General features: G+C 38.5%; 3 protein-coding genes across 3 annotated transcripts; all 3 read right to left on the minus strand.

The window, feature by feature from the left end:
• Nucleotides 1-26,875: 26,875 nt before the first annotated feature.
• Nucleotides 26,876-29,938, minus strand: LOC122141915. Its single transcript, XM_042750627.1, has 9 exons — nucleotides 29,838-29,938; nucleotides 29,608-29,736; nucleotides 29,229-29,495; nucleotides 29,044-29,139; nucleotides 28,679-28,808; nucleotides 27,979-28,106; nucleotides 27,438-27,704; nucleotides 27,263-27,358; nucleotides 26,876-27,112 (listed from the first exon to the last, which is right to left on the minus strand). Exons 1-9 carry the CDS (start codon nucleotides 29,874-29,876, stop codon nucleotides 26,951-26,953), a joined length of 1,314 nt encoding a protein of 437 aa, XP_042606561.1. The 5' UTR covers nucleotides 29,877-29,938; the 3' UTR covers nucleotides 26,876-26,950.
• A 48-nt stretch (nucleotides 29,939-29,986) lies between these two features.
• On the minus strand, nucleotides 29,987-33,661 carry LOC122142019. Its single transcript, XM_042751337.1, has 11 exons — nucleotides 33,611-33,661; nucleotides 33,156-33,422; nucleotides 32,981-33,076; nucleotides 32,692-32,821; nucleotides 32,463-32,590; nucleotides 32,083-32,349; nucleotides 31,900-31,995; nucleotides 31,545-31,674; nucleotides 30,845-30,972; nucleotides 30,303-30,569; nucleotides 29,987-30,223 (listed from the first exon to the last, which is right to left on the minus strand). The coding sequence occupies exons 1-11, from the start codon at nucleotides 33,659-33,661 to the stop codon at nucleotides 30,104-30,106; spliced, it is 1,680 nt and encodes a 559-aa protein (XP_042607271.1). The 3' UTR covers nucleotides 29,987-30,103.
• A 92-nt stretch (nucleotides 33,662-33,753) lies between these two features.
• si:dkey-9l20.3 lies at nucleotides 33,754-48,823 on the minus strand. The gene is made up of 29 exons (XM_042751338.1): nucleotides 48,804-48,823; nucleotides 44,666-44,793; nucleotides 43,663-43,929; nucleotides 43,488-43,583; nucleotides 43,225-43,354; nucleotides 42,996-43,123; nucleotides 42,617-42,883; nucleotides 42,434-42,529; nucleotides 42,091-42,220; nucleotides 41,440-41,567; nucleotides 40,435-40,701; nucleotides 40,261-40,356; nucleotides 39,998-40,127; nucleotides 39,769-39,896; nucleotides 39,420-39,656; nucleotides 38,705-38,800; nucleotides 38,165-38,293; nucleotides 37,785-38,051; nucleotides 37,602-37,697; nucleotides 37,246-37,375; nucleotides 36,544-36,671; nucleotides 36,004-36,270; nucleotides 35,829-35,924; nucleotides 35,540-35,669; nucleotides 35,311-35,438; nucleotides 34,931-35,197; nucleotides 34,745-34,840; nucleotides 34,395-34,524; nucleotides 33,754-33,821 (listed from the first exon to the last, which is right to left on the minus strand). The coding sequence occupies exons 4-29, from the start codon at nucleotides 43,494-43,496 to the stop codon at nucleotides 33,754-33,756; spliced, it is 3,774 nt and encodes a 1,257-aa protein (XP_042607272.1). The 5' UTR covers nucleotides 43,497-43,583; nucleotides 43,663-43,929; nucleotides 44,666-44,793; nucleotides 48,804-48,823.
• Nucleotides 48,824-72,089: the final 23,266 nt, after the last annotated feature.

The raw sequence follows: 72,089 nt of genomic DNA on the forward strand, positions 1-72,089 counted from the left end.
CAGATGGTGGTGAAGGAACCACAGAAATGCAGATGTTACCTGGGAAACCCCATAAACAAAGCAGCTGTGGTACTTTTTAATAACATATTTAAATTATTTAAACAGCCATTCAGATTTCTGTATTCACTATGGTCGGGTTTTCAACTAGACAAACTTTTCCCTGCTAGATCTATTGCTTGTGGTCTGGTATTCTTTAATGTTGAGTGTTCTCAGAGATGAGTGAGGTAAGGATACATGTGCAGGTGAACTTTATTTAAATAATAACAACAAAAACAAATTAAAATAAGCAAACCAGGGAGCAGAACTAAAACCATATAAGAGAATATCGGAGAAAAAAAAAGAAAAAAAAAACAACATTCAACAAAGGACAATACCAGACGATGAACACAGGAAACACAAAGGCTTATACAGACGGGATAATTAACAAACAAGACACAGCTTGGAAGAATCAGACCAATGACAAGGGGAAACAGGAACCAAGCAAAACTACAAACTAGAAACTAAAACTCCACATACAAAATCAGGCCACAAGGACAGGAAGAATCTGACAATTGTTTTAGATAAGAAAACACAAAGTACATAATAATCAAAATTCATCATAATCAGCAGAAAACAGTGTTATTTTAATGTTTTTAGTTTTAGTTTTAGTTAAGATTTAGTTGACTTAAAACATATATATATAGATTTAACATCACCTGCTAACACAAACGTATTCATTAGGGATGCACCGATACCACTTTTTCCAGTACTCGCCCGATACCAATACTTTTATTTTTGGTACTTGCGATACTGAGTACTGATACTGATATTTTTATTGCTTTTGTAATTTTTTTAAATATTGGGTACAGAAATCAAAAGAGTATGTATAATGTTAGCTGGTTGATTTAATTTATTAAATAGATGCAGTCAAACCAAAATTTATTCAGACACCTTCAACATTTCACATTATAACAGTTTATTCTCTATAGTTTAGAAGATGGTAATAAAATATGACAAGAACTCAGTTAAACTGTCAGAACAAATTCTTTGTGATAATGTTAGATAACTTTGATAGAAAGGTATGTAATGGATTACAATCAACCAAAAATTATTCAGACAGCTCTTAGTATGACAGTATTTACACAACTATCAATACTTAGTCGTGCCACCCTTAGCCTTAATGACTGCCTGTAGTCTCTTGGGCATGCTGTCATCCAGCTTCATGCAAACCTGAACTTCCAATTTTTCCCCAGACTTTGTTTGAAGAATTTTTGAATATAATTTGTCACAGTTTACTTTATTTTGCTATCCTCATTTACATAAATGAACTATAGTGTCCTGCACCTACTAGTAAAAAATAAAAATAAAAATGTATATCTGGTCTCTGAATAATTTTTGGTTTAACTGTATATCATTCGGTTATTTTCACACTTGATTAAGCCCATTAAAATATATTTTACAAGTTTTTGTTACTTTCTTTGTTCATGTTTCTCTATGGTTCATCATCTGTAATTTAATAGCATTAGTGCTGCTCCATTGCAGCGACTTAGTACTGTAATGACGCGCTTTGCTGTAATAATGCAGGGAACCACTCGTTATAAATCTCCTGTGTTATCACAAACAGAACTGTTTTTATTTATTTATTTATTTTAATTTATGTATTTTTTTTAATCTGAAACGTGCTGCGATTTATATTCAAAAGCCACTCATATAATGCAGAAACACTCAAGCAAGCAAAACGCGCAACGCGTGCATGTATTTGTACTGTTGCAGAACGAGAGGGACAGTAGTGTACTGCCTAGCGCATTACACACAGGCTGCTAGATTCACTTTCGCCAGAAAGTCATGTATGCCTAAGGTTGAAAATTAATTTAATGTTTAAAGTGAATGCCCTTATAAATTGTCTTATTTTATGATTTAGTTTTAATCCAAATGCGTGTGCTAAGTGAGTGAACATCAAATATCACACAACAGAAGTATGCGAGCGTGCTCTCTCTCGCGCTCTCTCTGTCTCTCCCCCGTTAAGTAACTTGTGCGTTGTTTTACTTACTAGTTTTTGACATATCCGACCGAACTACAAACTCTCCAGTGATGAACTGTATATTCACTCTACACTCTACATCTCCGCCGCTGCGCGCTCAATCCACTCAGCGTGCTTTATCAGCTCGCACACGTCAGCTATACAGGCGTTAATACTGAATGTTTAATATTATATTCATTGTATAAATATCCTACGTAGACAACTCTGAATATGGCACTTATGACGTGCTGTGTGGTATCGGCGTTTGGTATCGGGGCATTTTAACAAGTAGAGTACGAGTACAAGAGCTCAGTATCGGTGCATCTCTAGTATTTATATATATATATATATATATATACCTGTTCTGCATTCTGATTAAATGTTACAGTTTAGTAGCATTATTAAAGGTGCCATAGAATGCATTGATACAATATTTTAAATTGTTCCCCTATGTCCCCAGAGTGTGTGTGTGTGTGTGTGAAGTTTAACCTCAAAATACCACACAGATAATTTTTTATAGCTTGTTGAAATCGCCACTTTTAGGGTATGAGCCAAAACGCACGTTTTTGTGTGTGTGTGTGTGTGTGTGTGTTTGTCCCCTTTAAATGAAAATGAGCTGGTGCTCCCGCCTCCCTTTTCAGATTAGTGCGGAGCTTTAAGAGCTCATGCTTGTGGGCATACCAGTGTTATGGTTTAACTGGTGGTGACCGTGTTACTGACCTCACATTGCTTCCAAAAGCAGTTTTTAACTACCACATTCCTATTCACAATCATTCTGGTAGCACGTGAAGGCAGCATTAGTGAAAACAGGCAGAGACAATGGTAGCCTTAGAAACATCAAACAAACACATAGCAAACAAAAACATTAGGAAAAAAAAATACTATGTCTGAAGCCTACATTTTCTGTACACGAAGCATTTGCGCACAAAGCCTTGGTAACATTTGCACAGCTGCAGTGCTGAACTGACTCTCGTTTGTGAGGCAGACTGGCGTAAAATGTTAACACAAAAGTATATGACTTTTTTTTTTTCTGGGGACATTTCTTTCAAAAATTACATTTAACCACCGTGTCCTCAGTGGTCTATGGAGACTCCTATGTTCATTAGTGCATCCCAACACATGACACTTTTAATGGCTCTTTTGTGCTGACATTGTATCTCCAGCAGCTACAGCAAGAAAACAATAATGGCGGACCGCTGTTTCTCACTCAGGGCTGTGTATATGCTAATAGGGCAGAGAGCGTCACAAATAGGCGGGACTTTCTCCGACTATGACGTCATACTGTAGTAGTGAGAAATCTGGAACTGCTAATGTGGAGAGACTGATTTATGAGTTATTAGGATTATAAAACAATGAGTGGATTTTTACCATTATAGGTTGGTTGTTCTCACATACTGCGGCCACACAACTGTGTTCAAATACCTTATAAAAGTGATTTTGAATTCTATGGCACCTTTAATCAAAATCAACTATAGATCACAGTTGGAAGTAATTACAAGCACTCGATGATGGTTTAAAGTTACATTAATAATTACATACATTTTCAAGTGTAGCCTGATGCTAATTGTACTTCTGATTATATTTTAGGATGTAGCCTATTCTTGTAAGCATTATAGATTTTGTTTGTTTCTAGTGTAGAATCTTTAATGTTGTATATTGAACAGCAGGTGATGTTAAATCCATTTACGAGATACGTATCTGAGGAAAAATGCATTGTTGGTCAGTGCCACCTAGCATGCAGGCGTGAATAAACAGAAGGCAAACAATCGTTTTGCGATCGGTGTGAATGCTCCGTTTCTTTGCGATTCACCTCATTTTTTTGCATCGTGCTCAGTGTGGAAAGGCCTTAAGAACATGTCTCTGAAATGGTTTTCAAAACTGTCCTGGAGCAGCCCTGCACTGTCTCACTCATCTAACACACCTTTAAGACCTGAAGTGGGTCAGAAAAGGTAAAAAGAGTTGAGAAAAAATATGATGCATGTCAGAGCCGCGTCACGTTCAGCAGCAGCAGCAGCAGTACTTAAAGTGGTCATATGATTTCAAATTTTCCTTTCTCTTTGGAGTGTTACAAGCTCTTGGTGAATAAAGAAGATCTGTGAAGTTGCAAAGACTAAAGTCTCAAATCCACCCTCACATACTCTGATGCAAGAGTGGCTTATAGACAACTCTGTGAATGGCTCGTTCTAACATGCCCCCACATATCTCCATCAGTATGTGGGAAGATTTGCATAACGCCGCCCAGATGTTCACGCAAAGAAAGAAGGCGTACCTTTTATTCTCATTGTTGTTGCCTCTGCCGTCATGTCGTATAGACGCTGTGTGTTTCGTTGTGAAAGCGAAACTACTTTGTTTGGCCTTCCAAAAGAGGACGATATCCGCTTTGTCATGCCTGGAGCTGATCCGTGCTTAGTCAAAAGTGGTAGTTCATTATTAACTAATCAGCAACTACTATTTTTTCATACCTCCCTGAAAACTACTGATATCTACTGTACATATTCATAATTAACATGAATAATGCATCATTTATTATTAATTGTAAAGTGAAGGTCACGGTAACCCACTAGTAATGACTCAAGTATTACCTATACATCCTTCAGAAGGAATTACTAATTATGTGGATTAGTATTCTAAAGTGAAAAGCATGATAACGCCCTAATATTGTCTGATGTCATTGTAAGCTTATAAGGTGTTTGTAAGGTTCTGGATAGTAATTCCTTCCTGAATACTGATCCAAATAATTAGTAATCCCTTCTGAAGGATTTGGTAATACTTGAGTTATTACTAGTGCATTGTATAAGAATCCACCCGCCAACCCAAAAGGCAGAATCCATCGGCCAGGTCGAAGGTTTAATGCATATTCGGTCTTTTACTTGTGCTTCTGAATTTATCAGGACATAGTGTCAATTTTAGTCAAGTGATCAGTTTTTAATTAGAAATATTGCCTTAATTTAATGATCATAAATATTGATTGTATATTAATTTAGATAATTGATTATTCCGGGCTCACTTTACTTTCAATTATCCGTTCACTGGGGACCTAATGTCTCTTTTAAGTCTCTGAGACTGAGGAAGGAGAAGGAGGCCAAGCAAGCAAGCTCAGTTCATAAAGAACCCATACAGGTTCACTGAAACACTGTTGGGTGAAGCAAGATCTGGGAGACTGACCAGCCCTAAGGAGGATGTGGAGGAGTTGCTCAAAGAGAGCCACAGTGATACTCTTAGGGGCCAGGCTCTAAACACACATCCAAAGGTCAGCAGAACTGAAACTCCTGTGAAAGGACTTGAAACCAGTAAACCGACATGGAGGGAAGTCTAAGACATTGTACAATAAGCCCGATCAGCATCTGCCCCAGGACCAAGTGGTATACCTTATAAAGTATAGAAGAGATGCCCAATGCTACTCTGCAGGCTATGGAAACTGTTGCAGAGAGTTTGGACAAAAGACATTGTCCCATTGTCCTGGAAAAGAGCAGAGGGCTGTTTCGTACAAAAAGTAAAAGACTCCTCTGAGATTAGTCAGTTCTGAACTATATCTCTCCTGAGTGTTGAAGGCAAGATCTTTTTTTCAGTTCTGGCCAATAGGATTACTACCTGTTTGGTTAAGAACAATTATGTTGACACATCAATCCAGAAAGGTGGCATTGCAGGCATCTCTGGGTGTTTGGAACACATATGTGTCCTCAACCAGCTGATCTGGGAGGCCAAGGAGAGCAAAGGCAATCTAACAGTTAAATGGCTTGACTTGCCCAACACATATGGATAAATCCCCCACAACCTCATCATCGCAGCTATGGAACACTACCATATCCCCTACCACATCAGGGGAATGATCACAAGCTACTTTGAAGAATTCTAGCTATGGTTCAAGACCTCCCATTTTACAACTCAGTGGCAGGATCTGGAAAATCTCACCCATCTTGTTTATCATGGGAATGAATTTGCTCATAACAGCAGCAGGGAAGGAATCCAGGGTGCTGATAATAGGCTTTATGGAAGACTTAACCATAACAACTTCATCCCATGTACAACCAAGATGATGACACTTGATGATGTGGCAACATGGGCAAGAATGAAGTTCAAGTCATAGAAGTCAAGAAGCATGGTGATCATGAGGTCACTTCCTGTTTGTTGCTGCAGCGTGTTTTAAGTTTGAGCTCTGTCAAGTTAATAATTTATTAATTTTATCTATATTTTTTATTTAATTTTCTTTATTTATTATTTTTATATCTTAAAATCAATTTTATACACCATCATTTCCCGGGGTGATGCTTACAAGTCCATGCTTACAAGTCCAGGGTAAGTATACAGCATGCTGCTAACACCCCACCACCTCTACTCAGTGTTTCTCTGTACAGGCCCCGCGAACCCAGGACGTGATCTTCCCAGATGTCCTTCACTCCGAGGCCGGGACACCATGGACCCTGGGTGCACCTGCAGTGGAAGACGTGAGCCAGGCCTTGGGCGAGGACCTCTCCACCTCCATTGCCTCCAGTCTTCGAGATCAACGAGGACACGAAAGTTTCAGTAGACTTTTAGCTTTAAACGAATGGTTATTGTCACGGTGTAAAGAACAGAAACTGCACTTTGTTAATAATTGGAGTCTTTTCTGGGAGTGACCTAAGCTTTTTCGTGCTGATGGCCTGCACCCCAGCAGAGTCGGAGCTGAACTCCTGTCAAACATCATCTCCAGGATGCTATGCTCCATATGACTAGTAAGCCAATTTTCAAATAACTGCTATGATGGCTTTTGTTCTACCCACTTAAATGATAAAAGTACTTGTGCTGTCCAATCTTTAAAGACTGTTTCTGTTCCCCGAATAGTAAGGTCAAAATATAAATTTAATGCAGGCTCTAGAAAAAAATCTGATCATTATTTAACCAGAAACAATTTTTAAAGTCTGAGCTCCTAAACATTAGATCACTGCCACCCAAAGCAGTTATTGTAAATGAAATGATCACAGATAATAGTTTTAATATACTCTGCTTGACTGAAACCTGGCTCAAATGAAATGATTACTGTATATTAGTCTAAATGAGTCTACTCCACCAAGCTACTGTTATAAGCATGAGCCCTGTCTGACTGGTCATGGCGGCGATGTTGCAACAATATATAGTGCTATTCTCAATGTTACTCAGAAAACAGGATACAGGTTTAACTCATTCGAAGTACTTATACATAACATAAAAAATCCATACATGCAAAAGAGATCTTTCCTATCTCTTGCTCTGGCTACTGTGTATAGACCGCCAGGGCCATATACAGATTTCCTAAAATTATTTGAAGATTTCCTCTCAGACCTATTGGTAAATGTTGATAATGCACTAATTGTCAGAGATTTTAATATAAACATTGATAATACAAATGATGCATTAGGACTTGCATTTACTGACCTAATAAACTCTTTTGGGGTCAAGCAAAATATCACCCTGCCCACTTTTAATCATGTGCTAGATTTAATTACATAGCATGGAATTGATCTTACTGATATAGATGTCATACCTCAAAGTGATGAAGTTACTGACCATTTCCGTGTATCGTGCGTATTACTGATATTAACTATATGGCTTTGTGTTACCGTCCAGGCAGAACTATTGTTCCAGCCACCAAAGACACACATAACCTGCCTGATTTATCTCAACTGCTCTGTGTACCCATAAACAAAAAATAACAACAAGAAAAAACTACCAACAACATCACCACCATCTCCAACAAAACATAAGAAGCTGCACCAACCAAAAAAAAAAAAAAATTATATAAAAAAAAACGTACTGCACAATGGTACAACAGTAATACCCATTCTCTCAAGAAAGAAACTCATAATCTTGAGTGCAAATGGAGAAAAACTAACCTGGAAGTTTCTGGAATTGCGTGGACAAAACAGTATGTCCAGCTATAGATGGCTCTAACAGCTGCCAGGACTGAGCATATCCACAAACTCATAGAAAATAACCAAAATAATCCAAGGTTTTTATTTAGCACAGTGGCTAGATTAACAAATAACCAGACGCCACCTGATCTAAATATTCCTTCACAGTTTAATAGTAATGACTTTATGAATTTCTTCACTGATAAAATAGATAGCATCAGAAATACAATATATATAGGACAGGAAGAGCTGAAAAAACTTATCACTGCATCTAAACCAACAACATGCCTATTGAATCATGTACCCACTAAATTACTGCAAGAGTTGTTACCTGTAGCAGAAGAAACGCTTCTCAATATTATTAACTCATCGTTATCTTTAGGTCATGCCCCAAAACCATTCAAGCTGGCGGTTATTAAGCCTCTTTTAAGAAACCACAGACCACAAACCATTAGATCCTAATGAACTGGCAAATTACTGATCCATTTCAAATCTCCCATTTATATAAAAAATTTTAGAAAAAGTTGTGTCTGCTCAATTGTGCTCCTTCTTGAAAAAAATAAAAATAAAATAAAAATAAATAAATCTCTATGGATAATTTCAGTCAGGTTTCAGGCCCCACCATAGCACAGAAACTGCACTTGTTAAAATTACAAATCACTTGCTTCTTGCGTCAGACGAAGGCTGCATCTCATTGCTAGTTTTACTTGATCTTAGTGTTGCGTTTCAACACTATAGATCATGACATACTCATAGCTTTTATATGGTTTAGATCCTATCTGTCCCATCGCTACCAATTCTTTTATTTAAACGGGGAGTCAGCTCAACTATCACCAGTAAAGTATGGCATGCCACAAGGATCTGTCCTAGGTCCTCATTTTCAATATACATTTAGCCCCTTGGCAAAAAATACAGAATTAGTTTCCATTATGCTAAAGATACTCAACTACATATCTCAATAAGATGAATACCAGATGAAACTTCTAAATTATCTAAGCTAACAGACTGTTAAAAATGTAAAAGATTGGATGACCAATCATTTTCTCCTATTGAATTCGGATAAGACAGAGATATTACTTATTGGACAAAAAAACAGTACATAGAATCTCTTGAATTACAATTAGCAACTAGACGGATGTATACAGGTGCTGGTCATATAATTAGAATATCATCAAAAAGTTGATTTATTTTATTAATTCCATTCAAAAAGTGAAACTTGTATATTATATTCATTCCTTACACACAGACTGATATATTTCAAATGTTTATTTCTTTTAATTTTGATGATTATAACTGACAACTAAGTTGAAAATCCCAAATTCAGTATCTCAGAAAATTAGAATATAATTTAAGACCAATACAAAGAAAGGATTTTTAGAAATCTTGGCCAACTAAAAAGTATAAAAATGAAAAGTATGACCATGTACAGCACTCAATACTTAGTTGGGGCTCCTTTTGCCTGAATTACTGCAGCAATACAGCAGTCTGAGGCACTGCTCAGGTGTTATGAAAGCCCAGGTTGATCTGATAGTGATCTTCAGCTCTTCTGCATTCTTGGGTCTGGCATATCGCATCTTCCTCTTCCCAATACCCCATAGATTTTCTATGGGGTTAAGGTCAGGCGGGTTTGCTGGCCAATTAAGAATAGGGATACCATGGTCCTTAAACCAGGTACTGGAAGCTTTGGCACTGTGTGCTGGGGCCAAGTCCTGTTGGAAAAATGAAATCTGCATCTCCATAAAGTTGGTCAGCAGCAGGGAGCATGAAGTGCTCTAAAACTGACTGGTATACGGCTGTGTTGACCTTGGACCTCAGAAAACACAGTGGACCAACACCAGCAGATGACATGGCACCGCAAACCATCACTGACTGTGGAAACTTTACACTGGACCTCAAGCAACGTGGATTGTGTACCTCTCCTCTCTTCCTGCAGACTCTGGGACCCTGATATCCAAAGGAAATGCAAAATTTACTTTCATCAGAGAACATAACTTTGGACCACTCAGAAGCAGTCCAGTCCTTTTTGAAGCGAGACGCTTCTGACGCTGTCTGTTGTTCAAGAGTGGCTTGACACAAGGTGAAACCCATGTCTTGCATGCTTTGTGTAGTGGTTCAGCACTTACCTCCAGCTGCAGTCCTCTCTTTGTGAATCTCCCCCCATTTTTGAAATGGGTTTTGTTTCACAATCCTCTCCAGGGTGCGGTTATCCCTATGCATTCTACCACATCTTTTTCCTTCCCTTCACCTCTCTATTATGTGTAGTGGTTCTCCTGAAATGCACTTACGTCCAGGGAGTCGTGCCTAGGTCCTCTCCCATTTGTGAATTCGAGTCCCCCAGGATTTTGGGTGAATGGGTTTTGTCCACCTTCAATACCACACTTAGGTGCCCTCTCCAGGGCGCCGCGGTTATCCCCACTGCTCCGGGTGTGTGTTCACTTTTTTGTGTGTACCACTGCTCTTTTCACTTCCCTTCACCTACTCTGAATTAATGCAAGCTTGGACAAAGAGCTCTGTGAACAGCTAGCCTCTTTTGCAATGACCTTTTGTGTCTTGCCCTCCTTGTGCAAGGTGTCAATTGTCATCTTTTGGACAACTGTCAATTCAGCAGTCTTCCCCATGATTGTGTAGCCTACAGAACTAGACAGAGACAATTTAAAGGCTTTGCAGGTGTTTTGAGTTAATTAGCTGATTAGAGTGTGGCACCAGGTGTCTACAATATTGAACCTTTTCACAATATTCTAATTTTCTAAGACACTGAATTTGGGATTTTCCTTAGTTGTCAGTTATAAACATCAAAATTAAAAGAAATAAACATTTGAAATATATCAGTCTGTCTGTAATGAATAAATATAATATACAAGTTTCACTTTTAGAATGGAATTAGTGAAATAAATCAACTTTTTGATGATATTCTAATTATATGACCAGCACCTGTACTGTTACGTTCTTTACAGTCAAAAAGAGTGTTATATTAGACAGAAACTTGTCTTTTGAAAATCATATTTCCTATGTTACATAAATAGCATTCATCCATCTTAGAAACATTGCCAAGCCACGAAACATGTTCTCTGTTTCTGATGCAGAAAAGCTAATTCATGCATTCATGACCTCTAGACCAGTGGTTCTCAACTCCAGTCCTCGGGACCCACTGCTCTGCACATTTTGTTTGTCTCCCTTATTTATCGCACCTGATTCAGATCATCAGCTCATTAGGAGAGAGATCCATGAACTGAACTGAGTGTGTCAGATTCAGAAACATTGAAAATGTGCAGAGCAGCGGGTCCCGAGGCCTGGAGTTGAGAACCACTGCTCTAGACTGGACTATTGTAATGCACTGCTAGGTGGTTGTCTTGCATCTTCAATAAACAAGCTACATGTAGTCCAAAATGCAGTGGCTAGAGTCCTTATCAGGTCAAGAAAATATGATAATTTTACCCCAATTTTATAGTCTGCACTGGCTACCTATTTAGTTCCGTATCAGTTACAAAATATTATTGCTTAACTACAAGGCCCTTAATGGTTTAGCTCCTGCGTACCTAAGTAGTCTTCTACCACGCTACAATCCATCACGCTCCTTAAAGTTGCACATCTCTGGACTTTTGGTAGTACTTAGGATAGCAGACTCCAATAAAGAAGGTAGAGCTTTTTCACATTTGGCTCCCAAACTCTGGAATAGCCTTCCTGATAACATTCGGGGTTTAGACACACTCTCTCTGTTTAAATCTAGATTAAAGACAAATTTCTTTGGCCAAGCATTCAGATAATGCATCTCATAATCTTGTAGTGCAGTTATATCTGATCAAATGCACATGATTATTGCTTAACTTGGGATGAACAAATAATTTTTGCTTGGTTGGAACACAAGCTACGCTAATTATGTTTCTATTTGTTTCTCTGTTTCTGCCACAGGATTGACATCCTGTGGTAACTAGGAATTACACGAACTTCAGTCTGGATCCAGCCCTTACAAAGACCTGTGGTGACCGAACACTGGAGAGGAGATGATGCCAAAGCCTCAGAACACCTCTGATGATGCCAACCCTGAAACAACATAAACTTCCAAATTTTGCTACAGGTTTGATTGCAACATATAATCGTTGCTGCTAATAGTGTTCATTGTCTGTTTGATTACATCATTAACTGAATTTTACCTTACATTTATGCCATATGTAGATCAATTTGACATAGTCACCACTGATAAGCTACTACTAAATATATTGTAGAAACTTAATTTTCTGTAAAGCTGCAACAATTTGTATCATGAAAAGCGCTATACAAATATACTTGAATTGATCAGAAATGGGAAAGTGACCAGGAAGTTCCAACTCCAAGTTCAGGGGGAGGTTATACCCTAAATTAAGGAAAACCCAATAAAATGCATAGGGAAGTGTTATGAAGCCTCTCTTACTGACATATGAAGCCTCTCTCACTGGCTTGGAATTCCACCAAGATTCATGTCAGTTGGACTATACATTAGGTCTGGTCAGTTACAGCTACCCCTATCATTAGTGGTCGAGGGGTTTAAGGTGGCAAAGTGCACAAAGTAAAAACAAAAAAGTGGGACCGGCCAAAGAGAAAAATCATGTGGCCTGAACTTTGGAGGCTAGAGCCCTTTTGCATCTCTTTCCTGCTCCGATCAGTGTAAGACACTCTTCCAACACCAACAAAAATGCTCAAGTGGGAAAGAGATAGGACTCACTGTGCAGTTTATGTGGAGGGAGAGGCACATTGGCGCACATACTGGCTGGGTGGAAGACTGCACTTAGTCAGGGAAGATATAGATGGCGTCACAACAAGTTCCTCAGTGCACTGGCCGACATCTTGGAGCAGGAAAGACGGAAAAAGCACCAGACCCATGTGAGACCAACCTCATATATCCACTTCATCAGGGAGGGGGAGAAGTCACTCTCCTCCAAGAAGATCAAGAAGAGCCTCCTGCAGGCAGCACAATCATGGGAAATGAGGGTGGACCTGAGTAGGAAACTACACTTTCCCCAGGTTGTCCAGACATCACTGAGGCCTGATGTGGTCATATGGTCTGAGGAAGTGAAGAGGATTATCCTGATCGAATTGACGGTACCGTGGGAAGATGGTTGTGAAGAGGCCTTGGAGAGGAAGGCTACAAAGTACCACCTGGTCCAACAATACAGGTACAAAGGGTGGCAGACCTGGCTATTTCTATTTGAGGTTGGCTCCAGGGGCTCGCTGGCGCAGTCTGTGTGGAATTTGTTCACAGCTCTGGGAATAGCAGGAAGGGAGAGGAAGTTAGCTGCTCACAGGTTGGGGAGGCAGCGGAAAGAGCCTCTTGTTGGCTCTGGAGTAAGTGGGAGGAGTTGAGCTTTCAGCCAGGAGAAGATTGCTAGTGACTGGCCATCACTGCTGACCCACCAGCTGGAGGACATTGTGGTTCAGGGTCGAGACATCCAAGGAAAGTTGGGCGCCACCTGATGACATCTTCTCCTGGCTGAAAGCTACAGTCACAAGATAGTGACTGATAGTGTTAGCATATACTGTAGATGTATCTAAGTTTCACCTATCCAATTAAATATTTTCCTTCACTAAACACATTTTATGTCTTTTAGGTATCCAGCAAGACTTATGATGAGGCTTTGAGGAAGAAGTTTTCATAGTTTCACTCTGGAAAGGCCCAGCTGAAACACTCAAACACGGTTGTGGCAAAAAAATAAAAAATAAAAATAAACAGAGATACAACAGAAAGTTAAAGAAATTAACTAGTTTAGAAATTGACGTGATAACTTCTTAAAAAGGCTATTAGTCTGTAGTGATTATTGTCAACATTACTGTTTTTTTGCATTTGCTGGCAAGGTCAACCGAGACAAACACAGAAAGAGCACAGAGGAGGACAGAAATGGTGGAGCTCAATGTAAGATGAGGAAGATGTTGTTGATGTGGATGCTCACAGGATCTACAACAGGTGTTGGCAACCTACGGCAGAGGGATAATCGCTGGCACGCGAGCAATAGGGAAAACTGCATACTGACGTACATTTTGAGGTAATAACTTCTCATAGTCACACAGCCTGTTAGGAGCTATAAATACTATCAAACTGTGAGAATTAACTTGCACTAGTCTAAGGACGTGCGTAACCGCTGCACATACTAGGCACTTTAGATCAAAGCCTCTGCGGTCTAACAGCGCTCGTCAATGTTAAAATGACTGAGATGGCCAGTCAAATCAAAGTAGGCGGGGTTTACTGTTGACAGAAGCAGAGCACGAAGCCTCAGTTCAACGTTAAAAGAGAGCAAAGTAAGATAAAGCTGCAAATCATTGGTCAACTTTTAACGAAACGTTTACGATAGAAATGTTAATTGACCGACAGCTATATCCAGTGATGCAAACGATTCAATTTTATTGGCACAGTGGTTAACCATAAAAAATTAAAAATGGCACGTCATGTCGAAAAGGTGGATCGCCGGATCGGCTTCACCGAAGCCCGGGGTCGTCACGTGTCCTTCGTCGAAATCAGCCGGCCACGCTGTTCTCTAACCCGCCAGCCATTCCTCATTCAAGCCCGCAGTGTGTGACAGTGTATGACGCATTTAATGGAGGACTGTTTCCTAAACCTGCAGACTAGCCTACAGTGGGTCTATGCTCAAAGGCTATTCTATAAAGTGAGGCAGTTCCAACTTTGCAAGGACAGTCTTGTGCAGTCTAGTGTTTATATAGAGACACAGACGCAGGTAATTCACACATACAACTTTAAATGCTTCTGTATCTCTCTCTCAAAATGTCCATAATGTGAGAAAGATGTTGTGTAGTCTGTGTCACTGAATATAGCTGTCGGTCATTTAACATTTCTTTCACAAACAGTTGACTAATATTAAATGATTTGTAACTTCCATGTAAATGTATATTTAGCAGCTATTTCAGCCTGTCACATAGGTTTTGGTGAAAAAATCAGTAGGCCAGCACCCTTTAATAAGCCATTTTACATCGGCACCTATAGCCTCGTGGGCAGCACGTGACATATAGCACCATTGCGCTTTGGGCGTCCTGAGTTTGAATCCCCACCTCTCTCTTCCACTTAGCTTCCTATCTACCAACTGTCAAATCACAACAAAAAATGGCAAAAAAAAGTGGTTTTATGAAATGGGCATGCCATAAAGAGATATGTCCAGGCAGATGGTTCATTTGTGGGAATTATCCATCATCTTAGAAGCCCTTTCTCAACACTCTTTTGAGCCATTAGCAGGAATTGGGCTTAAGTGTCTTTCTTAAGATGGTGCTTGTAAAGATTGTAGCTTTAGTAACAGCTGTGAAGGAAATTTTTAACTGAATAATTTTCAAGACAAACATGAAGTCACACTAACACTTCCTTTTCTGAAGTCGTAACTTTTAAGTGCATTTTAGGAAACAGAAATTTTCTAACCTTAACAGTGAATAGTGAACACACATCAACAAAGACGAGACAGCTAGACATCTGTCTGAAAATTTTAATAACATTATTAGGATTTCCACGAGACTTGTGTGTCGCATTCTTTAATGATCTGCCTGGAAACAAAGATGCCGTGTCACCAAACACCCTCATGAAAGAAGAAAGCCATCGTGTTTACAACTGTGATGCAGGCGCTTATCAGGATCAACTAAACGCTGGATTTTATGTGAAATATTAAAAAAAAATCAAAGTATGTGAAATATTTTAAGTTTGTGGCTTAGAATCTTTAAAATATGTCAGAGAGTTTTACACACCGGTCTGTTATTGTGGCGACATTTCCACGCCTCGAAAGGTGACGATGAAGAAAACGAACTGTGATTGGTTGTTTGACATGTCGGTCAAATGGCCTCATGGGCGGGCCTTGGCCACTGAAAGCTGCCATGAATTCCAGACCTTCAGACCTCTACGCGAGACTACTCAGAGTGAGACTCTCTTAGGCATCAGGTAGCTGTAATTCTTTAATGAATTGTCTTAGGCCTGTTTCTCCAGTGCAGTAGGAGCTATTGCATTCTGATCATTTTTATTAACTTTCCTACCTGCCTGTCATCATATGTATTTGCATACCTCTGGGCACACTGTTTGCACAGACAGGATACATCATCAGTGTGTTCACATACGCTATGCAGACAGAGCGAAAATGGCAGGCAAACATCAACAACTTGATCTTCCAGGAAGGTACTGTAGTATTTTCTCACCAGAGAATGACACATGATGCATTGTAATAATGTTGTTTCTGGTTGTCTGAGCTGTTCGTGTTCATGTGTTCAGGAGGGGTGGATTTGGACGGTGATTTGTAGGGAGGGTGGGACGTTCGCTTTCAGTGCTATCAGGCTAAAGTTAGCATTTTCCAAGATCTCCTACTGCACCTTTAAGTCAGGTGCATAGGGGAATTTCTATGACACAACCAAGCGTGTTAGTGGCTTGCATGATTTGTCTTTTAGCCCCTATTGTTTTTGCTCCAGGGCTCACTAAGGTTTCCTTTTGCCTTAATCCTGGTTTTGTGCCTAAGGTAGTGGCCCATCTACTGAACTGGCAGCTTTTCACCTAGGATATGGTTACATTGTGGGCCTTACTCATGGGGAGTTTCTGTTCAACATATTTGTTCAGCTGCAAGTTGGGCTATGCCACATACTTTTTTTTTTTTTTTTTTTTTTTTTTTTGGTTTTATTGACTGGATGTGTCTGTGCCACCCTGCTGGTTGGTCTGAACCCAGTTAATTGCTATGAGTTATAGCAGCGATATGGAAGTGATCTGTATTTCCCATAGTGAAACACAGAGCAAAGTTAGAAAAATAATGATGGATTACTCAACATAAAACTGGGTTCTTTGTTAACAGAGTGAGATGTTTCACCAAAACTTCCCTCCTTGCACAGATATGGGAAGAAATCTCTCGATAATGACTGGCAGGGGTCAATCTGACTGACATAGGTGAGGCGGAGCCTGGTCACAGGTCAACCTGTCTGTCAAAGACAGATGTGGTGTCATAAGAGCTTCTATAGCTGGTCACGACCAAAGTGGTTCTCATAGTGAAAGACCTCACTTTGTTACCAAAGAACACAAGTCTACATTAAGTAATCCACCCAACTCATGCTGTTTTTCCAAAATATTTACACAATTACAAAACTTCAATAAGCAAGTAGTTAACATTGTGTTAAACTTTAGACACCATATTGTCGATAATGTCTATTTTGCTCAATTTCGCAAAAAAAAAAAAAAAAAAATAAATATCAACAGAAGAATGTTCACAAGTCTTTTAGCAACACACAGCGGAGTTATGTTACAGAATGAATCCACGTTTTTGCAATTCATAAAGACAGTTCACTTGCTTCGTTACTGAATGAATCGGTAGAATGAATGACTGAATGACAGTGACTTGCCATCACCTACTGGAGTTTCATTTTTAAATTATCATTTAATTTATTTAATCGTTTCTTTTTTCAAAATTATTTTTTAAAAACCCATTCATGCCCATTTTTTTTTATCATTATTTATGCAATTTTTAATCAAAACATTTCTTTCTTAAGCTTATTTTTGTAGTGTCCATTCTGTGCTTTACTGATCTAACACAATGGTTTCAGCTGATCTTTTGGGGGGTAAAATTCTCAGCAAAAATTAGTGTGCAATTAATTTGCAATTAATTAGATCTAGAATTGGGTTAATTAGCATCTAATGGCTATATCATGGTGTTAAAGATGTTTCTGAATATGAATGAGCCTCCTCAAATGAATAATTTTACATACATTTATGTATTTTCTAATATATATGTATATATAGCCCTGCCCCCAGACCTGTACATCATCTTACATTTCATTCAATGGACTGTTGACAAAAATGATGCAGGGCAGCAACTCCATAAATGCAGTTATGCCCTAAAAATTCAAGATATTGGGGCAAAAAATGCCCCGTATGAATTTTTGTCTCATATTTATATAATACAATAATCGATATCACACCAGCGGCAAAAGCAATATAACACGAGTCTAGCATTTATCACGTAGAACATGAGTGCAAATGTGATTTTATACAACAGTTCAGTAAATAAGAAGTTAATATTTATAATATAATATATAATACTTTTTGGGTATGATGCGACAAGCTTTGCACATCAGCACTTGGCAATTATCTTCCATTCCTCTTCTCATCTCTTCACCTAATATTAACTTTAACTCTATTAATTGTTGTTTAGTTGTAGTACAAGCAGGATGTGGCAATTGCTCGGTATTGGTCCCACCCCTCCTCCACTGTGATAGGTTAGCTGACAAAAAATTGACAGTGATGGGCGCTGCGTTTTACCCAAAGTTGGACATTCTTCAGCTCTCGGCACAGAGGAAAAGACACTCAGTGCTCTGCATGCTCCAGGCATTTTAAAAAAGCGACACTCCCATTTTGCTCTGATTTGCATTTTCAGCTGTTAGACCTTTTATTAAGACTTGTGTCTTTCCAAATCACATCCATTCAATTGAATTTGCCACAGAAGTTCACTCATGTGTAGTAACATCTACAATAAATATGAATGCTCCTGAGGTCAATTTCAACTGTCCCAGATAAGTGTATGAATACTTATGCAATGGAATAATTTAAGTTTTTTATGTTGAAAACCTTTTTTTTTTTTTTTTTTTTTTTTTTTTTTTTGCTCTGACATAGAGTGTAGATTGATGTGGAAAAAAGTAATTTAAAGCAGACTTACATAAGGCAGCAACATAACATGAAAAAATGAAGTATAAATACTTTCGGCACTGTATATTTTGTCTTTATAATACAAGCTTGTGAACATAATTTTTAAGTATGAGAATTTATTTGCAACAATTCATAAAATGACTCGAGACTTGACTTGGACTTGTGAGGAAAAAACTTAAGACTTGACTCAGACCCTAGGTTAACAACTTCAGATTTGACTCTGAGTTTAGATGAAAGAATTGAAAGACTATGCACATGTTATACAGTATTTAAATGTTTTCAAAAAGCCATTTTTATATTCACTATAGTGTTCATCAAAATACATCAAATATAAGAGTAAAAGAGAGCTTGTTCCATATTTTTCCTGTTATTCACTGTCTGACAATAAACATACTTAACATGTATGCACTAGTTTTGAGAACAGGACTAATGGATTTAAAATGTTCACTTTGATCCACCAAAGTCATCCTTTAACAAGGAAAGAATTATAGTATCTTATTGTTTGTTGGAAACCTTTTTTTTTTCTTTTTCATCTGAAATAAAGCTTTTCTCTAAGTGAACAAATAGTTACACCAAATATATATATATATATATTATATATATTAATATATATATTATTAATAATAATAATAATAATAATAATAATAAAAACACATTTATAATATATGGCACATTACAAAAAACTCCCAGCATTTACAAAACGTTAGATTTAGTTCCTACCTCCGTTCAGCTTGGATGTCCTTGGGCATAGACAGGTTCTGGATCAGAGGGTATGCACAAGAAAATGCAATGTTCATCCATTTCTCTCTTGTAATAACACCCGCTGGCAAGTTAGAATGAATGGCGTTTTGGTAGATGAAGTGAGTACCATTGCTCTGTGAAGACATCAACAAATATCAACCTCAAGCCAGATAATTTTGGATTAAAATACATAATCAGTAGTGACATTGGTGAGGAAAGCTTAATGAACTATGCATTACCATTAAAGTAGTACCACAGACGTGTCCTTCATTGTCAAAATGAAATAGAACTCTGCCATTTTCAGAAATTCCTTTGCAACTGGGGTCATTTAGATGTAGGATCTCAGGAGGAAAACCAGATTCAAAGAGTTGGCAGCGGGAAAGAGATAAGGAGCCAGTGCTGCTGTCACAAAACTGCTTGGCATCTGAGCATAACAAAGAATCAGTGAATTATCAGTTGCATTACCATTTGGAATTACTGTTGATTTAAGTTATTTGCAGTGCAGTACATCTGCAACAGAAAACATTGTAACACCTACCAAACGTTTCAGGATTAGGTTTTTGTCCTTCCAAGCAACCACAGCCATAGGTCTCTCTAAAACGACAAACTTCTTTTCCAGTGCAGCCTAAAGTATCACAAACTACATGAAAAGAAAGGGAAAGTCAAAATATTATATTAGATAAGGTAAAACAAGACATGATGTGTTCTGGTACACTATCAATTCCTAGTAAAAATGCATGGATCAACCCCCACCCCATTCCCATAAACCAATTTTTAACCTTTTATTATACAGGACTATACCCAGGAAACATTTCACAATATTGCAATTTGGTTGCAGTTGGCATATGTTGCACCACATCATTTTAAACATCCATTTAATACACATTAATGAAATAAATATGACAAAGACATGATGAACAACATATTTTGCTTAGTAAAAAAATCCAGAACAAACTGCAGCTGCCCCATTTTTTTATACAACCACAATGTGTTGATGCTATCACTTTAAACACGCCAAACATTCATCATTATAACATTTTTGCAATGTAAATAAAACATACATAAAATAATGTATTAATACCCTTTGACGTGTTCTCTCCACCAGAATGCATGCATATGGAGCCACTTAATGTATTTCATAACATAAATGGAATACATACCTATAATACCACTCATGTAATGCTGATTCCCTGTAAGACACTGTTTGCTAGCACATGTATGCCATAAGCCATGGCTATAAAACCATGTTCACTACACAGTACTTTTTTTTTTTTTTTTAACCAAACCCTGTCCCTGGATGACCTTCCTGCAGAATTTCTCTCCAATTCTAATTAAGCATGTCAAATTAATTAAGGTTTTCCTGATCACTTACAATTACTGGGATGTTTGGGAGCAGGGTTGAAACTAAACTCTGTCTCCAACATGCAGCGTTTAGCACACCTAATGTCAATGATCATGACTTTAATAATCTGGAGAGATTTTTGTGGGAATGTTCAATAACAGAAGCTATGACCCCTTTCTGGAATCCTGCAACAGAAGATATGACCTACAAAAATAGATTTGATCTCACCATCAAAAGCATTTGAGAAAGACCAAATCCATGTGAGAAATGTCTATAAACGCCTGTGTTTCCAAAGTAATTTTAATCTGAAGTATATTTCTGTTCTATAGTTTTTATTTTCACATTTGGTCATTTTCACCTCTGGTTTAGTTCGTGTTTTAATGGGTTTCCTTGGTTTTGAATTGTTCTTGTCGCCTCACCATGTCTCCTTTTCTCCACGACGTAAACATTAAAGAATATACGTCCTAATGAATTAATCTAGTGGCTGTACAAATCCTCCTCCTCACTCAAGCCAAACAAACCATTCTCATGAGATGTTGGATCTTGCTTAAAAAGTACACTACCTTGACTGTTCAGTCATTTCATCTTATCAAGCTGGATCTTTTGGGACATTTTGTTAGTTTGCAGATCTGGCAATTAACTGTGGGTTAGAGGAGAAAGGGGAGATCTCCCTCATGCCCCGGAGCATCTAAAAATTTTAGACACTGACCCCGAGTCGGTGCCCATGTCTGCCATGGATCCCCAGCCAGAGGATCGGTCTATTCCAGACCCAATGCCCTCCACCCAGCACACACGGACCTATCCATCTAGGAGCTTACCCCCACTAATAAAGTACTTCCATCTCTGCCGGTTACATGCAGATGTGTGTTTCCCAAAAGCAGCTATGATCACAAGTTCTGTCTTTACCAACAGAGTACAGTGGAACATGCAACCATAGATGGCTAATGACGCTTTTGGCAAACACATTCTGGCTTAATTGAATCTCTAGCCTTTCCTCCTCCTAGGTGGTCACAATTGAATAATTAATATTGTGTTGATTAAACTGGTCTATACCTTTCATCTTTATTTCTCTCCTGAAATCTGTTTCACCACAGGTGCTTTAACAGTTTTCCTCATGTTTACTTCATGTTTATTATCTATATGCAAAATTTACTGTGGGAAGGAAACATTATAGAACATATACATTATATTCTATCTGTGTTTGATGGAATATCATGCATTTTGAATTGTCTGTGAATGTATTTTTTGTTTGCTTTATTTTTTGTCTTAATTCAGCGTGTAACTGTAAAATTTTGATTAATTAAAACTGGAATTAACCTTTTTTTTTTTGGTTTAAGGTATGTTGTATTTACTACTTCTGTTTTAATGTTTCATTATTTCTAAAAGTATACATACAAAATATAAATCAGGTCTGGTTTAATACATTAAATTTGCAATATTAAGATATTTAATTATTTAATACACACTGGAAAAGGAGATCAGAGTTGCAAAGAGGAATTACACTGGAAAGCTAAAGAACCAATTATTTTCCAGTGATCCTGCTTCAGTATGGAAAGGTCTGAAAGAGATCTCCAACCACAAGACACCATCCCCAAGCACTGTGGAGAATCAACAACTGGTAGACGATCTGAACACGTTTTATTCCAGGTTTGAAAGAACACAATTCACACCTCCTGCAACCCCCCCCTCCCCACCCTCTAGCACTCCAAATCAGTGAAGATAACGTGTGTCAGGTCTTCAGAAAGAACAAGAGAAGCAAGGCACCAGGTCCATACGGTGTTACTCCAGCTTCTCTGAAATCCTGTGCTGACCAGCTGGCCCCCATCGTCACACAGATCTTCAACAGATCACTGGAGCTGTGCGAAGTTCATTCCTGCTTCAAACGCTCCTCCATCATCCCCGTCCCAAAGAAACCCAAAATTACAGGACTAAATGACTACAGACCTGTGGCTCTAACGTCTGTGACCATGAAATCATTTAAAAGACTTATCTGAAGGACATCACTGGACCCTTACTGGTCCCCCTGAAGTTTGCTTACAGAGCAAACAGGTCTGTGGATGATGCCATCAATATGGGACTGCATCACATCTTGCAACATCTAGACAGACCCTGGATCCTGTTTGTGGACTTCAGCTTGGCTTTTAACACTATCATCCCAAACCTCCTCCTGCCCAAATTAACTTAGCTCTCTGTGCCCACCTCCGTCTGTCAGTGGATCACCAGCTTACTGACAGACAGGCAGCAGCTAGTGAGGCTGGAAAAATTCTCATCCAGCACTCGTATGATCAGCACTGGAGCTCTTCAGAGATGTGTTCTCTCCCCACTGCTCTTCTCCCTGTAAACCAACGACTGCACCTCTAAAGACCCCTCTGTCAAGCTCCTGAAGTTTGCAGATGACACTACACTCATCAACCTCATTCAGGACGGTGATGAGTCTGCTTACAGACAGGAGGTTAAAGAGCTGGCTGTCTGGTTCAGTCTTAACAACCTGTTAAGCTACACGCTCAAAACAGTGGAGATGATTGTGGACTTCAGGAGGAACCCCCCTGCTCTCCCCCCACTCACCATCATGAACAGCACTGTGACTGCATTCAGGTTCCTGGGAACCACCATCTCCAGCTGGGAAAGTTCAACCTGCCACAGGAGCTGCTGTAACAGTTCTACTCCACCATCACTAAATCCGTCCTCTGCACTTCAATAACTGTCTGGTTCAGCTCAGCTACCAAATCTGACCTCAGAAGACAACAGAGGATAGTCCAGACTGCTCAGCGAATCATGGGTACAACCCTTCTTTCTCTCCAAGAACTGTACTTATCCAGAGTGAGCAAAATGGTGAGTAGAATCACTCTGGACCCCTCACATCCAGCACACTTCCTCTTTGAACTGTTGTCATCTAGTCGACGATACAGAGCTTTGATCGCCAGAACGACCAGACACAGGTTTATTTTCTCAGGCAATGTATCTCATGAACACTTAACAATAACCTTGGAACACATAACACTATATACATAACCTATTTAACACCATACTTGTTTACATTTCAGATTTGCACACATCATACCTGTACATCATAATTGTCCATAATTATATTTTAGTGTTTTAGCTTTTTTTGTACATTGTCTATTTTATCTATTTTTATATTATTCTTTTTATTATGTGTCCTGTCTTGTCACTGTCATTCTGTTGCACTGTGGAGCTTCTGTCACTAAAACAAATTCATTGTATGTGTAAACATACCTGGCAATAAAGCTCATTCTGATTCTGATTTGAACATCCTATTTAGTGGTAGAAATGAATACATTGCAAATTAGTATCTGGTAAATATTGACCTATCATTGTTTTTAGTTGTTGTAATAACTTTACTCTGTTAATGTTATGATATAAACCTCCTGTTGATATTTACAAGTATGGCTCCACAAGTATAATTAAGGTATGTTCTTTTAAATCTGTTTGGCAGACCACAAGTTTAAAAACATCATCTCAGACTGGGACCCAATTTCCCTCTCATATTTATCTAATCAGAAAACAATACAACCACTTGTTCTCCATGTCCTCAATTGTATTAGTATTGTATTAGTCCACAGGTGTCAACATTATATGAACAATGGGGAAAGAAAGAAGTACTTTGCAATGGCCATACAGGGAATGCTGAAAAAAAAATGATGAAAAGAAATGACATTACCATCATAAACATGAAAACCCCAGCGACCTTTAACATTGACATTGCTGTTGGAGTTTGCAAAGTCCACTGTGTCATAGAAAGCCTGCACATAAAAGACATGTAAACTTGAAGTTTATAACTTTAATCTCTTTTTAACGGCAACAACACTTTGAGACTTACGAGCCATCGTTGTCTGGTTTCTGCAATGTTTCCGTAGTTAAACAGGATGAAGGAGTGATCAACATTGGAGATTAAGACCACTTGAAATGTAACTACTTCAAAACACAGATAAACAGCATTCAGAACCTTAAAAACAACAAAAACAACAACGGATAATCAATACTGATAGAGACCTAACAATCAAAGATTAGGACTTACCCCTTCACCAGAGGAGTATGGCACATTATCCCAGGTAGCTACAAACACTGATGTAGCGATGAATGGAAGGGGAAGGTTAGGAAAGTATTGGTTAACAGCTGCAGTGACTAGTACCAGTACAGAACTGCTTGTATCCTCTCTATAGGAGATAGTTCCCCCATGTAGATTGTCAAGTTGAGTCCAGAAAGGAGCAACAATGTCTCTTCCAGAATTTAGAACGGGAATGTAGTCAGGCAGCGGCTCAGTAAAAGTTAGATGACCATTGTTGTTGACCTAAAATTTAAGACAAAGCATTTGCGCGTGTTGTGAGGGGAAATGTATGCTGATAGAATGAAGAGGTAGAATTAGGCAGAATTCCAACTCGTTAATTCTACAAATCAGCAGTCCTCTGAATTTCACATTTACAAAAACTTGTCCACAAAGATGTCAATGTCTGAACAAATTCAAGCTACCAGTTGTACACTTTTGAATAGACTTGTCATTTCCAAAGCAAATATATAAAGCAAATTCATCTAAAAAAGTTAAACAACGACTAAAAATGCTTACAAAGGTCTGGTTGTGTGTGCGTCCAAAGAACTTGAAAGGCTGGTGTAATGTAATAGCTCCAGAGCTTCCATTCTCCAAACGGGGGGTTACTATTTCTCCGTTTCCAAATGGTATGAAATTAGATGGCACTAGGACAAATGCAAAGTCACAAGGAATCCATTAGTTTATCCCAGAAACATGAGCTCACAAAACACTACCCTGGTTAGCAGTTTAAAATGGGAATTCACTAAGACTGAATAGTGCTCTCTAATAGTGTTGTTTATTTTGCCGTGAGCCAATGTTTTTCTCTGACCCAAATCACTGCATAAACAATGCAAACAAGATAAGGGAGCTTGAGTATCATTGCCCCAAAATTACAGCTGATCAGAATATGCTAGTTGTCCAGCTCAAAGGCCGCTTCTGAGTGCAAGGTTCTGGAGAATATGGCAGACCACTACAATCTGGCAGACTTTTGTGGGATTGCATATAATGACTCGCCCACTGCATCCAGTACCTAAATTAGCTTATTAAAAGGCCAAAAGTGCACGCAAAGGAGATGTGCCAGGTAAAGCTTAAATTGAAATAAGACTGAGGTTTTTGTGTTCAAGCACGACATGCTACAGTGGCAGAAAAGTTTAGTGAATTCACCCCTGAGAATCTTGTTCTAAAGAAAAATACAACACGTGGCCTTACGGTTTGGTGACCCATCAACATGGAAAGACCAGCAAGCATTCACATTGATATTACTGCTCGATAAGAGTTCAGGGACACGTGCTGCCCGAATTGTGAAAGAGCTGGCAGAGTCCACGGTGTTATAACCAGCCTGTAGGAGAAAAGAAAAAAAAGAAGTCATAAATAAGAAAGGAAAGAAAGAAAGAAATTAAATAATTAATTAATTAAATTAAACTAAAAAAATAAATAAGAGAGAGAGAGAGAGAGAGATAATCTCTTCTTTTGCATTGATGAGCAGTTTCTTATAAAATGCATGTTTGCATTAATTGTTTGGCATTTGCGCAATGAACGAGAAGCAGAACTTTACTGACCTGCCAAGGTTGTCCTGTCTCTGCAACATCTCCATAATAGATGAGGATGAAAGAACGATGAACATTGTACGCTAAAACCACTTGGAAAGTGACCACCCAAAACACCAATAGACAGCATTCAACACCTTCCAAACCAACAAGACAGACCAATCATTGATAATCAAAAATTACGGTAAGTCTTACCCCTCCGCCATTATGGTACGCCACACTGTCCCAGGTAGCCACAAAAGCTGATGTAGCAGCAAAAGGTATGTTAGGGAAGTATTGGTTAACGGCTGCAGTGACTTGTGCCAGTACAGCATTGCTTGTATCCTCTCTGTAGGAGACAGTTCCACCCCGTCGATTGTCAAGGCGAGTCCAAAGAGGAGCAACGATGTCTCTTGCGGAATCCAGTGTGGGGTTGTAGGCAGACAGCGGCTCGGTAAATGTCAAGTAGCCGTTGTTGTTCACCTAAAATTTAGGACCACAGTTATTCCAAAGTATTTTAAAGAGAATTTCCCAAAAATGAGGGGTCCGCAAATAACTTGCAGCTTCAGTGGTGTGGGAAATATGAAATGCTTACGAAGATCTGATTGTATGTGCGTCCAAAGTATCTGAAAGGCTGCTGCAAGAAAATGACATCGGAGCTTCCATCCTCAGCAGGGGGGTTCACTCTGTCTCCAGCCCCAGAAGCGAGGAAAAATTTGTTGGCACTAAGAAAAGGATAAGTGAGAATGAACTCTCTGGTTCTGCTAAAGAAACAAGCTCACAAATGGTTCAGGTTAAGCTCGAGCTTCTGATTCCATTGGCTTACAGTTCGGTGAGCCATCCACATGGAAAGAGCGGCGACCATTCACATTGATATTGCTGCTGGAAGAGAGTTCTGGGGCGCTGGTCACTGGAATTGTGAAAGAATGGACAGAGTCCAACGTGCTGTAACCAGCCTGCGGAATTAAAAATGAATCGATGTTAGGTCCTCAACCTGTTCCAGAATTTACTGCCTTTCAGAAGAATGTAAGGTGTGACGTGAGGCAAGGGAAATGCCTTGTCATTTGTCTCATTTGTAAAGTTTAGAAGGACCTGTCACCACTCACCTGCCACATTTGTTCTGTCTCTGCAATGTCTCCATAGTTGATGAGGATGAAAGAGCGATGAGTGTTGGAGACTAAAACCACTTGGAATGTGACCTCCTTCAAAATACCAACAGAAAGTATGAAAAACCTTTACAGGACAACACTTATTTACTGATAAACACCAATTCGAGCTTACCCCTTCACCATTTTGGTATGGCACACTATCCCAGGTAGCCACAAAAGCTGATGTAGCAACAAAAGTTATGTTAGGGAAGTATCGGTCAATAGCTGCAGTGACTAGTGCCAGAACAGCACTGCTCCTATCCTCTCTACAGGAGATAGTTCCACCACGGCGATTGTCAAGTTGAGTCCAGAGAGGAGCAATGATGTCTCTTCCAGAATTCAGAAGGGGAATGTAGTCAGGCAGCGGCTCAGTAAACGTTAGATGACCATTGTTGTTGACCTAAAATTTAGGACAAAACATTTGCGCATGTTGTGAATGGAAATGTATGGAGAGAGAATGAAGAGGTAGAAATGAGCACAATTCCTACACGTTACCTTCTACAAATCAGCAGTCCTCTGAATTTCACATTTACAAAAACTCGTCCACAAATATGTCGACGTGTGTACAAAGTCAAGATACTACTTGTACTTTTTCAAAGAGACTTGTCGTTTCCAATGCAAGTAGATAAAGCAACTTCATCGAAATAAGGTAAACAACATCTAAAAATTCTTACAAAGGTCTGGTTGTGTGTGCGTCCAAAAAACTTGAAAGGCTGCTGCAATTTAATGACTTCAGAGCCTCCATTCTCCAAACGGGGGGTTACTATTTCTCCGTTTCCAAATGGTAGGAAATTAGATGGCACTAGGACAAATGCAAGTCAGAAGAAATCCTTTAGTTTTTTCCCAGAAACATGAGCTCAAAAACACTACCCTGTTTATCAGTTTGAAAAGGGAATTCACTAAGACTGAATTGTGCTCTCTAATAGTGTTGTTTATTTTGTCGTTAGCCTCTGTTTATTTATTTATATTATATATATTTTTTTTCGGACCCGATTCACTGCATAAACTATGTAAAACAGGAAAGGTAGATAGAGTATCATGGCCACAAAATCACATCTGATCAGAATTTGCCCAAGGCAGTCGCCCGTCTCTCAGGTTGCTTCTGAGTGCAAGGTTCTGGAGAATTAGGCAGACCACTACAATCTGTCAGATTTTTGTGGGATTACATATAATGACTCGCCCACTGCATCCAGTAACTGAATTGGCTTAATAAAAGGCCAGAAGTGCACTGAAAGGCTATGTGCCAGGTAAAGCGAAAATGGAAATAAGACTGAGGTTTTTGTGTTCAAGCACGACATGCTACAGTGGCACAAAATTTAGTGAATTCACCCCTGAGAATCTTGTTCTAAAGAAAAATACAACACGTGGCCTTACGGTTTGGTGACCCATCAACATGGAAAGACCAGCAAGCATCCACATTGATATTACTGCTCGATAAGAGTTCAGGGACACGTGCTGCCCGAATTGTGAAAGAGCTGGCAGAGTCCACGGTGTTATAACCAGCCTGTAGGAGAAAAGAAAAAAAAAGAAGTCATAAATAAGAAAGGAAAGAAAGAAAGAAAGAAATTAATGAATTAATTAATTAAATAAATTAAAATAAAAAAAAAAAAATAAGAGAGAGAGAGAGAGAGAGAGAGATAATCTCTTCTTTTGCATTGATGAGCAGTTTCTTATAAAATGCATGTTTGCATTAATTGTTTGGCATTTGCGCAATGAACGAGAAGCAGAACTTTACTGACCTGCCAAGGTTGTCCTGTCTCTGCAACATCTCCATAATAGATGAGGATGAAAGAGCGATGAACATTGTACGCTAAAACCACTTGGAAAGTGACCACCTTCAAAACACCAATAGACAGCATTCAACACCTTCCAAACCAACAAGACAGACCAATCATTGATAATCAAAAATTACGGTAAGTCTTACCCCTCCGCCATTATGGTACGCCACACTGTCCCAGGTAGCCACAAAAGCTGATGTAGCAGCAAAAGGTATGTTAGGGAAGTATTGGTTAACGGCTGCAGTGACTTGTGCCAGTACAGCATTGCTTGTATCCTCTCTGTAGGAGACAGTTCCACCTCGTCGATTGTCAAGGCGAGTCCAAAGAGGAGCAACGATGTCTCTTGCGGAATCCAGTGTGGGGTTGTAGGCAGACAGCGGCTCGGTAAATGTCAAGTAGCCGTTGTTGTTCACCTAAAATTTAGGACCACAGTTATTCCAAAGTATTTTAAAGAGAATTTCCCAAAAATGAGGGGTCCGCAAATAACTTGCAGCTTCAGTGGTGTGGGAAATATGAAATGCTTACGAAGATCTGATTGTATGTGCGTCCAAAGTATCTGAAAGGCTGCTGCAAGAAAATGACATCGGAGCTTCCACTCCTAAGCAGGGGGGTTAACTCTGTCTCCAGCCCCAGAAGCGAGGAAATTTGTTGGCACTAAGAAAAGGATAAGTGAGAATGAACTCTCTGGTTCTGCTAAAGAAACAAGCTCACAAATGGTTCAGGTTAAGCTCGAGCTTCTGATTCCATTGGCTTACAGTTCGGTGAGCCATCCACATGGAAAGAGCGGCGACCATTCACATTGATATTGCTGCTGGAAGAGAGTTCTGGGGCGCTGGTTACTGGAATCGTGAAAGAATGGACAGAGTCCAAACGTGCTGTAACCAGCCTGCGGAATTAAAAATGAATCGATGTTAGGTCCTCAACCTGTTCCAGAATTTACTGCCTTTCAGAAGAATGTAAGGTGTGACGTGAGGCAAGGGAAATGCCTTGTCATTTGTCTCATTTGTCTCATTTGTAAAGTTTAGAAGGACCTGTCACCACTCACCTGCCACATTTGTTCTGTCTCTGCAATGTCTCCATAGTTGATGAGGATGAAAGAGCGATGGGTGTTGGAGACTAAAACCACTTGGAATGTGACCTCCTTCAAAATACCAACAGAAAGCATGAAAAACCTTTACAGGACAACACTTATTTACTGATAAACACCAATTCGAGCTTACCCCTTCACCATTTTGGTATGGCACACTATCCCAGGAAGCCACAAAAGCTGATGTAGCAACAAAAGTTATGTTAGGGAAGTATCGGTCAATAGCTGCAGTGACTAGTGCCAGAACAGCACTTCTCCTATCCTCTCTACAGGAGATAGTTCCACCACGGCGATTGTCAAGTTGAGTCCAGAGAGGAGCAATGATGTCTCTTCCAGAATTCAGAAGGGGAATGTAGTCAGGCAGCGGCTCAGTAAACGTTAGATGACCATTGTTGTTGACCTAAAATTTAGGACAAAACATTTGCGCATGTTGTGAATGGAAATGTATGGAGAGAGAATGAAGAGGTAGAAATGAGCACAATTCCTACACGTTTAATTCTACAAATCAGCAGTCCTCTGAATTTCACATTTACAAAAACTCGTCCACAAATATGTCGACGTGTGTACAAAGTCAAGATACTACTTGTACTTTTTTCAAAGAGACTTGTCGTTTCCAATGCAAGTAGATAAAGCAACTTCATCGAAATAAGGTAAACAACATCTAAAAATGCTTACAAAGGTCTGGTTGTGTGTGCGTCCAAAAAACTTGAAAGGCTGCTGCAATTTAATGACTTCAGAGCTTCCATTCTCCAAACGGGGGGTTACTATTTCTCCGTTTCCAAATGGTAGGAAATTAGATGGCACTAGAACAAATGCAAGTCAGAAGAAATCCTTTAGTTTTTCCCAGAAACATGAGCTCAAAAACACTACCCTGTTTATCAGTTTGAAAAGGGAATTCACTAAGACTGAATTGTGCTCTCTAATAGTGTTGTTTATTTTGTCGTGAGCCTCTGTTTATTTATTTATATTATATATATTTTTTTTTCGGACCCGATTCACTGCATAAACTATGTAAAACAGGAAAGGGAGCTAGAGTATCATGGCCACAAAATCACATCTGATCAGAATTTGCCCAAGGCAGTCGCCCGTCTCTCAGGTTGCTTCTGAGTGCAAGGTTCTGGAGAATTAGGCAGACCACTACAATCTGTCAGATTTTTGTGGGATTACATATAATGACTCGCCCACTGCATCCAGTAACTGAATTGGCTTAATAAAAGGCCAGAAGTGCACTGAAAGGCTATGTGCCAGGTAAAGCGAAAATGGAAATAAGACTGAGGTTTTTGTGTTCAAGCACGACATGCTACAGTGGCACAAAATTTAGTGAATTCACCCCTGAGAATCTTGTTCTAAAGAAAAATACAACACGTGGCCTTACGGTTTGGTGACCCATCAACATGGAAAGACCAGCAAGCATTCACATTGATATTACTGCTCGATAAGAGTTCAGGGACACGTGCTGCCCGAATTGTGAAAGAGCTGGCAGAGTCCACGGTGTTATAACCAGCCTGTAGGAGAAAAGAAAAAAAAGAAGTCATTAATAAGAAAGGAAAGAAAGAAAGAAAGAAATTAATGAATTAATTAATTAAATTAAAATAAAAAAAATAAATAAGAGAGAGAGAGAGAGAGAGATAATCTCTTCTTTTGCATTGATGAGCAGTTTCTTATAAAATGCATGTTTGCATTAATTGTTTGGCATTTGCGCAATGAACGAGAAGCAGAACTTTACTGACCTGCCAAGGTTGTCCTGTCTCTGCAACATCTCCATAATAGATGAGGATGAAAGAGCGATGAACATTGTACGCTAAAACCACTTGGAAAGTGACCACCCAAAACACCAATAGACAGCATTCAACACCTTCCAAACCAACAAGACAGACCAATCATTGATAATCAAAAATTACGGTAAGTCTTACCCCTCCGCCATTATGGTACGCCACACTGTCCCAGGTAGCCACAAAAGCTGATGTAGCAGCAAAAGGTATGTTAGGGAAGTATTGGTTAACGGCTGCAGTGACTTGTGCCAGTACAGCATTGCTTGTATCCTCTCTGTAGGAGACAGTTCCACCTCGTCGATTGTCAAGGCGAGTCCAAAGAGGAGCAACGATGTCTCTTGCGGAATCCAGTGTGGGGTTGTAGGCAGACAGCGGCTCGGTAAATGTCAAGTAGCCGTTGTTGTTCACCTAAAATTTAGGACCACAGTTATTCCAAAGGTATTTTAAAGAGAATTTCCCAAAAATGAGGGGTCCGCAAATAACTTGCAGCTTCAGTGGTGTGGGAAATATGAAATGCTTACGAAGATCTGATTGTATGTGCGTCCAAAGTATCTGAAAGGCTGCTGCAAGAAAATGACATCGGAGCTTCCATCCTCAGCAGGGGGGTTCACTCTGTCTCCAGCCCCAGAAGCGAGGAAATTTGTTGGCACTAAGAAAAGGATAAGTGAGAATGAACTCTCTGGTTCTGCTAAAGAAACAAGCTCACAAATGGTTCAGGTTAAGCTCGAGCTTCTGATTCCATTGGCTTACAGTTCGGTGAGCCATCCACATGGAAAGAGCGGCGACCATTCACATTGATATTGCTGCTGGAAGAGAGTTCTGGGGCGCTGGTTACTGGAATTGTGAAAGAATGGACAGAGTCCAACGTGCTGTAACCAGCCTGCGGAATTAAAAATGAATCGATGTTAGGTCCTCAACCTGTTCCAGAATTTACTGCCTTTCAGAAGAATGTAAGGTGTGACGTGAGGCAAGGGAAATGCCTTGTCATTTGTCTCATTTGTCTCATTTGTAAAGTTTAGAAGGACCTGTCACCACTCACCTGCCACATTTGTTCTGTCTCTGCAATGTCTCCATAGTTGATGAGGATGAAAGAGCGATGGGTGTTGGAGACTAAAACCACTTGGAATGTGACCTCCTTCAAAATACCAACAGAAAGCATGAAAAACCTTTACAGGACAACACTTATTTACTGATAAACACCAATTCGAGCTTACCCCTTCACCATTTTGGTATGGCACACTATCCCAGGTAGCCACAAAAGCTGATGTAGCAACAAAAGTTATGTTAGGGAAGTATCGGTCAATAGCTGCAGTGACTAGTGCCAGAACAGCACTGCTCCTATCCTCTCTACAGGAGATAGTTCCACCACGGCGATTGTCAAGTTGAGTCCAGAGAGGAGCAATGATGTCTCTTCCAGAATTCAGAAGAGGAATGTAGTCAGGCAGCGGCTCAGTAAACGTTAGATGACCATTGTTGTTGACCTAAAATTTAGGACAAAACATTTGCGCATGTTGTGAATGGAAATGTATGGAGAGAGAATGAAGAGGTAGAAATGAGCACAATTCCTACACGTTAATCCTACAAATCAGCAGTCCTCTGAATTTCACATTTACAAAACCTCGTCCACAAATATGTCGACGTGTGTACAAAGTCAAGATACTAGTTGTACTTTTTCAAAGAGACTTGTAGTTTCCAATGCAAGTAGATAAAGCAACTTCATCGAAATAAGGTAAACAACATCTAAAAATGCTTACAAAGGTCTGGTTGTGTGTGCGTCCAAAAAACTTGAAAGGCTGCTGCAATTTAATGACTTCAGAGCTTCCATTCTCCAAACGGGGGGTTACTATCTCCGTTTCCAAATGGTAGGAAATTAGATGGCACTAGAACAAATGCAAGTCAGAAGAAATCCTTTAGTTTTTCCCAGAAACATGAGCTCAAAAACACTACCCTGTTTATCAGTTTGAAAAGGGAATTCACTAAGACTGAATTGTGCTCTCTAATAGTGTTGTTTATTTTGTCGTGAGCCTCTGTTTATTTATTTATATTATATTTTTTGTTTTTCGGACCCGATTCACTGCATAAACTATGTAAAACAGGAAAGGGAGCTAGAGTATCATGGCCACAAAATCACATCTGATCAGAATTTGCCCAAGGCAGTCGCCCGGCTCTCAGGTTGCTTCTGAGTGCAAGGTTCTGGAGAATTAGGCAGACCACTACAATCTGTCAGATTTTTGTGGGATTACATATAATGACTCGCCCACTGCATCCAGTAACTGAATTGGCTTAATAAAAGGCCAGAAGTGCACTGAAAGGCTATGTGCCAGGTAAAGCGAAAAAATGGAAATAAGACTGAGGTTTTTGTGTTCAAGCACGACATGCTACAGTGGCACAAAATTTAGTGAATTCACCCCTGAGAATCTTGTTCTAAAGAAAAATACAACACGTGGCCTTACGGTTTGGTGACCCATCAACATGGAAAGACCAGCAAGCATTCACATTGATATTACTGCTCGATAAGAGTTCAGGGACACGTGCTGCCCGAATTGTGAAAGAGCTGGCAGAGTCCACGGTGTTATAACCAGCCTGTAGGAGAAAAGAAAAAAAAGAAGTCATAAATAAGAAAGGAAAGAAAGAAAGAAAGAAATTAATGAATTAATTAATTAAATTAAAATAAAAAAATAAATAAGAGAGAGAGAGAGAGAGATCTCTTCTTTTGCATTGATGAGCAGTTTCTTATAAAATGCATGTTTGCATTAATTTTTTTGGCATTTGCACAATGAACGAGAAGCAGAACTTTACTGACCTGCCAAGGTTGTCCTGTCTCTGCAACATCTCCATAATAGATGAGGATGAAAGAGCGATGAACATTGTACGCTAAAACCACTTGGAAAGTGACCACCTTCAAAACACCAATAGACAGCATTCAACACCTTCCAAACCAACAAGACAGACCAATCATTGATAATCAAAAATTACGGTAAGTCTTAACCCCTCCGCCATTATGGTACGCCACACTGTCCCAGGTAGCCACAAAAGCTGATGTAGCAGCAAAAGGTATGTTAGGGAAGTATTGGTTAACGGCTGCAGTGACTTGTGCCAGTACAGCATTGCTTGTATCCTCTCTGTAGGAGACAGTTCCACCTCGTCGATTGTCAAGGCGAGTCCAAAGAGGAGCAACGATGTCTCTTGCGGAATCCAGTGTGGGGTTGTAGGCAGACAGCGGCTCGGTAAATGTCAAGTAGCCGTTGTTGTTCACCTAAAATTTAGGACCACTGTTATTCCAAAGTATTTTAAAGAGAATTTCCCAAAAAATGAGGGGTCCGCAAATAACTTGCAGCTTCAGTGGTGTGGGAAATATGAAATGCTTACGAAGATCTGATTGTATGTGCGTCCAAAGTATCTGAAAGGCTGCTGCAAGAAAATGACATCGGAGCTTCCATCCTCAGCAGGGGGGTTCACTCTGTCTCCAGCCCCAGAAGCGAGGAAATTTGTTGGCACTAAGAAAAGGATAAGTGAGAATGAACTCTCTGGTTCTGCTAAAGAAACAAGCTCACAAATGGTTCAGGTTAAGCTCGAGCTTCTGATTCCATTGGCTTACAGTTCGGTGAGCCATCCACATGGAAAGAGCGGCGACCATTCACATTGATATTGCTGCTGGAAGAGAGTTCTGGGGCGCTGGTTACTGGAATTGTGAAAGAATGGACAGAGTCCAACGTGCTGTAACCAGCCTGCGGAATTAAAAATGAATCGATGTTAGGTCCTCAACCTGTTCCAGAATTTACTGCCTTTCAGAAGAATGTAAGGTGTGACGTGAGGCAAGGGAAATGCCTTGTCATTTGTCTCATTTGTCTCATTTGTAAAGTTTAGAAGGACCTGTCACCACTCACCTGCCACATTTGTTCTGTCTCTGCAATGTCTCCATAGTTGATGAGGATGAAAGAGCGATGGGTGTTGGAGACTAAAACCACTTGGAATGTGACCTCCTTCAAAATACCAACAGAAAGCATGAAAAACCTTTACAGGACAACACTTATTTACTGATAAACACCAATTCGAGCTTACCCCTTCACCATTTTGGTATGGCACACTATCCCAGGTAGCCACAAAAGCTGATGTAGCAACAAAAGTTATGTTAGGGAAGTATCGGTCAATAGCTGCAGTGACTAGTGCCAGAACAGCACTGCTCCTATCCTCTCTACAGGAGATAGTTCCACCACGGCGATTGTCAAGTTGAGTCCAGAGAGGAGCAATGATGTCTCTTCCAGAATTCAGAAGGGGAATGTAGTCAGGCAGCGGCTCAGTAAACGTTAGATGACCATTGTTGTTGACCTAAAATTTAGGACAAAACATTTGCGCATGTTGTGAATGGAAATGTATGGAGAGAGAATGAAGAGGTAGAAATGAGCACAATTCCTACACGTTAATTCTACAAATCAGCAGTCCTCTGAATTTCACATTTACAAAAACTCGTCCACAAATATGTCGACGTGTGTACAAAGTCAAGATACTACTTGTACTTTTTCAAAGAGACTTGTAGTTTCCAATGCAAGTAGATAAAGCAACTTCATCGAAATAAGGTAAACAACATCTAAAAATGCTTACAAAGGTCTGGTTGTGTGTGCGTCCAAAAAACTTGAAAGGCTGCTGCAAATTAATGACTTCAGAGCTTCCATTCTCCAAACGGGGGGTTACTATTTCTCCGTTTCCAAATGGTAGGAAATTAGATGGCACTAGGACAAATGCAAGTCAGAAGAAATCCTTTAGTTTTTCCCAGAAACATGAGCTCAAAAACACTACCCTGTTTATCAGTTTGAAAAGGGAATTCACTAAGACTGAATTGTGCTCTCTAATAGTGTTGTTTATTTTGTCGTGAGCCTCTGTTTATTTATTTATATTATATATATTTTTTTTCGGACCCGATTCACTGCATAAACTATGTAAAACAGGAAAGGGAGCTAGAGTATCATGGCCACAAAATCACATCTGATCAGAATTTGCCCAAGGCAGTCGCCCGTCTCTCAGGTTGCTTCTGAGTGCAAGGTTCTGGAGAATTAGGCAGACCACTACAATCTGTCAGATTTTTGTGGGATTACATATAATGACTCGCCCACTGCATCCAGTAACTGAATTGGCTTAATAAAAGGCCAGAAGTGCACTGAAAGGCTATGTGCCAGGTAAAGCGAAAATGGAAATAAGACTGAGGTTTTTTTGTGTTCAAGCACGACATGCTACAGTGGCACAAAATTTAGTGAATTCACCCCCTGAGAATCTTGTTCTAAAGAAAAATACAACACGTGGCCTTACGGTTTGGTGACCCATCAACATGGAAAGACCAGCAAGCATTCACATTGATATTACTGCTCGATAAGAGTTCAGGGACACGTGCTGCCCGAATTGTGAAAGAGCTGGCAGAGTCCACGGTGTTATAACCAGCCTGTAGGAGAAAAGAAAAAAAAGAAGTCATAAATAAGAAAGGAAAGAAAGAAAGAAAGAAATTAATGAATTAATTAATTAAATTAAAATAAAAAAATAAATAAGAGAGAGAGAGAGAGAGAGAGATAATCTCTTCTTTTGCATTGATGAGCAGTTTCTTATAAAATGCATGTTTGCATTAATTGTTTGGCATTTGCGCAATGAACGAGAAGCAGAACTTTACTGACCTGCCAAGGTTGTCCTGTCTCTGCAACATCTCCATAATAGATGAGGATGAAAGAACGATGAACATTGTACGCTAAAACCACTTGGAAAGTGACCACCCAAAACACCAATAGACAGCATTCAACACCTTCCAAACCAACAAGACAGACCAATCATTGATAATCAAAAATTACGGTAAATCTTACCCCTCCGCCATTATGGTACGCCACACTGTCCCAGGTAGCCACAAAAGCTGATGTAGCAGCAAAAGGTATGTTAGGGAAGTATTGGTTAACGGCTGCAGTGACTTGTGCCAGTACAGCATTGCTTGTATCCTCTCTGTAGGAGACAGTTCCACCTCGTCGATTGTCAAGGCGAGTCCAAAGAGGAGCAACGATGTCTCTTGCGGAATCCAGTGTGGGGTTGTAGGCAGACAGCGGCTCGGTAAATGTCAAGTAGCCGTTGTTGTTCACCTAAAATTTAGGACCACAGTTATTCCAAAGTATTTTAAAGAGAATTTCCCAAAAATGAGGGGTCCGCAAATAACTTGCAGCTTCAGTGTGTGTGGGAAATATGAAATGCTTACGAAGATCTGATTGTATGTGCGTCCAAAGTATCTGAAAGGCTGCTGCAAGAAAATGACATCGGAGCTTCCATCCTCAGCAGGGGGGTTCACTCTGTCTCCAGCCATCCTCAGGATAAGTGGGGGTTCACTCTGTCTCCAGAAGCGAGGAAATTTGCTGGCACTAAGAAAAGGATAAGTGAGAATGAACTCTCTGGTTCTGCTAAAGAAACAAGCTCACAAATGGTTCAGGTTAGCCTGATTCCATTGGCTTACAGTTCGGTGAGCCATCCACATGGAAAGAGCGGCGACCATTCACATTGATATTGCTGCTGGAAGAGAGTTCTGGGGCGCTGGTTACTGGAATTGTGAAAGAATGGACAGAGTCCAACGTGCTGTAACCAGCCTGCGGAATTAAAAATGAATCGATGTTAGGTCCTCAACCTGTTCCAGAATTTACTGCCTTTCAGAAGAATGTAAGGTGTGACGTGAGGCAAGGGAAATGCCTTGTCATTTGTCTCATAAAGCTCATTTGTAAAGTTAGAAGGACCTGTCACCACTCACCTGCCACATTTGTTCTGTCTCTGCAATGTCTCCATAGTTGATGAGGATGAAAGAGCGATGGGTGTTGGAGACTAAAACCACTTGGAATGTGACCTCCTTCAAAATAGCAACAGAAAGCATGAAAAACCTTTACAGGACAACACTTATTTACTGATAAACACAATTCGAGCTTACCCCTTCACCATTTTGGTATGGCACACTATCCCAGGTAGCCACAAAAGCTGATGTAGCAACAAAAGTTATGTTAGGGAAGTATCGGTCAATAGCTGCAGTGACTAGTGCCAGAACAGCACTGCTCCTATCCTCTCTACAGGAGATAGTTCCACCACGGCGATTGTCAAGTTGAGTCCAGAGAGGAGCAATGATGTCTCTTCCAGAATTCAGAAGGGAATGTAGTCAGGCAGCGGCTCAGTAAACGTAGATGACCATTGTTGTTGACCTAAAATTTAGGACACAAAACATTTGCGCATGTTGTGAATGGAAATGTATGGAGAGAGAATGAAGAGGTAGAAATGAGCACAATTCCTACACGTTAATTCTACAAATCAGCAGTCCTCTGAATTTCACATTTACAAAAAACTCGTCCACAAATATGTCGACGTGTGTACAAAGTCAAGATACTACTTGTACTTTTTCAAAGAGACTTGTCGTTTCCAATGCAAGTAGATAAAGCAACTTCATCGAAATAAGGTAAACAACATCTAAAAATGCTTACAAAGGTCTGGTTGTGTGTGCGTCCAAAAAACTTGAAAGGCTGCTGCAATTTAATGACTTCGAGCGCAGTGACATATGCCAGAACAGCATTGCTTGTATCCTCTCTGTAGGAGATAGTTCCACCTCGTCGATTGTCAAGGCGAGTCCAAAGAGGAGCAATGATGTCTCTTGCGGTATCCAGAATGGGGTTGTAGGCAGACAGCGGCTCGGTAAAGGTTAAGTAGCCATTGTTGTTCACCTAAAATTAAAGACCACAGTTACGCCAATGTATTTTAAAGAGAATTTCCCAAAAATGAGGGGTTTGCAAATAACTTGCAGCTTCAGTGGTGTGGGAAATATGAAATGCTTACGAAGATCTGATTGTATGTGCGTCCAAAGTATTTGAAAGGCTGCTGCAAGAAAATGACATCGGAGCTTCCATCCTCAGCAGGGGGGTTCACTCTGTCTCCAGCCCCAGAAGCGAGGAAATTTGTTGGCACTAAGAAAAGGATAAGTGAGAATGAACTCTCTGGTTCTGCTAAAGAAACAAGCTCAAAAATGGTTCAGGTGAAGCTCGAGCTTCTGGTTGCATTGGCTTACAGTTCGGCGAGCCATCCACATGGAAAGAGCGGCGACCATACACATTGATATTGCTGCTGGATGAGAGTTCTGGGGCGCTGGTCACTGGAATTGTGAAAGAATGCAAAGAGTCCAACGTACTGTAACCAGCCTGTAGAAGTAAAAATGAATCAATGTTCGGTCCTCAACCTGTTCCAGATATACAGTAACTACCTTTCAGTAGAATGTAAATGCCTTGTCATTTGGCTCATTCGTAAAGTTTACAAGGACCTGTCACCACTCACCTGCCACATTTGTTCTGTCTCTGCAATGTCTCCATAGTTGATGAGGATGAAAGACCGATGGACGTTGGAGACTAAAACCACTTGGAACGTGACCTCTTCAAAATACCAAGAGTAAGCATGAAAAACCTTTACAGGACAACATTAATTCACTGATACACATCAATTTGATCTTACCCCTTCACCATTTTGGTATGGCACACTATCCCAGGTAGCCACAAAAGCTGATGTAGCAACAAAAGTTATGTTAGGGAAGTATCGGTCAATAGCTGCAGTGACTAGTGCCAGAACAGCACTGCTTCTCTCCTCTCTACAGGAGATAGTTCCTCCACGTCGATTGTCAAGTTGAGTCCAGAGAGGAGCAATGATGTCTCTTCCAGAATTCAGAAGGGGTATGTAGTCGGACAACGGCTCAGTAAAAGTTAGATGGCCATTGTTGTTAACCTAAAATTTAGGACAAAACATTTTTGCGAGTTGTGGGGGAAATGTATGATGACAGAATTAAGGGGCAGATTTAGACACAATTCCTACTAGCTAATTCTACAAATCAGCAGTCCTCTGAATTTCACATTTACAAAAACTTGTATACAAAGATGTCAACATGTGAGCAAAGTAAAGCTACTGTTTGTACTAGGGTGACCAAACGTGCCATTTTCCCGGGACACGTCCTGGCCAGGATTTCTATATTGCCTAACATATCCAGGTTTTGGCTTCGGTTTCCTGTTTTCATACTTAATGAAGGTGATGATCGTTTGACCAATAACGTGCAGACATTGTACGTAATCGACCAATCGTGGTGCGTGAGCAGGTGGGATCTACAGAGAACGGTCAACGTTATGCAAATACGTGTACATATTAGTGTTCGACTAGAAGCAGCACTGAGCATACTTATCGGTGTTTGACATCAAAGTACCGTGAGAGAAATTCAAAAGCACAAGAAGCAGTCTGCTCTCTAGAGCTCTCACGGTACTTTGTCATACAATAATTGGTCTGCACAGCGCGAACAAATCCAAAACTTGGATATTTTAGGCAATATAGAGATCCTGGCCAGGACGTGTCCTGGGAAAATGGCACGTTTGGCCACCCTAGTTGTACTCTTTTGAAGAGACTTTTCGTTTCCAATGCAAGTAGATGAAACAATTTCATCTAAATAAGGAAAACAACAACTAAATATCTTCTTACAAAGGTCTGGTTGTGTGTGCGTCCCAAAAACTTGAAAGGCAGCTGTAATGTAATGGCTTCAGAGCTTCCGTTTTCCAAACGGGGGGTTACTATTTCTCCATTTCCAAATGGTAGGAAATTAGCTGGCACTAGGACAAATGCAAGTCACAAGGAATCCTTTAGTTTATCCCAGAAACATGAGCTCACAAACAATACACTTGTTAAAAGTTGGAAAGGGGAATTCACTAAGACTGAATTGTGCGCTCTAATAGTTTTGTTTATTTTGTCGTGAGCCGCTGGTTTCGAAACCCGATTCACTGCATAAACAATGCAAAACAGGTAAGGGAGCTAGAGTGTCATGGCCACAAAATTACAGCTGATCAGAATTTGCCCAGGACAGACACCCAGCTCGCATGCCCACTCTCGGCAGACCACTACAATCTGGGAGACATTTCTGGGATTGCATAGTGTGACTTGCCCACTGCATCCAGCACCTTAACTGGCTTTTTAAAAATTTGGAAAAAATTTCACTCAAAGGGGATGTGCCAGGTAAGGCTCAAAATAAGACTGAGGTTTTTGTGTTCAAGCAGGACATCCTACAGTGGCAAAAAAGTTTAGTGAATTCTCCCCTGAGAACCTTGTTCTTAAGAAAAATACAACTCGTGGGCTTACAGTTTGGTGACCCATCAACATGGAAAGACCAGCAAGCAGTCACATTGATGTTACTGCTCGATAAGATTTCAAGGACATGTGCTGCTGGAATTGTGAAAGAGCTGGCAGAGTCCACAGTGTTATAACCAGCCTGTAGGAGAAAAGAAAAAAAATGAAGTCATCAATAAGCAAGGAAAGAAAGAAAGAAATGAAGGAATGAACTGAATTAAAATAAAAAATGGATAAAAGAGAGAGAGAGAAAGAATCCCTTCTTTTGTATTCATGAGCAATTTTATATAAAATGCATGTTTGCATTATTTTTTTGGTCATTTGCACAATGAACGAGAAGCAGAACTTCACTGACCTGCCAAGGTTGTACTGTTTCTGCAACATCTCCATAATAGATGAGGATGAAAGAGCGATGAACATTGTATGCTAAAACCACTTGGAAAGTGACCACCAAAAAGACCAACAGACAGCATTCAACACCTTCCAAACCAACAAGAAAGAGCATTTATTAATAATCAAAGATTAAGGTAAGTCTTACCCCTCCACCATTATGGTACGGCACACTGTCCCAGGTAGCCACAAAAGCCGATGTAGCAGCAAAAGGTATGTTAGGGAAGTATTGCTTAACAGCTGCAGTGACATATGCCAGAACAGCATTGCTTGTATCCTCTCTGTAGGAGATAGTTCCACCTCGTCGATTGTCAAGGCGAGTCCAAAGAGGAGCAATGATGTCTCTTGCGGTATCCAGAATGGGGTTGTAGGCAGACAGCGGCTCGGTAAAGGTTAAGTAGCCATTGTTGTTCACCTAAAATTAAAGACCACAGTTACGCCAATGTATTTTAAAGAGAATTTCCCAAAAATGAGGGGTTTGCAAATAACTTGCAGCTTCAGTGGTGTGGGAAATATGAAATGCTTACGAAGATCTGATTGTATGTGCGTCCAAAGTATTTGAAAGGCTGCTGCAAGAAAATGACATCGGAGCTTCCATCCTCAGCAGGGGGGTTCACTCTGTCTCCAGCCCCAGAAGTGAGGAAATTTGTTGGCACTAAGAAAAGGATAAGTGAGAATGAACTCTCTGGTTCTGCTAAAGAAACAAGCTCAAAAATGGTTCAGGTGAAGCTCGAGCTTCTGGTTGCATTGGCTTACAGTTCGGCGAGCCATCCACATGGAAAGAGCGGCGACCATACACATTGATATTGCTGCTGGATGAGAGTTCTGGGGCGCTGGTCACTGGAATTGTGAAAGAATGCAAAGAGTCCAACGTACTGTAACCAGCCTGTAGAAGTAAAAATGAATCAAAGTTCGGTCCTCAACCTGTTCCAGATATACAGTAACTACCTTTCAGTAGAATGTAAATGCCTTGTCATTTGGCTCATTCGTAAAGTTTACAAGGACCTGTCACCACTCACCTGCCACATTTGTTCTGTCTCTGCAATGTCTCCATAGTTGATGAGGATGAAAGACCGATGGACGTTGGAGACTAAAACCACTTGGAACGTGACCTCCTTCAAAATACCAAGAGTAAGCATGAAAAACCTTTACAGGACAACACTAATTCACTGATACACATCAATTTGATCTTACCCCTTCACCATTTTGGTATGGCACACTATCCCAGGTAGCCACAAAAGCTGATGTAGCAACAAAAGTTATGTTAGGGAAGTATCGGTCAATAGCTGCAGTGACTAGTGCCAGAACAGCACTGCTTCTATCCTCTCTACAGGAGATAGTTCCTCCACGTCGATTGTCAAGTTGAGTCCAGAGAGGAGCAATGATGTCTCTTCCAGAATTCAGAAGGGGTATGTAGTCGGACAACGGCTCAGTAAAAGTTAGATGGCCATTGTTGTTAACCTAAAATTTAGGACAAAACATTTTTGCGAGTTGTGGGGGAAATGTATGATGACAGAATTAAGGGGCATATTTAGGCACAATTCCTACTAGCTAATTCTACAAATCAGCAGTCCTCTGAATTTCACATTTACAAAAACTTGTATACAAAGATGTCAGCATGTGAGCAAAGTAAAGCTACTGTTTGTACTAGGGTGACCAAACGTGCCATTTTCCCGGGACACGTCCTGGCCAGGATTTCTATATTGCCTAACATATCCAGGTTTTGACTTTGGTTTCCTGTTTTCATACTAAATGAAGGTGATGATCGTTTGACCAATAACGTGCAGACATTGTACGTAATCGACTAATCGTGGTGCATGAGCAGGTGGGATCTACAGAGAACGGTCAACGTTATGCAAATACGTGTACATATTAGTGTTCGACTAGAAGCAGCACTGAGCATACTTATCGGTGTTTGACATCAAAGTACCGTGAGAGAAATTCAAAAGCACAAGAAGCAGTCTGCTCTCTAGAGCTCTCACGGTACTTTGTCATACAATAATTGGTCTGCACAGCGCGAACAAATCCAAAACTTGGATATTTTAGGCAATATAGAGATCCTGGCCAGGACGTGTCCTGGGAAAATGGCACGTTTGGCCACCCTAGTTGTACTCTTTTGAAGAGACTTTTCGTTTCCAATGCAAGTAGATGAAACAATTTCATCTAAATAAGGAAAACAACAAATAAATCTTCTTACAAAGGTCTGGTTGTGTGTGCGTCCGAAAAACTTGAAAGGCAGCTGTAATGTAATGGCTTCAGAGCTTCCGTTTTCCAAACGGGGGGTTACTATTTCTCCATTTCCAAATGGTAGGAAATTAGCTGGCACTAGGACAAATGCAAGTCACAAGGAATCCTTTAGTTTATCCCAGAAACATGAGCTCACAAACAATACACTTGTTAAAAGTTGGAAAGGGGAATTCACTAAGACTGAATTGTGCGCTCTAATAGTTTTGTTTATTTTGTCGTGAGCCACTGGTTTCGAAACCCGATTCACTGCATAAACAATGCAAAACAGGTAAGGGAGCTAGAGTGTCGTGGCCACAAAATTACAGCTGATCAGAATTTGCCCAGGACAGACACCCAGCTCGCAGGCTTCTTCTCGGCAGACCACTACAATCTGGGAGACTTTTCTGGGATTGCATAGTGTGACTTGCCCACTGCATCCAGCACCTGAATTGGCTTATTAAAAGGCTGAAATTTCACTCCAAGGGGATGTGCCAGGTAAGGCTCAAAATTAGACTGAGGTTTCTGTGTTCAAGCAGGACATCCTACAGTGGCACAAAAGTTTAGTGAATTCTCCCCTGGGAACCTTGTTCTTAAGAAAAATACAACTCCTGGGCTTACAGTTTGGTGACCCATCAACATGGAAAGACCAGCAAGCAGTCACATTGATGTTACTGCTCGATAAGATTTCAAGGACATGTGCTGCTGGAATTGTGAAAGAGCTGGCAGAGTCCACAGTGTTATACCCAGCCTGTAGGAGAAAAGAAAAAAAATGAAGTCATCAATAAGCAAGGAAAGAAAGAAAGAAATGAAGGAATGAACTGAATTAAAAATAAAAAAAAGGATAAGAAGAGAGAGAAAGAATCCCTTCTTTTGTATTCATGAGCAATTTTATATAAAATGCATGTTTGCATTATTTTTTTGGTCATTTGCACAATGAACGAGAGGCAGAACTTCACTGACCTGCCAAGGTTGTACTGTTTCTGCAACATCTCCATAATAGATGAGGATGAAAGAGCGATGAACATTGTATGCTAAAACCACTTGGAAAGTACCACCTTAAAAAAGACCAACAGACAGCATTCAACACCTTCCAAACCAACAAGAAAGAGCATTTATTAATAATCAAAGATTAAGGTAAGTCTTACCCCTCCACCATTATGGTACGGCACACTGTCCCAGGTAGCCACAAAAGCCGATGTAGCAGCAAAAGGTATGTTAGGGAAGTATTGCTTAAACAGCTGCAGTGACATATGCCAGAACAGCATAAGATGCTGAAAATACGTCCACAATGACTACATCTGGAATAAATTTTTACCTTATAGAGAAGTCAATATTGAACTCACATAGAATAAATTTTTACCTAAAAAAAAACACAAAAAAACCTCACCTTCTGGCTCCTCAAGGGATGTCATTTCAACATTCGACAAATATGTTGAAAATACCTCTTTTGGTTCCTAGCAATTGTTGTTCACTAAAATTAAAGACCACAGTTGACGCCAATGTATTTTAAACAGAATTTTGCAAAAAATGGGTGTTTGCAAATAACTTGCAGCAAATCAGTGTTGTGGGAAATATGAAATGCTTCAAAACGAATATCACTGATTGTATGTGCGTCCAAAGTATTTGAAAGGCTGCTGCAAGAAAATGTACATCGGTCAGCGTTGCATCCTCAGCAGGGGGGTTCAAAAGCTGTCTCCAGCCCCAGAAGCGAAGAAATTTGTTGGCAATTTAGAAAAGGATAAACCAGAATGAACTCTCTGGTTAATAAAGAAACAAGCTCAAAAATTCTTCAGGTGAAGCCTCGAGCTGTACTTTGCATTGGCTTATCCCCCCAGAACTGCTTTCATTTACAACAGTGACCGCAAGCTAGATTAAAATGCCCAAAGCCAAAATCAAACATCACACAATACCCCAACAACCCATAACATCATAAAACACTGACCGCAAGCTAGATTAAATAGAGACCAACGCTACTGTAAATTGATTATTAGAAGTAAATATGAATCATTTTTCGGTCCTCAAACTGTTCCAGATTGCTACAGTAAACTTTTGCTTTCACCCCGAATGTAAAGACACTTTTCATTTGGCTCATACTTTTTAGTTTACAAGGACTTTTCACTGACTCACTGCCACATTTGTTGAGTCTCATGAAATGTCTCCATAGTTGATTAGGAGAAAGACCGATGGACGTTGGAGACTAAATTCATCTGAAAAACCTCATTCACAAATACCAAGAGTAAGCATGAAAAACCTTTACAGGGCTAATTTTAATTTTTGGATACACATCAATTTGATCTTACACCCTTTAATTTTTGTATGGCATAAATTACCCAGGTAGCCACAAAATATCTACTTATGTTAGGGCAGTATCGGCAATAGCTGCAGTGACTTGCAGAAATCATCAGAGGAACTCTGATGGCTCTTCGCGAATTCAGAAGGGTTCGGTGGACAGACTGTAAGAAGCCGCGAGATGGGTGATATCATAACAGATGGCGGTAATGAACAAATTGAATTTGTGATCTGTTATCAAAACAACTAACAACGCAAAACAAAAAAGCAATACACTCGAAAACTACACTCTTTCAAAAGTAAAAAAAAATAATCGGCTTAGCTACTTGAAAGATGGCCATGGTTTTAAAAGTAAAATTTACTACTAAAACACTAAAAAGAGTTACGCTAGTAATGTCGTATTGTGACTAGCTACTAACAGGGCTACATTTACATGCACAATTTTTGTTCGAATTGGACTGAATTTATTCCGAGTGATGAATCTGAACATAGTGTTTACATGAACGCTATTGTATAAAAAGATCGTCAACATTTCTCACTGTTTGCACATAATAACCACCCACCTACATGCTACATTTTTTTTGACATGTGCACACCGCACATATACAGAGTTTCTCACTGTTTGCACATAATAACCACTCTCCTACATGGTTTCTTTATTTGTTTTTAACAGCAGAATTAATATTTATCCATTTACGTGCTGCTCATATTTATCACGTGGTAAAAATGCCCCTCCCCGCACTCCAAAGCAGGTTGCCTGTGGATGAGAATCCAAAACAAGGACTGGTGGGAGGTTGTCCTGCTCCACTTCACAGTTGCCAAATGGAAGGAGAGGAAGCAGTTGAGCAATGGAAGGAGTGTTTTATATCAACAGGACCGTGAGACAAATTCTTTATTCAAAAGGAAGAAGTCTGCTCGTTAGAGCTCTCACGGTACTTTGTCATACAATTTCTGCGTCATGCACAGCGCGAACACTTTCAATTTTGGTGGTTAATCTGATCGATATAGACATGCACTGGCCAGGAGTTGTATTAGAAAAGGAACGTTTGGCCACCCTAGTTCAACTGTTTTCGAAGATTTTCGTTCCGATGCGTAGATCAAAACGGATTCGATAAATAAGGTGTTTACATGAAGTCTTTTCAGTCCGATTGAGCCATAAATCCGATTACAAGTGGATTATTTGGTTGCATGTAAACGTAGCCCCACTGTAATTCCAGAGACCAGATGGTGGTTCACTACTTCTCCGAACTCGAAATGGTAGGAATGTCAGCTGAGACCAGGTCAAATGCAAGTCACAGACAAATCCCCAGTTTATCCCAGAAAATTAGCTATACGGTCAAATGGCACAAACAATACACTTGACAAAAAGTATTGTAAAGGGGAATTCACTAAGACTGAATTGTGCGCTCTAATAGTTTTTGTTTATTTTGTCGTGAGCCGCTGGTTTTGAAACCCGATTCACTGCATAAACAATGCAAAACAGGTAAGGGAGAATAGAGTTCGTGCCTTCAAATTACAGCTAATCAATAATTTGCCCAGGACAAAACATTTCAAGGCATTGGGTTTCCTCAAAGTAAGTAGACATAACTCAGATCAAATTTTTACAATTAATTTAAACACATCAAACAAAACAGAAAAAAAACATATTAGTTTTAAGTTAAACAGACTGAAATTTCAGATTTAAGGGGACTTTTAAGTATCACAATTTAATGAATTTTCAAGCTAGTTCAAGCAGGAATCCTACAGTGGCCACAAACATTTTAGTGAATTCTCCCTGGGAACCTTGTTCTAAGAGTTCAACGTACAAACTCCTGGGCTACAGTTTGGTGACCCATCAACATGGAAATTTTAGCAACAGGTCACATTGATGTTACTTTCTTTTTTAAGATTTCAAGGACATGTGCTGCTGGAATTGTGAAAGATGCTGGCAGAGTCCACAGTGTTATAACCATTGCCTGTAGGGGCAAAAAGCAAAAAAGTATGAAGTCATCATTATGCAAGGAAATGAATAATAAAGAATGAGTGTAATTATGAATGAATTTTAATCAAAAATGGATAAAACTTAGAGAGAGAGAAAAGAATCCCTTCTTTTGTATTCATGAGCAATTTTATATAAAATGCTTGTTCGCATTATTTTTTTGGTCATTTGCACATTGAAACTAGATGTGCTTCACTGACCTGCCAAGGTTGTACTGTTTCTGATGATCATCCATAATAGATGAGGATGAAGAGCGATGACACATTGTATGGGTAAAACCACTGTGGAAAGTGACCAGCTTAAAAAGGCCAACAGACAGCATTCAACACCTTCCAAAAACAAGAAAGAGCATTTATTAATAATCAAAGATTACGGTAAGTCTTACCCCTCCTCCATTATAGTATGGCACACTGTCCCAGGTAGCCACAAAAGCCGATGTAGCAGCAAAAGGTATGTTAGGGAAGTATTGCTTAATGGCTGCAGTGACTTGTGCCAGTACAGCATTGCTTGTTTCCTCTCTGTAGGAGATAGTTCCACTTCGTCGATTGTCAAGGTGAGTCCAAAGAGGAGCAATGATGTCTCTTGCGGAATCCAGAATGGGGTTGTAGGCAGACAGCGGCTCTGTAAATGTTAGGAAGCCGTTGTTGTTCACCTGAAGTAAGAAACAATTTTTTTCATTAGGTGTTTAAAGATCATTTTAAATTGGTAAATTGTAAAAATAATAACATAAAGTGAGGAAGAAAATTGAATGCTTACAAAAATCTGATTGTATATGCGTCCAAAATATTTGAAAGGCTGCTGCAATTTAATGGCTTCAGAGCTTCTGTTATCAGCAATGTATTTCACTATATTTGCTTCCTCCAAATCTATGAATCTAGTAGGCACTTGGAAAAGTATATGTGACATTAAATTGTTTAGTTGTGCTAATGAAACTTAAGCTCAGAAATGTTACTTTTGAAATCTTGGCTTACATTTCGGTGAGCCATCAACATTGAACGACCATTGACCATTCACATTGATATTGCTGCTGGATGAGAGTTCTGGGGCTTTGGTCACTGGAATTGTGTAAGAATGGACAGAGTCCTCTGTGATATAACCAGCCTGCAGAAGTTAAAATAAAGTTTAGAATTCTCAACTGTTCCAGAACAAAGCTTTATTTTGTTAGTAGAGGAAGTATTGAATGAAGAGAACAATTCCTTTCCTTTCCTTTCTTTTATTTACTTTAATTTCCTTTGTTTTAGTTTTTTCAATTAGTAAAATATTGAAAGACCACTCACCAGCCAATTTTGTGTTGTTGCAGGAATATTACCATAGTTGATCAGGATGAAAGAGCGCTGAAAATTGTAGGCCAAAACCACTTGGAAAGTGACCACCCACAACATAAACAGACAGCATTTAAAAAACTCCCTGGGGGGGGGGGGAGTTAGCTGGGGGTACACTGATAAGCATTGTCTTACCCCTCCACCATTATAGAATGGCACCCTGTTCCAGGTAGCGACAAAAGCTGATGTAGCAGCAAAAGGTATGTTAGGGAAGTATTGGTTAACGGCTGCAGTAACTTGTGCCAGTACAGCATTGCTTGTATCCTCTCTATAGGAGATAGTTCCACCTCGTCGATTGTCAAGGTCAGTCCACAGAGGGGCAATGAGGTCTCTTTCAGACTTCAAAATTGGGTTGTAGGAATACAGTGGTTCAGTAAATGTTAGATGGCCATTGTTGTTCACCTAAAATTGAGAACAAGTTATCAAATCAAACAAAATTATAATAAAAAAAATTTAAAAAAATAGTTGACAAAACTAAATAGGAATGACACAGTGCACTGCATAAATAAATCTGCAACCACAATTGCAAAGTCAAATGCTTACAAAGATCTGATTATATGTGCGTCCGAAGTATTTGAAAGGCTGATGTAAGGAAATGGCATTAGAGCTTCCATCATCCAATACAGGGTTTAGCGTGTCTTCAACCCCAAACGGCAGCAAAGCTGTCATTAAAGACATGGTAAGTGATAATACATCATGATGATTACTCAAAGAAACATCTAGAAGCCAGTCAGAAGTCAGAAAGAGCTTTATTGCCAAGTATGCTCGCCCATTCAAGGAATTTGTTTTAGTATCACAAGCTTCCATTGCACAGAGACAACAACAACAACAACACACAGACAATTAAAATAAGATGAGAATAAAAATACACGTATGTAAATATAAATAAACAAAAATAGAAGAAATTGAAAAGAAATAGAAAAATAAAATAAATTGTATGCACAGTTGTGCTATAGATAGAATAGAATAGGAATAGAATAGAATGAGATGTAAGTATATACTATAGGATGTAGGGTGGTAATAAAAAAAAAATAATGCTTATTTTTATTGCACGTTGGGGGGGCATTTAACTGTTCATAAGGTAGAAATCCAGTATAAATTTCCTATTTGAATATTAAATTAAGCATTAAGTTATTTATCGCTGGGATTTTGCATTCTCTTCTGGAGAGATCAGTCCTAAGCCCCATCGAATTGATGCATTTCATCGGTAAATACAGGTTTGTGTACATTTTATTTTATAAATAAAATCGTTACTGTGCTGTATATCATTTAGTTTCATGCAGAGCAACATACAGGCGTGCAGTGAATAACCTAAATGTCGGTCACATCGCATGATGGAAAAGCCTGATACTCTGCATAAAATAAACTATTTTATTAATAAAGATACAGAATACAAATACTTTTTAATAGCTGTTTACAATTGGTTGTACGGACAGGTTATGAAGGCAGTCGCAGTATATTTCAGCTATATTCTCAGCTGTGAGCAGTTCCCCACCAAACACGACTCCAGTTAGGGCACAAGAGCCAGCGCCATTACGGTGGAAACAGAATAACAGAGACTTGTCGATTACATGTGAATTACTTCTGTTTAATTTTTACTTTTAATGTTTGTTAAACTAGTTTAAATAGGCAATATGCATACATAAAAACATGGAAACTAATGTTTATTAAAACTAAAAAAATAAAGTGATTCCATTGCATAAGTGTTCATATCCTTATCTGAGACAGATTAAATTTAGCTCAGGAGCATTTATATATCTCTTATATATTACAACACACCTAGAGAAAATAACAACATGTGGCAAATTCAATTGAATGGGTATGATTTGGAAAGGCACACACATCTTAATAAAAGGTCTAACAGCTGATAATGCATATCAGAGCAAAAACCAAGCCCTGAGGTCAAAAGAACTGCCTGTAGTGCTCAGAAACAGGTTTGCGTCAAGCCACACATTTGCGGAAGAGTTCAGAAAAGCATGTAGTGGTGACCAAGAACCTGATGGTCACTCTAGTTGAGCTCCATGATCATATATGCAGATGGGAGAAAGCTACAGAAGGACAACATTCTCCTTAACAAACAAACAATAAAACACACATGGCGGTGTGGCAAGACTTAATTCTTGATAATTGAGATAGCCTTAATGAAAACCCAGTCCAGAGCATTCAGAACCTCAGACTGGGCAGAAGGTTTACCTTCCAACAGGACAATGAACCTAAACAAACTGCAAGAGTGGCTTGTAGACAACTCTGTGAATGTCCTTGAGTGGGCCAGCAAGAGCCTGAGCTTGAACCCAATCAAATATTTCTGGTGAAACCTGAAAATTGTGCATCTGAGCCCATCTAACCTGACAGAGCTTAAGAGGTCAAGAGGTCAAGAGGTGAGGAGAAGAATCGCAGATCATTTCCAAATGCTGATGAGCAAAGCTTGTCGCATCAAACAAAAAAGACTTGAGGCTCTAAAGGTGCTTCAGCTAAATATTTAGTTAAGAGTATGAATACTTATATAAGGCAGCTACATACCAAAACGCATAAAAAATGAGGGGTATGAATACTTTTATAAGGCACTGTATATATTAGGGATGCAAAGATATCAAAATCTCAGGATACGATGATATCATGATATGAAGTCCATGATGCGATATTTATTACGATATTAAAAAAAAGAAAAAAGAAAAGAAAGACTTTTTACATTTTGAAGTTAAATTATTCTATCTAATGCACTTTGAGAGTTCAGAATTAAGAGCTCCAACCCATATTCTAACCTAAGAACTTAAGTCAGAAAAAAACACTCTTTTTATTTGTGATATTCTGTCTCGGTCTAAATTACATTCAAACTGGTGTTTTTGGAAGCCAAACTAATGAGAATATAATAATAATAATAATAATAATAACAACAACAACAATATAATAGCCATACATGTCTATTGTAAAACAATTGCACTGTAAAATAAATTAAAATGAATATTTCATAGGTATATCATTTTTGCTTTACGATAGGGAAATTACAATACTTCTTTTCTAATTTCTACACTTGAAAGATATTTTCAATTTGGACTGCATTTATAGGCTACCGCTAGATGCCAGCAATTCAAACTACACTTTTAAGCTTTTATTTTGACGTAAACTGCAGTAGAGCTTTTATTTTGAAGGAAAACTTCTGCTTCAGTGAAAACAGCCTTACAAAATCGTGTCTCACTACAAATCTAGTGAAATGCTGTAATCATCTACCGCAAAAATAAAGCCTAACTGGTGGCCGTTGCATTTCCAAACGCGCGCCAAACTCACAGCAATGCAACAAACAGTTCACTCGAGTTCACAGCATGCATTCATTCACTGTGAATTTAGCAGTTCGCGGAAAACACCTGATCACGAGCTGCTCGAAATCGCATGAACTAAGTGTGCGCTTCGCTTTGATACGCGCAGCGAAAACAGACTTGATGAAGTGAAACATAATGGCCCAAAACACAAATTTAAAGACCTCTTATGTTAGAATAAGACATTTAAATCTATTTTAAAAACTTAACTTTTTGCCTGGAAGACCTATAGTTTCGTATCGTCATGTGACCACGGTAATATCAAGACAGTCACAGTTTTACTTTCGCGATATTGATACTACGTGTGTTCGATTTCATGCAGCGCAGCGCAGACCGATCGGCGAGAGCAGCCACTTGCAGTCGGGGCGGAACTGAAATCGGAGGGACACTTTCTGCTCCCGGTAGTGACGCTCTCGCGGTGTTTGTATACTCTGTCACAGGTTAAGTGAATAACATGCAATATTTGTCAAATTCACAGACGTTTCAAAAATGTTTTCATGAGCAACAGAAACACTATATAGGGTTATAGGGTTTTATCAGCATTTTTTGATAAACGTGACTCAATGTAACATTGTGACTACGGTAAAAAAGAAGAAGCTTTTGCTGTTCTAAAAACAGATTTATGAGCAGTACTGGAACTGAAGATGTTCAGTTATATATGCTTTTATCATTATATGCTTTTATTATTGTCTTTGATAAAAATGACTCAAGATAACAGTGTGACTACACTAAAAAAGCTTTTACTGTTATAAGAACAGATTTGTGAGCATTATTGGAATTGAATTGTTAGAATAAACATGCAACACATGTCATGTTTGTCATCACAGAATCTAACCAATGAGAATAAAGTTGTCATCAAGGCTCTCACAGCCGATTTTGAGCAACTGCAGCGCTTGACCTAGGCAGCTGGTCTTGTTTTGCTCTTGCGGTACTTTGATGGCACATGTGACAATAAGGCGGCTGCAACGCTGATCAAAGTCAGACAAATGTTCTAACCAGAATGCCTCGCTTTTGTCATCAGGTGGTGCAGCTGCGCTCGTGCCACCTAATATTGTTACATCGCAGATATTATGAATATAGATAACTTTTATATTGAGACACATCTGATCTATAGACACAACTTACCCACTGACATGAAACACCCACAAACATGATTAAGCACAAACTAAACACATCTGATCGATTGTGATGACGTGCTCACTAACATGCTTGCGCACGAATTATGGTCATGCACACGCTGATAAGAATTGTAAGATCTACTGCATAATAATAATAATATTAAAGCAATTAAATAAGTAAATAAGAATGCTAAAATAAGTTCTAGGTTTGAGATTATTTATGAAGAGTTCAGATGCAAAAGCCTCTGAGTACAATCTAAAATGTTCTTCTAAAATAGTTATTTTCTCAGTCTCCTATGATTATGTTCAGTTATTTTACTTTAATGGGAAAGAAAATAAACTAATCACTGCCATTAAAGTGAAATTACTGAACCTACACATAGGAGCCTGATAAAAATGCAAATTTCAGAAGAAAATTTCAAACGGCACTTACAGGTATTTGCATCTGAACTCTTCATAAATAACTACAAACCTAGAACTTATTTTAGTAGTAATGAAAACTACCTATGAAGTAGTAATACATTTCTACAATTTGAAAATAATATTTTTTTAAAAAAAATGTGCACATTCACTCTTGTTCTTATGTCTAATAGCAGAAAATGCAAACATCTCTTGTCACGTTAATTTATGATTTACATGAATCATGATCAAATATTTTCAATTCAAAATGGCGAAATTGCATAAATAGTTTAGTAGTTTGCATCACTAGATAGTCTATTACTGTCGGTCGCTGAACATTTCTATCATAAAACAGTTTTCTAATACAGTACAACTGAGATCTTTCCACAAACATTTGTTGCGTTTTGACAGTGACATTAAGACCCGCCTTCTTTGATTTGATTGGCCATCTCGATAATTTTGACATTAACGAGCGCTGTTGGACCACTGAGGCAGACCAGCCTAAAAGTTTAACTTTTAAAACTTTTTGTCATCCTAACAACAAACAGCTTTACTCATTCTTATACACAGAGTCTTATACTGTACTCTCTATTAGCTATGACTATTTTAGTCTTTCAAAGGACAAAATGGGTGGAAAAACAGTAATAAAATGTGAGCGAGGAGCGAGGCCCTCTTGATATAATACTTCTCGCAGGAAAATTAATTGAGCAAACGTACATTTATCCAAATTTAACATTAAAGTCTTGGCAAAAATAATATACAAACATTCAACATTTTAGCCTACACTTGACAAATGTAACAGCCTAATATAGTCAAATTAAACAGGGCTTGAAATGTTGCGTAGTTAATTAAATAATAGTATATAGGTAATGTTTAAATTGAAACATGGGCTCAGTTCCATATGGTATATAGACTTGAATATGTAAAAGAAAAAAAAAGAAAGAAAAAGTACTTTCTTCAACTTCTTAAAAAAACTATACATTGCTGTCCTGTTGTACTACAGTTATTCTTCAAGACGATACATTGTGCTTCAGGGTTTGTATACGTATATCCAATATATTTGAAATAATATATGATTCATCATAATTCAGCACATGTTTGTCTAAAACAATAGTAATTTTGCCAGTCACAAATACAAACAAAAGTAATATACACTTTAATAACATTTGTCATTACCTTCTGCTTCAGTTATTTCACCTGGTGGAGTGAAAACAGAATAGTTAGATTCAGAGCTGTAATCAAAGGTTTTGTATCAAAAATTGTATAGATATTTTATGCCTGACAAAACTGCATATTACTTAAGATCCAAAGCTGACTATACATAATTTGATTAATTTCATCAATCACCAATGAGTTATTATTACTGTCAGATTTAATAGGTGCTTTGTGACTTACTGGCAAGAAAAGACAGCAGTGCAATAACATATAACGGGACAGGTCTCCCCATCCTTTTGTTGTTCTGTCACAATCTATTCTGCAAAAGACACACACACACACACACACACACACACACACACACACACACACATATATATATAATATATATATATATATATATCATATATATATATATATTACAAGTAGTTTTTGATTACCAAATATCCAAAAGGAACAACTGAGATAGATAGATAGATAGATAGATAGATAGATAGATAGACTGACTTTTTAAAATCTTACCAAATATCCAAAAGGAAATTTATGACGTTTCTGAAGAACAAATATTCTCCTGCAGTTTTTGCAGCACAAGCTTTCAATGTTATTGTGTCTGTATTTATACCTAAATGTTTTGGGTGTGGTTTGTTTGTTTGCTGTGTTTTTGACCTTTTGCTTTGAACTATTGCTTTGATCTTTTTTTAAGGTCCTCATAAATTATGATGTCTATGAGGACTTTGGGGACATTTATGTTTTGTTTTTTTGCAATGAAACACCATCGCTAGTTGATCTTAAATGTTTATGATGTTATGAATAAATTGTTTATGATGTTAGATTCACAATTTCAGATAAAAAATAAATAAATAAATAAATAAATAAAAGATCTGAAGAAAATTAATAGGACCGTACTTGTTACAAATATTAAATGCAGGTTTGTAAAGTTAATAATTTGTGGAGACAACGGAAATGTACATTTATAGTGTATTTATTAACCTTTTTATGTTAGTGATGATAAATACATGTGTAATAATTTATATAATTATGGGGGGGGGAAGGATAAATAAAATAAATAATATGATTTTGTTTTCTTTTTTTTTAATAAATACTTTGTTTCATTCACACAACAAGACAATTTATATTATTTATATTTATATTTATATAAAACTTTTTTTTTTTCACTCTCTTATTCGGTAGTACATCAAACATGTCCAGAGTGTTTCTGTGCCTTGAGCTTGAGAGACTGGAATAGGCTCCAGCACTCCCCGAGACCCCATATAATTGAAGCGGTTGGAAGGAAAGATGGATGGATGAATGGACGGATGTCTGAACATGGTGACTTGATTACGTTAAAATGCATGACTAACAATATGTTTTTAATTATATATATATATATATATATATATATATATATATATATATATATATATATATATATATATATATATATATATATATATATATATGTATTAAAAAAAAACCCTGCAGGTTCAAGATTTGTTTGGAATATTCACAAGCTATGAGATTCTAGCCTGAAATATCATTTTATACACATTTACAAAATATTATATAACAAAAAATAATAAGCATTATTCCATCATTTTTCCCCACAAAACTCTCTACACCTCTTTTTTAAAAAAAAAATAAAAAAAAAAAACATTTTCCTTAGGGGATGAATGAAGTTAAACTGGAAATGCAACATAATTATGTGTATGTATTTTAAGTGTGGCTCCAACACACGCACATTTACTTACGTTTGCACAGACACTGATACGTACATTGACGTACGGACAGCCTCTAAAAGTACAATACTGATGTAGTAACAGCATCTTATTTACATACGAATTAATCATTATGAATACTGAAATCGTGACATTAACATTTTGATTATATTGTATTCAGTTTTCATATCATGGCATATAAGGATAATTATCCTCGTTTCCCTTCGTGCTTAAGTTCTAGCCAGTTCAGTCTGTTTCTGTTGGGTCATAAATGTCTTCTCCATGTGATACATGTGTGTTCCCTTGTGTTGAAGAAAATAAAGTGTATTATGCTTCTGGATCTCCTGTGTCTCCATGCTTCTCTGTCTCCTCGTTCCTACACAGTAGGCACATCGTGACAATTACACTCTATTCTATGTGACTTCTGCTGCCATCTTGTTTTGAAAAATTGCATAATTAAACAAGGCTCAAAAAAATCACAAATGTAATCAATTTTATTTGTTTTTAGTAATCCACTTCAGAAGTGATTGCGAGCAGCCACTGCAAATTTAAGCCTTTATCCATTTTTTTATTTATTTAAACAACAAAATAAATACAAATGCAAGGATTAAACATTATGCATACAATACAAGAATGAAAAGAAGAAAACCAACTTAAAGAAAAAAAAAGAAATAAGAAAAAAGTTTTACAAATATCAGAATAAAGGTGCTGAATAAAGGTTAAAGTCTTATATTTGATATTGCACAGGAAAGACAAAGAGTAGTCCAGATACAGGTGTGGGTCAATCAATGGTGAATGTACTCCAGAGGGTGCGGCAAATGGGAAATCCAACAGACAGGCTATAATCCAGACGATGGGCAAACAGTATACGAAATGGCGAGACAAAGGGATAATCCAAAAAAGGCTAAAGTCCAGGACAGGCAGAGAACTGACACGGGATCAAGACACGAGAGAACCAGGCAAAGAACAAGACTAGACTAAGACTGGGTTACAGAATCCATAATGTAGCTATCACAGGCGAAGCAATAAGCGCTAACAATCCTCTGCCATCTGAGATACGTCTGAGTGGGCGCTATATAGTGTGTGTGATTGTTTGCAGGTGAGTCCACAAATACTGCAATGGAACATGGGGAATGTAGTTGGAGTGACACGTAACAGTCTGTGTAGTGTGGGAGTCAATATAATGATCTCTGCAAATGACCTCTGGTGGCAAGTGGACGAAAGGCCACAAACAGGATTCATAACAGAGCCCATGAGGACCACCAGGGTGGAGCAGACGACCACAAAAGCAGAGCAGATGGGTCTGAAAATCCACACGATGTAGCAGACAGAGCAGGAGACCACCATGGCGGAGGTGATGGAACAGAAGTCAACCACAGTGGAGCAGACAGAGCAGAAGACCACCAGAGCGGGACTGAAAGCCACCACGGCGGAGCAGGCAGGACGGAAGGTAACCTCAGCGAAGCAGAAAACTACCACGGTGGAGCAGACTGATCAGGATCCCATGGCAGAGACACAAGGGACATACAGTACATTTACGGTCTCAAGGACCAAGGCAGGGAACACAAAAAGTTCATCAATAGTCTCCCTGGTGACAGCTGAATGGGCAGACAGTTCATACACAGGCTCACTGGCTGAAACTGGACAGGCAGACAATTCACCCCTCAGTCTCATTGATTGATTTAGACTGGACAGACAGATAGTTCATTAGTGACCTTTTTGGCCATATCATGGCGGGCAATGAGTTCAAAGACGGTCTCTTTGGCCAGGTTGGGACAGGACAAGAGCTCATAGTTCATAACGTGATCAGACAAAATTTCATAATTGGCCTCCATGGCCAGTTCAGGACAGGACAAGACAAGAGTTCAATGACCATGACAGGCATGACTGGGGATTCAGAAATGGTCTTCTTGACCAGTTCAAAACAGGAAAAAGGTTCATTTAAATGCCTCTGTAGCCGGTTCAGGGCAAGACAAGAGTTCATAATCGGCCCCCATGGCCGGGTCAGGACAGGACAAAGGTTCATAAATGGCCTCCTCTTCTGGAACAGTCAGTTCACGGAGATTGTCACTGAGTGCCACCACCTCGCAAGGAACTGAGGCGAGTGCTGCCATCTCGGGAGGTTCTGCAGACTGCGCTGGGTGCTAACCTCTGACGCTTGATGAGAGTTTCCCTTGATGGAACAGTAGAGGGTTGCGGTACGACAACTGCAACAGGACGTGGCTCTGGGGAAACAGACACGATGAGAAATGGCTCTGGAATATCTGATGAGACTTGGCAGGGCTCTAGAAGATCAAATGAGACATGGCGTGGCTCTGGAAGATCAGACGTGAAGTGACGAGACTCTGGATGATCAGCTGTGACGTGACTTAACTCTGGAAGATCAGCTGTGATGTGATGAGACTCTGGAAGATCAGCTGTGACGTGACGAGACTCTGGATGATCAGCTGTGATGTGACGAGACTCTGGGAGATCAGCTGTGACGTGACGAGACTCTGGATGATCAGCTGTGACGTGACGAGGCTCTGGGAGATCAGCTGTGACGTGACGAGACTCTGGGAGATCAGCTGTGACGTGACGAGACTCTGGACGATCAGCTGTGACGTGACAAGAATCTGGACGATCAGCTGTGATGTGATGAGGTTCTGGACTGGCAGCTTTGACATAACGATGCTCAGGAATGATGGCAGTGACCTGATGGAACTCTGTTGTCGCCGCCATTATGTGAGCGCACTCCGGTGCGGCTGCCATTACACGAGCGGACACAGTTCCTCCTTGACACCCACCGTGAACGTGGAACCAACAGACAATGGAGCAAAATCCAAAAAATAGCTTAGAGAAGAACTGGGACCCTCACAGATTAATCGTGCCTTTAAAAGTTTGTTGATATGCTCACAAAAAAGTCTATCAGTACACAGTCCGGCAGATCTGAATAATGAATGATGGCTAAATACTATGGATATGCCTGAAACGAATCCGTATTCAGAAAGGCACGGGAAACTAATAATGCATTCTACATTCTAAAATTATGTCCCTGAATTAAGAAATTGATCACTTTTTATTGTTCCTTTGTATTAGTTAAAACGTGTTTAAAAAAAAAAAAAAAAAAAAAAAAAAAATATATATATATATATATATATATATATATATATATATATATATATATATATATATATATATAATATATATATTTATTTTTAATAATAATAATACAAATAATACTGATAATAATACGGTTTAGCATTCAGAGTTTGGGTGTGCGAGAGATTAGGGGAAGCTGTAAAATGTAAAAAAATGTAGACAACAAAATGCAACTTAAGAATTTTCTCATTTAATTAGAAAACAACCCCTGATTCACAATATTCTTTTCCAAATGCATAAATCTGGTATAGACCTGCACGGGCCTCAAACATAGGCCCTATAGCTGTCCCTTGGCCGATAGTGTATTCTCTGCCCGAGTCCGACTGGAGCCCGTGTCTCTTTTCTCTCTCTCGCTTCCTAATTACACTGCTGTTGCAGCCATTAAAATATATCAATTTTATTTTTTAATTGCAACTTTATATTTCTTATTGTTTTATAATTAATTAATTTAGAAAAATGTTTGGAACGTCTTTGTTTGTTAAATTCAAGTTGTTGTTGTTGTTGTTGTTGTTTAAGTGATGACCAAGCGGATAGAAGCAGAGAGTTGAGTTGATCACGTTTGATCAATTAAGCATTCTCAAATCATCATGACTTGCTTAAAATAAAATCTGTAGATATGAAACGCTTAAAGCATAGTACAATGTTAGCTTAAACATTTAACCTAAATAAAAGTGCGCTGTTAAGCGTATATCTAAGCATTTGTGCTGAGAGTGAAAGCTGAAGCGTGCTTAATGCATGAGGCGCCAGTGCGATCACTTTATTTTGTTCTTCAGTGGAAACAAGTAGGCTACGCCGTAATTTTTTCTCATACAGACGTATGACATTACTAATCGTACATAAGACATTAATAATGTATGATAGCTTTGGTTCATATTTAAGAAACAACTTTTAAAAAGTTGCATATAATTACAGCAAAAATAAATAAATAAATAAATAAATAAATAAATAAATAAATAAAAATAGGCCTATATAAGATCAGCATTTGAACACTATGATAAACACAAAAATTATCTGCATGGTGACACTGTTATTTGTATTATTGCAAAGTGAAATGAATGAAGAGCGTGTCTGTCTTGCGTGCACAAACACACGTTTATCAAGTTAATCCGTCCAGTGGTAGAAGCTAGTCAGAGATTTCAACTACACAGGTTCAGGATTGCGTTTTTTTGATTAATACAGATGTGTGTATTCTGCAGTTCGCTAGTTTGTTACACCATTTTTTTATTTTAGAAAGAGCATGTCCATTTTACACGACCAGCAACCAGTAGTGTGAATGAATTCAGTCCAGCTGGAGGAGGCTGGGGTTTGGGGGTAGTTAGCTTCATCGTGGGGGGTTGACATAAAGGTGTGAATCTCTTGCGCTTTCATATGGAGAGTGTCTGATGAGCATTTCAAACTTGATGAGCAGGTTTTGGCAAAGTGTCTGTTTTAGGACAAATGCCTCGTTTGGTTTGGCTTTTGCAATTCTTGTAATGGCATACAGAGTATTTCATACAATATAATATGGTTTCGTTTTTTGTTTTTTTTATCAGGAGAGACGTGGCGCCTCTGCTAGACAGACAGAGAAACTGCGTCTGCCAGAGAGACATAAACCTTTGTTCTTAATGTATAGGCTATGCTATTTTGTACTATTTTCAATTTTGCACAGTTTTAATTGTACGAAGCAACGCTGCAGTCATTTTGGCAATACAAATGTAAAAATATAATGCAGTATAAGAAACTGTCCCAAGACTTCATGTAGGCCTAATCATTCTTAGTTTCATTATTGGGCAATTCCAGCATTAAGGATGTGACATTCACAGTCAACACCTGAAATATAAATTCTCACAGAAGGTATTGCCAATATATTGAACAATCTCTTTATGTTTTTCTAAATCCCAAATAGAGTCCAGACATCAGAAAAGTATCCGTCTATAAACGTGTTTTATAGGCTATTTTGGATTAGGCAAATACACATGCGTTACGGACTTGACAAAAAAAAAAAAAAAAATACCAGAGTTTTTGGAAGACAATCAATTTTATTTCAATTTTCATTTTTGTGTTTCAGAGAAAAAAGCAATGTTAAGGATGTGACATCTATCTGTTACAGACCGTTCTGAAAGCAGAATTTATGCAGACGCGTATAAATTATTTAAAAACTTTAACAAAGATGTCTTGGAGCCTATTGGACGCGCCTTTAGAGAGAACTGCAACCTTCATTCAAATTATATGATCAGGGAGTATTTGCTTTAGTTTTGAATTGAAGTAAACATTTTTTCTCATGAGGTACCCCAGTTTTTCGTTATTTCCTTTATCAAGGAAAAATTCAAGTGATCGCGCGGGGCGCCTCCCTGTCATGCATGCGCATTAATACTTTTCCGCACAAACACTTAAATATGTATCGTAATAGAGCACATTTATTTTAGGTTAACGCTACAGTATGGGATCCGCATTAAAATAAATCTTCACAAGTCTACATAAGAGACAGGTGCAGTTATAACCTGTAAATTGAAGGTTATTAGACATTTTAAAATGATCTGCCGCTCCTATTCATTGATCATTAGTGTTCTTGTTGCAGTCATAAACATATTTTAATTACTCTCACTTTTTTTTTTCTTTTTAAATCGCTTATGCATTAAATAATAAAGATACACAGCAGGTTAAGTTAAATTGTACAAACACTTACAAAATGCTATAGACATCACATTTTGTATATGCATAACAAAGTGAATTATTTTTTACATGCAATGATAAAAAAAAAAAAAAAAAAAAAAAAAAAAACAAGATTTGTAATGAAGAAAAAAATAGACAAACAAGAATAAATGATGTAACCCCTCAGCACATCTCTTGAGCAACGCACTCAGCAGCATGCATGCCAAACAACCAAATCTAGCACTCTCAGAGCAGATAGTGACACAAGTTATGTGAAACACATGACATTTTTAAATAAGATAATAGTGACAATGAACATTATATGACATTTAAATTAGTTTTGACGATTTGTCCTTTCAGTGTGCCTGTGCATTTCTGACCCGCACAGGGCTGAATCTCCACATAAAATGCAATTTCTAAAATGTTATTAGAATAAATTCATTTCTAAAATGTTATGATACGGAAAGCCTGAAACAGATCACAGGAGTATATAGACCTACCAGTAGGCTATCAGTCATCAGCATGATTAAAATGAGAGAACTTGAGTTTAAACAGAGGACGTTTTATTATTCCGTCCCTTCTTTTCAGTTGTAAAGATTTAGCTAAATCGTGCCAAGTTTATTTAAAAAAAAAAAAAAAAAAAAAAAAAAGAAAGTATGTATTATCTATATGCTGATGATATTCAGATTTAGGCTCCTTTTACACTGTCAGTTAAATGTGACCCAATTCTGATTTTTTGCTCATATGTGACACAGATTGGATATGACCGTGTAAACAGGAAAAAAAAAAACGCATGCATTCAGATATTTCGAGATTGGTTTCAGGCCTCATTCATATGTGGAAATAAATCAGATATAAATCAGATATGTGCCAATGCGACTGTCGTGTAAAGAGGCAGATCAGATTTTCAGAGGCATTGCATTCTGTACGCCATTAAAACTGTGACAATTTGGTACTTCTCTGTGGTTTAATAACGGCATATGTGACCCGTGCTGGCAAAATATGTGCACGGGCTATTTTGAGCTGCAGGCAAAAAAAGAAAAGAAAAGTAGAAAAGTTATTTAAGCCTTCGTATAGCGATCCCAATGCTCCAAATAGTAATTAAACTAAAATTAGCTTTATTTGTACGTTTTCTGAGTACCTTTTCTCCGCTCGTTTCCCGCACTGACTGTCATCAAAAAAGCGTGCATAATAGCACGTTTCTTTTTACAGTTGTTTTAATTATTTCTTTTTTTTTTTTTGCATCTGTTCTTATTTATAATAGCAAAGATAAAATAAAAAAGCTATATTGTGATTATTAATATAGCAATTATTAATAAGAAAAGAACTGTAGGATTTTTTTTTTTTTTTTTTTGGAACTGTTAGATCGGGTCTCTACACCAGATAATAATTTGGATCCAGCCCCGGACGCCAGATCCCATCAGAAAATATAAGTTTGTCCAGTAACAGAATAACTAGTCAGCAGCACTATTAATACCCAAACCCTGTGAACATCAAGTCTTGTCTGGTATCCAAAAATACCCAAAACGAGTGTTTAACAGTCTTCTGTCAGTCAAGAAGTTGACAGAGGAAAGCCAGAGAAGAGCAGAAGCAGGAGACGAAGTGATAATGGTAAAAAGTAACAGAGTTTACTGAACAATCTTAGCTGCGTATGTCTCAATGTTCAAAATTCGTCTGACCAGCACAAATTCAACATGTACTTAACACGTTATACCAAAACTGCTTCACAGCAACATCCCATAAACCTTGGGTTTCCATAAACATTCACTCTTATCTGTCTCTATTCATACAGACATAACAGATCATGAAACCCCACAAGCATCAGATTGAACAACAATGAAAATGCATAAAATAATAAATGAATAATCATAATAAATGAATAAATAAATAAAAAATGATAAAAATAATCAAATAATACAAATATATATATATATATAAAAACATAATAAATGAATAATCATAATAAATGAATAAACAATAAAAATAATTAAATCATATAATAAAAAATGATAAAAATAATCAAATAATACAAATAATTAAATATTAAATCATATGAATGACTTATGATTATAAAATGATTATGTGAGTAAATGATTATAAATGAATTAAAAAACATCAAAATAAAGACAACCTTAATTAACTTCTCCAAAACCATAAACAACAAACCTGAATATATCAGCCACTAATAAATAAAGATTAGACATGTTTAATTCATATATCATTTTAAAGGTCTTTTAATGGAGAATATGAAAGTGATTCTCTGAAAATTATTCTCATGAGGAAGCACGTATGGAGGTGGTAAATGACAACAATGCATGTGCAATGTTTCAGATGTAAGTGTGTCGGAATCGGATATGGGTTACAATTGAAAGAACATGTAAACAGACTGTTATATAAAAAAAAAAAAAAAAAAAAAAAAAAAAATTCCGATATAGGCAACAAATCAGAATTGGACATCAAGACCTGCAGTGTAAAGGCCTTATTTATCTATTAGATCTGGAGGACAAACTTATCAACTTATTGATTCTTCCAGTTGAGGACTATTGCAAAAATGAAACCTTTTTTGTCTGTTGCAGATCTTGAGATAGTAATTCATGCATTTATCACCTCCCGTTTGGACTATTGTAATGTGCTTTATTTGGGAGTAAGTCAATCTCGTATTTCAAAATTGCAATTGGTCCAGAATGCAGCCACAAGGCTCCTTTCTAGCACAAAGAAAAGGGAGCATATTACTCCAGTTTTGGAAAAACTGCATTTGTTTCCGGTTAAATATCGGATTCAGTATAAGGTGTTGCTGTACGTTTTTAAAGCTGTCCACGATATGGCCCCAGAATATATTACAGACATGATTCATATGAACTCTGGTAGACCTCAAAGAACACTTAACTGCTTACTGTTCTCAGTTCTGAAAAATCACCTGAAAACTAAAGGGGATCAGGAATTTCCGGTCGCTGGCCCAAGCCTCTTGGTGAGTTGAAGCAGGGATGGGCAAACCTGGTACTGGAGGATGACTGTCCTGCACAGTTTAGCTTCAGCCCTAATCAAACACACCTCAACCAGCTAATTAGGATTACTAGAAGGCTACAGGTAGGTGAATTTTATCAGGGTTAGAGCTAAACTTGTTTTATATTAAAACTATAAACAAATGTACAGTATAACGGTGAGTGATTTCAGAAAAAGAAAGAAAGAAAACATACCTTTATTGGTAGTTGCTGTCCGCTGCGGAAGATACTCGCAGCTCGCTAAAGATTTTTTGTTTTTCTGCCTGCTTATAGGCACCCAAATAAGCTCTTCTGATTTGGCAAAATTCACTGATTCTATGGAGAGTGCCCGTCATTGCCTCTACAGATGCATAAATCACTTTTGCTCCATATTTCACACATATATGTGGTGCAAAAGGGAGAGGGCATGAAAGTTGTCATTCGCAAGGGAAAAACAAGTGAAAAATTCGCAAGTGAAATGTGACTTCACATTTTTTGATACAGGTGAGTGAATTTATTTTGCACCATATTCACTCCAGCAATAGTAGCAAAACTATTGTGCTGTGTTTGTGGGAGAGAAATAAAAAAAAAAAAAAGTTTCCAAATTTTGTCTGTGACTTCAAATTTACTGATACACGTGTGGCTATTCTCTACAACTACAAATTCCCCTGTCACAGACGGTCAGTTTTTTGCACCGAAAATATAGACATATATACATACATTCTTGAACATTAATTAATACATTTCTGTGCCTTACACAACAATATAAATGAAAAAATACAATGGCAAAACAAATGCAAGGTAGATTCATGCTGTCTAATACAGAAAGTACAGTTACATTCATCTTACAAAAATATATAAATCATTATTTGCTCTAACAAGTTTAAATGATAGAGAGATTTATATCAGATAAGGAAGAATTTACAGAAACATTTTAAATAAGATATTTACCCAAGCTTAATGTTAAGTATTTTAATGGATATATTTGAGTGGGTTTATGTTGTAAAATTAGTCTAGATATCTTGGTAAACTGCTAAGTGGTAACTTACTTAGCAACTGCTACGTAAATTTTAAGTTAGCTTTTAGTACAATATACATGTTTATTAATTAATGTTAGTTTAGGTAGCATGCTTTAGTTGTTAACATATTCCCGATTGACAAATCTGCAGACACATTCTGCTCATCTGATTTCAGAGGCTCCAAACACTGCAGCTGACTTCTGATTCACCGGAGGCAGCCTTGGAGGAGAAATGGCATCTTAATTTGTTAATATATCCTAATTTTTAAAGTGCAGCATAAATTTAACTCCTTTTGTTTGTGTCAGTGTTCTAGTTTTAATGTTTAGAAATCTACAATGTATTTTGTTTTATTATGATGTGATTTAATGTGTGTGTGTGTGTGTGTGTGTGTGTGTGTGTGTGTGTGTGTGTGTGTGTATAATGATTAAGGTCAGATAGCAAATGTTGCCATTCTTCTGGAAAACTGCTGGTCTTTAAAGAACAGTCATCAGTCAGGTAACTTGAACACAGTTTTTGAATACCATTAAATTACTAAAGTTATCTTATATTTTATTCAGTTACTAAATCACTTTGACTAGCTTTGATTTTTTTTTTTTTCTAATTATTAATGAAGTTTAGGAGAAACAGATAATTCAACCAATTAGCATCAGAGGAAGTCTATATATCACCGCTTTTCTCACCTACATTCCCAGACAACAGCAGGCCAAATATGCTTATTCTCTCTATTATATGTACACATGTGACCTTGTGAATTGCTGTATAGTTCAGCTAACAAAATAGCAGCCTGTTTTCATTACATTTGTATTATCATGTTGTTTCATCATTCTAACTTGTGTTTAAACAATGAAAACTGTAAAATGTATTTAGAGAAAGTGTGTTTTATTATATTTTACAGGATCTTCTGTTCCCAGACCCAACCATTCATCTGTGAAAATATGAACCCTGTGAACCACCGGTGAAAGTTTCCACATGATAAATAGAAAGGACATGGCAGAGGATTATAGGGGTATGGATATTTCACTGAAATTAAATATAATTTAATTACATTTAGTCTGCTAGTCAGAATTATAGCTGATTAAATAAAAATAAATAGTGGTTCACATATGTTTTGTGATAGTGTTCCATGAGTCCTTTGTCCTGAACAGTTTTAATGGCCGCTTTTCTATAGAAAAATCCTCTAGATCCTTCACTTTCTTAGGTTTTCCAGCATCTTTTGCATATTTGAACCCTTTCCAGCAAAGAATGTATGATTTCAGATCCATTCTTTTACACTGAGGACAACTGAGGGACTCGCACAACTATTTCAAAAGGTAAACACATTTATTGATTCTCAAGAAAGCAACACAATTTATTAAGAGACACAGGGTGTGAACTACTTTAATTAGATGATAAGGGAAAACTACTAAATTTTTTCTGAAAATAAGCATTAAATAAAGTATTTTATGTAGCTTCTGAAGGGCAGTACTAAATGAACAGATATGATTTTTCTTGTTTTGTTTAAAGATGTACTCATCATCCTGTTCAAAATGTACACCCCCAACTCTTAATGCATTGTGTTTCCTTCTGGAGCATCAGTGAACAATGTTTTCACCTTGTATAATAGTTGTGTATGAGTCCTTCACCTGTAAGTATCCCCAAATATCATCAGTCATGTCGGAGTAATATTTGTATGATTGGACCGTTACTAAACAAAAATATGTATGAGTCCTTCAAGTATTTCCTCACATGAAGAGATGGATCCACCCCCAACCCCCCCACCCTCAAAATTATTACTCATTGTCGGACAGGGGCCAACGCCATCAATTTGCAGCATCCACCTGGATGATGCGACGGCATCCTCTCCTCAACCCCCACCAATTTGCAGCATCCACCTGGATGATGCGACGGCATCCATAGTACAATGGTGCCAGTGCGCTCACCACACACCAGCTACAGGTGGAGAGGAGATAGAGAGTCATAGAGCCAATCAAGTGGTAAGGGATTATTAGGAGGACAAGATTGACAAGGGCCAGTAGCGGAAATGTGGCCAGAACCCTATGCTTTATGAGAAGTGTCATGGGATTTTTTAATGACCACAGAGTGTCAGGACCTCGGTTTAACATCTCATCCGATGGACGGTGCTTTTTAACAGTATAGTGTTCCAATCATTATACTGGGGCATTAGGGCCCACACAGACCACTGGGTGAGCACCCCCTTCTGGCCTCACTATACCTCTTCCAACAGCAACCTAGTTTTCCCAGGGGGTCTCCCATCCAGGTACTGACCAGGCTCAACCCTGATTAGCTTCAGTGGTTAACTGATCAACCCATACAGACCTAAGCGCTCTGCTTCTCCACACAGACAATGCATCAGTGGTCTCCTTCATCAACCGATAGGGGGGTCTGCGCTCGCGCCCCCTAAATAGGTGTAAGAATCCACCCGCCTGACCAAAAAGCAGAGTCCAACGGCCTGGTTGAAGGTTTAATGCATATTCTGTCTTTTACTTGCGCTTCTGAATTTATCAGGATTAGTTTAAATTTTAGTCTAGCTCCGTGTTCAATATGATTCCAATTTTAAGTGATCATTAAATTTAGGCAATGTTCCTAATTACAAATAGATCACAAAAGTAGATTATGAATTAATTTAGATATTTTATTATTCCGGACTCTACTACGCTATACTTTCAATTATCCGTTCACTGGGGACCTAATGTCTATTTTAAGTCTAAGTTTGACATTGGCCTTATGTGGATCTTATGATCACAAACTCACAAATCTGATCCTAGTCAGAGGGTGTAGGTAGACTAATACCTGTGTTGCCTGCCGCCTACTGCTTCCTTATGACAAAAAGTGTAGTTAACAGTCCTTTCCCATACAACTTGCTAGCATCAGCGATAGACAGAAATCAGGTGGTCTCCAATGACATGCCCACTGCTCCTATCATTCACGAGACTTCAGATTTGCAGTAACAAAAGCCTCCTCACAGTTTACTAGTCATAATGATTTCAGGAGAGTTCAAAATAAATCAAATATAACATTTTATTATCGGTCAGGTAAAATTGTATCATGCCAATTACATAATGAAACAATTAAAAGCCAGTTTAGAAAAGATAATGTAACTGTGAATCACATTGTAGCCATGTGGCAACCCTGCTCCTGTACATAGATACTGTAGCTATATGGGGAATAGCCAAGTGATCCACGTAGGAGACAAACAAATTTAACAGTCACACATGTAACAGTTTCCTAATTTAACACAAGACACATGGTCTAAAATGCATAGCATGTATAAACTTTTACCTAAGTTTTTCAAAGAACACTTACAGTGAAGCATTCATGTGTATTGTGGCTTTGTTTTGTTATATAGCCACTTCCATGTGGGAAAGTAAAATTGCCACTGCTCCAAAGCCTGTTTGATCAAGACTGGTGTTTAATGTAACAAAGGCATAATTACTTGAAAATAAAACAAAGCTGTGACATGAAAGATACAGTCATGGCCAAAAATATAGGCACCCTTGGTAAATATGATTAAAAAAGGCTGTGTAAATTAATCTGCATTGTTAATCCTTTTGATCTTTTATTTTAAAAATTCACAAAAATCTAACCTTTCATTAGATAATAAAAATTTAAAATGGGGGGGAAATATCTTTATGAAAAAAAAAAATGTTTTTCTCAAATACACGTTGGACACAATTATTGGCACCCCTAGAAATTCTTATGAGTAAAATATCTCTTAAGTATGTCCGCATTCATATTCACAATTTTGAGCACTCCAACAGCAAAAGATAACTGAGCTACACAAATTAGTGAAGTGACTTTAAGAAAAGAGCTAGAGCAGTGAAAATTCCCATTTCCACCATCAGGGCAATAATTAAGAATTACCAACCAACATAAAATGTTACGAAACTCCCTGGAAGAGGATGTGTGTCTATATTGTCCTAATGCACGCTGAGAAGGAGAGTTTAAGTGGCTAAAGACTCTCCAAGGACCACAGCTGGAGAATTGCAGAAAATAGTTGAATCTCAGGGTCAGAAAACCTTAAAAACAGCACCTACATCACCACATGTTGTTTGGGAGGGTTTCAAGAAAAATTCTCCTAGCTCATCCAAAAACAAACTCCAGCATATTTAGTTATCAGCCATGACTGGAATTTCAAATGGGACTAGCTTTTTAGCAACAAACACAAATAAAAGATCAAAAGGATTAACAATGCAGATAAATTTTCACAGACTCCTTTGATTATATTTACCAAGGGTGCCGATATTTTTGGCCATGACTGTAATTGATATGCTGGTCAAAAAAACTGTATCCCTTCCCCTCTCATTGCCACATCACATCCTGTTTAAGATGGCTA

Source organism: Cyprinus carpio, chromosome B23 (genome assembly GCF_018340385.1).
Source record: "Cyprinus carpio isolate SPL01 chromosome B23, ASM1834038v1, whole genome shotgun sequence".
Lineage (NCBI taxonomy): Eukaryota > Metazoa > Chordata > Actinopteri > Cypriniformes > Cyprinidae > Cyprinus > Cyprinus carpio.

Coding starts and splice junctions, on each gene's coding strand:
- LOC122141915 (XM_042750627.1), bottom strand. CDS start 29,876: ATGGTCGCCGCTCTTTCCATGTGGATGGCTCACCGAACT. Junction 28,107..28,678: donor TGTTGATGGGTCACCAAACC/GTAAGGCCACGT, acceptor CATTTGTCCTAG/TGCCATCTAATTTCCTACCA. Junction 27,359..27,437: donor CATACCAAAATGGTGAAGGG/GTAAGCTCGAAT, acceptor GGTATTTTGAAG/GAGGTCACATTCCAAGTGGT.
- LOC122142019 (XM_042751337.1), bottom strand. CDS start 33,661: ATGAAGTTGCTTTATCTACTTGCATTGGAAACTACAAGTCTCTTTGAA. Junction 33,077..33,155: donor CATACCAAAATGGTGAAGGG/GTAAGCTCGAAT, acceptor GGTATTTTGAAG/GAGGTCACATTCCAAGTGGT. Junction 32,591..32,691: donor TGTGGATGGCTCACCGAACT/GTAAGCCAATGG, acceptor TCCTTTTCTTAG/TGCCAACAAATTTCCTCGCT.
- si:dkey-9l20.3 (XM_042751338.1), bottom strand. Junction 39,657..39,768: donor GCACATACAATCAGATCTTC/GTAAGCATTTCA, acceptor CTTTAATTTTAG/GTGAACAACAATGGCTACTT. Junction 37,698..37,784: donor CGTACCATAATGGCGGAGGG/GTAAGATTTACC, acceptor TTGGTGTTTTGG/GTGGTCACTTTCCAAGTGGT.